Source organism: Passer domesticus, chromosome 1 (genome assembly GCF_036417665.1).
Source record: "Passer domesticus isolate bPasDom1 chromosome 1, bPasDom1.hap1, whole genome shotgun sequence".
NCBI lineage: Eukaryota > Metazoa > Chordata > Aves > Passeriformes > Passeridae > Passer > Passer domesticus.
The window spans coordinates 88,066,263-88,138,351 of record NC_087474.1 but is presented as its reverse complement, the minus strand read 5'-3'; the positions used below and the strand labels follow the sequence as shown (position 1 = coordinate 88,138,351).

The 72,089-nt window shown below is 35.6% G+C and overlaps 2 long non-coding RNA genes across 6 annotated transcripts; one reads left to right on the top strand and one right to left on the bottom strand.

The window, feature by feature from the left end:
- Window positions 1-15,362: 15,362 nt before the first annotated feature.
- LOC135288658 (uncharacterized) lies at window positions 15,363-17,369 on the bottom strand. Of its 2 annotated transcripts, none has more exons than XR_010351671.1 (3): window positions 17,261-17,369; window positions 16,923-17,010; window positions 15,363-15,712 (listed from the first exon to the last, which is right to left on the bottom strand). It is a non-coding gene; the product is annotated as an uncharacterized LOC135288658 (long non-coding RNA). The 2 variants fall into 2 exon arrangements; XR_010351672.1 differs by lacking the exon at window positions 17,261-17,369 and adding an exon at window positions 17,110-17,161.
- LOC135288648 (uncharacterized) lies at window positions 16,626-52,814 on the top strand. 4 transcript variants are annotated; one of them, XR_010351669.1, is made up of 9 exons: window positions 16,626-17,248; window positions 20,777-20,946; window positions 21,853-22,000; window positions 24,277-24,387; window positions 38,583-38,804; window positions 43,382-43,539; window positions 44,099-44,207; window positions 45,096-45,128; window positions 52,605-52,814. It is a non-coding gene; the product is annotated as an uncharacterized LOC135288648 (long non-coding RNA). The 4 variants fall into 4 exon arrangements; XR_010351668.1 differs by lacking the exon at window positions 52,605-52,814 and having other exon boundaries at window positions 21,853-21,981; window positions 45,096-46,020; XR_010351667.1 differs by lacking the exon at window positions 52,605-52,814 and having other exon boundaries at window positions 45,096-46,020.
- Window positions 52,815-72,089: the final 19,275 nt, after the last annotated feature.

Below are 72,089 nucleotides of genomic sequence, written 5' to 3'. Positions count from 1 at the left end.
CCAACAACCCCTCATCTAATCAGCACCTCAGAAACCATGTGGAGTCTCCTTGCCTGCCTGCTGCTGCCAGCAAACCCTCACCCTAAGGTCCCTCCGGGGACACCCCGGGGTGCTCCCCTCTGGCAAAACAAACTACATCAGTGCTGTATGAGCTGATGAGTTCTGGAGCTCCTCTCCCACCTCTAATAGGTGTGCTCTTGAAGGCTCTTCTAGGGCCTTCTTGGAAGCCTGTTTGCCCCATTTATTTAACTACAAGAAAAATACCTGTTGGTGAATGCTGCATTTTACTGGAGTATGAAGGACTTGCTGTAGTCCTATCCCACAGGCAGCAGTTAAAATGTACTACTCATGCATACTCCTCTGAAGCACATCTTTAGATTTCATTTTATTTAAGAAGAATCTAGGTCGTGCACTTGAAGGTCATACTCTTTGATGTGAAGCCTTATACAGTAAGAGGGGATAGGCTGGACATTCACATCACATTTGATCTGAACTGAAATGGTCAGATAGATGAACTCTGAGATGTCTATTAAGAATGTGTCCTTATTGATATCTCACAGGCAGCAGCCCTCAAGCTTGAAAAACATGACACATTACTGTAAATTCCTTGAAAAAGTAGACATGAAGGAATGGGATGCTAAAGACGGGGAAGTATGGACATCTGTGCACTGTTTTTTTCCCTACCTTTCTGCAGGTGCTAGGAATTTCACCAAACAGGTCAGTGGCTCAGTTCAGTACTATGAAATGTATTCATTTACTCTCATGACCCAGCTTTGGCTATAACCACGATCCAAATGACGTGCGAAAAATAAACTCATAGATTTCTCCGTTCAGCCTTGAACCCTGAGAATCACAATACCCCTGCATATCTACAAGGATGGACTTCCATATTCTTAAGATAGGTAAGACCACCCAGCTTCTGAAAAAAATATTGATTCTTATTCCTTTGTAAATATATTTAGGTACTGATAAAAATAATTTTAGCTAATGTATTTGTATCATTATTTATACACATGAAAGTTACTAAAAATTATCTTCTTTCAGTGACTGAAGTTGCAACAGTAGTAAGTGATTTAAAGTTGTGTCCCTATGAAAGTTTGAAATTCAAGAAAACTCTGTCTCTCATGAATAAAAAAAAATATTATTTCTTCACGTTAAATTAAATTATGAGCAAAGAAAGACCCCAATGTGAAATAAGAGCTGTAAAGATAGGGAAAAGTTTTGAAATGGGAAAGAACATTTACCTAACATACCAGTTTGGAAGAAGTGCAGAATAAGATGGTGCTTCTGCCTTACTTATTGTTCAGCCTCATACATTGTCTTTCTATTCTTTGCCTTTGTGTTGGTTACCTTAGTGAAAAACAGAGTTATCTGGGTATATAAATAAGAATAACCAGGGAAGCAAACCTCACCATTAAACTCATACAATTACTGAATTTGAACAAAAAATGAAGCAGTTCTTAATATCAGGATGGCCTGGGGGTCCTGGTGAACAACAAGCTGTCCATGAACCACAAGTGCCCTTGTGGCTCAAAAGGCCAATGGTATCCTAGGATGCAGTAGGAAGAGCATTGCCAGCAGGTGGAGGGAGGTGATCCTGCCCCTCTGCTCAGCCCGGGTGGGGGTGGAGCACATCTGGAGCTCTGTGTCCAGTTGTGGACTCCTCAGTACAAGAGCTCCTGGAGCAGATCCAGTGGAGGGCAACAAAGATAATAAGGGTACTGGAACATCTCTCTCAAGAAGACAAACTGCGAGAACTGAGCTTGTCAGCCTGAAAAGGAGATGACTGAAGGAGACCTCATCAATGACTGTCGGTATCTGAGGGAGAGTGTCAGAAGATGCAGCCAGGCTCTGCTCAGTGATGCCAAGGAACTTAAAAGTGACGTGAGATAACAGGCAGAAATAGGCAGAAACAGATGCACAAGAAATTTCCCCTAAATATGAGGAAGAACTTTACTGTGAGGGTGAGCAAGCACTACAACAGATTGCTCAGAGAGGTTGTGTAGTTTCCCTTGCTGGAGATATTCAGGAACCATCTAGACAAAACTCTGTGCAATGTGCTCTCGGATGGCTCTGCTTGATCAGCACAGATGAGCCACTGTGGTCCCTTCCAGCCTGACCCATCCTGTGATTCTGTGAATTAGAAAAATTGTTGGTCACACTTGTTGATATTCACAGGCCAATTTGCTGAAACTCGTTAAAGGAGCTATTCACTCAACCCTGTCTTAGTCTTTCAACTAACATTTGTGAAAAGGCAAGTCACTTTTAATGTGGGATTGGGTGTAACTAGCTAAAATTGCATCTATTAGTGATTCGCCTTTAACCCATATTCTCATTTTGACATTTTTGCCTCCTTTCATACAAGACAATCTCAATCCTACTGCGGGGTTCAGTTATCTTGAGGTTTTTTGTTTTGTTTTTTAATTTTAGTGGATTTTTTTGTTTGGTTGGTTGGTTTTTGGTTTGTTTGTTTGTTTTTCTTTTTACAGTGTTAGTATAAGGAACCCTACATCTTTTTGGAGTGCAGTTTCTTTCCTTTTTGTTCAATGAGTTTATCTCTAAGTTGATTTTGCTCAGTTATTAATTGGTGATTAAGTTACAACATCTGCTATTTGTTACTTGATTTTAAATGGTTAGATATAAGCTAAAAGCTGGTTTATTTTTTTCTTCTGAGTTCCTGGGGAAAAAAAATTTGCTCTTTCCCACCTTTATTAAACTGCCAGAATAATGTGTTTTTGTCTTAGGGAGAAATGCAGGATGTTTTGTTGTAATTTTATAATGCACCTCAACATGTGAGATTTTTCCAACAAGACCAAGAATAAAAATATTGAACTAAAAGCAAAAGTCACAGAGTAGTTTTGTTGTAGGAGACTGGGCAGGATCCAGCAAAAGTAAGGTCTTAAAAAAAAATCCAGCCCACTAATTAAGTATAGACTCACAGTAAAGAACTTAAAAATATTTGTTGTCCTTCCATAGAGTAGAAATGACTCTTCATGAAAATGTATGCATTAAGTTTAGAACAATCTTTTTGTTGCCATCAATTCTCCAATATTGCCTTCAATCTTCATTAGACTTTTTTAGTTTTTACTTCTAAATAATACATACTTAGAACTTTGTCTATTTTCACTAAATTAGATATGTGCAAAAAGGAGCAGTCTTTAGTTGTTATAAACTGATGATTGTGAAAACCAGAAGGTATGAACCACTTTTCTGTCATCGAGTGCATTATTTTAACAAATAACGTGCCATTACTATATGCTCAGATCTTAAATATCCAACTCAAACAAACTACAAAATTGAATATTGCTTTGTCAGTGTAGATATCACTGTGGCATAAACCCAAGGAGAACCCAAAGCGAATAAGTTTTCAGGAAAAAAAAAAACGGTTTTCAAGATAAATCCATGAGGTATAGAGCAGAAAGGGATTACATTTAGTTGATGTGCTGAATCCACATCTTCAGGGATATAAACTTCTGCTGGTTGCTTTGGAGAGTGGTTCTGTGCACAGCAACACAGGCAAATCTGAAAGACAGTGAATCCACTCCTGCTTCCTTTCAGTAGAAGCATCACAGCTCAGTAACATTTTCTCAGTCTCAGCTGGAAAGGCTTAACAGTGGTCTTAATAGCTGGGTGGGAAATTGCCTGGCAAATGAGTCATAATTTGGATACAAAATCCATGAACACTGAGTGTACCTATGTACTATGCCTTTCCATATGTCAAAAGAGCTGAAAATCTGCAAACTCAATCTCTTGATAAAGATTATATAACCAGAGTCTTGTTAAGTAAATATCAGTTAATATTTTGTTTCTGAGATGAGTGTTTGTGCATATGGAATGGTTTTATGAGCCTCCTGTGGAGAAAACTATAGACAAAGTAATAAGAGTGCTCTAAGCAATCTGTTTCGTTTATGTATGTCTATCAGTCTTGGATTGTAGGCAATCAAGCAAAAGATATTTTAGGTGTAGCTCAAGACAATGAAATTCAGAAATTCTAGAAACATTCTTCACTGAAATCAGTGTGCGGCAGAAAATCTCTTGCTATTCTGATAATTCAATTATTTACAACTCAATTCCAAATGGAAAAGAAAGAGGGGTGTGTCACAAAGGGCTTTCATTTACAAAACAAATGCTTGCAATGCTTAAGGTTGCATTTAAAATTCAAGGTACTTAGAAAAAATACAAAAAATAACAGAAGGAATAACATAATAACAAAATCTTTCTTGGATTGCCATTCCTGAAATTTGTGTGTATGTGTGTCTTTATGTTTACTTTCTTCTATGGCATGCTCTTTATTATACAGTTCCTCAATATCTGTTTCTGTGACCAGCTGCTGAAACTGGGGAATGATGGAAACAAAGATTGCTACATAATCAGAACATCTCTGCTTCCATTTGCCATCTTTTCTTGAAGTGAAAACTTCAAAATGTAACTTATTCTTCCTTTTCTCTTTGAAGGAAAGACTATTCCGACTCTAAGTACTTGTTGAAAAATTAGTCTGGAATGTAAAATGAAAGCCTGATGAGTTACAGGACTTAAAATATACCTTATAACTGCAAATAGGTATTTAAATTGGTCTTGGAACAGAGTGTACTTCAGTAATGTTTAGGTTGCCCCATAATAGCTCTGTTGCCAATATTTTCAGCAGATCTAGAATATTGCAGAAAGTTGCCATGATGAATTCATGGAGGCAACTTAGACCAGATGTGCAATTGCCTGAACAATTTATTGACAAGTGCTATGAGCAACGTGCGTAAGCAACCCTGAAACTGCTTGCATTTTTCTAGGGAAACAAGCATGGTTTGAACCAGCTTCACCCTAAAACTGACAATGCATAAGGATTTTCATGCACAACAGTTGTAATCTGTGAACTATATTATTGAGTAAGTTCTGTAGATGAAAACCTAATATGTCAAAATAGAACGTAACCATAACAAAAGTAGTGATTTCCATTCCATGAGAAGAAATTACACCTTTTCTCCCAACACAAAATACCACCCCATGTAACTTGGATTTTGCAGAAATAATTTTCTAGTTGTTTGTTGTTAAAAATTTTCAATGAAAATATAGGAAATATAGAAAAAACAATACTTAAAATTAACTATTCCAATTAATTAACTGTAGATAACCATGTGTTGGTAGGAAGGAAAAAAAGTCTCAAAAAGTACGTACAAGCATCATTTCTCATATAATCAAATTGTAAGTAAACTTTTAAAATGAGTATGCACCCACGTTGCTTGGTTCCTACATAATGAGGATTACTTACTGCTTGGGCCAGTTTATCTATTAGTTTGATATAGAAACCTACAAACCAAACCAACAAAACAAAAGCAGAAAAAAGGACACCTCCAAAAATTTAATTTAAAAAAGATATTTTTTTCTATAAAATATGTAATGTGGAAATATAAACCAGATAGAGATATGGGCCAGTGTTTTCGGTGCAGATTTTGAAATAGCAAATTTGCACTGCAGACTGTAACTGAAACACAGTAATTGTTATTCTGTCATTCTATTATTCTATTATATAATCATAGAGGAAAAAGGTCAGTCAATACACAGACATTTTTTTCTTCATGAAAATTAAAATATTCACTAAAAACCATTAAAATTTTTGCTGTTAATAGTAATTAGGAAGCAGAAATTCTGATGAGTCAAGAATATAAAATTTCAAGAGTTCCCTCTCTTTTTTCTGCATATTTTCTACAGGATGATTACATTACAACTGAAATCCATCACATCTTCATGATGTAATAACACTATTCAAGCAATAAACTAATGTTTATGAGTTATTCATATTGCTGTGGGATTCCCAGCACAGAGTAATTATGGAGAAAATTATGATGATTTGTATGTATGATGCTCATTGCAAGCTATTCTAGCAACGTGCTGCCCTGATCAAAATCCTGGTTCACATCTCCTAACCTTTATGGTATATATCTTCACAGAGGTTTCAACATACCTTTATTTCACTGGATGGGATCAGTAATATTTAGGTCTGTCTATATCACCTGAACCATCACTAGGCTATTGGCAGTAACTGCTTCTTAACACGACGCAAGTATTACTCCTTTACCTTAAAGATTTAGCAGTACAGGTTTCAGTTATTATCAGTTAAAAAATACAGACCTACATATTGCTCTTTTAGCTCTTATTTTCCAAGCCAATGCTTGAAAGCCAAACTATAAATTTGAAAACACTGGGGATGACTGTACATTTCTTCTTTTTAAAACTTTTCTTGCTAGTCAATACACGCAATGTATATTTGTCCTGTTTTGGGGATTGAGATGTAGCTCCCTTCATGGAAGATTCTGACATCTGCTAGCTAAATTTGTGATAACAGTGGCTAAATATTTATTTCATCATTCTTGCAAAAAGAAACTCAAAAACCATTGTTTACCAATTACCTTTGTTTGTGTGCCGTGTCTGTTTCCTATACTTTCTTCTCTCCATCAGACTTTGAAGCTGATGCACCTTCAAAAGTCCAGTGTTGCAACAGTAGAAATCTCTTTTATCTAATTCTTATGTGTATTGGGAAAACTAATTTTTTTTCTTGAACTAGGCCAGAGGACAATATTATATATTAGGAAGAAATTATTTACTGTGAGGTTGGCAAGGCCCTGGAATGGGTTGCCCAGAGAAGGCTGTGGATGCCCCATCTATGGAAGTGTTCAAGGCCAGGTTGGATGGGACTTGCAGCAACCGGGTCTAGTAGAAGAATCTCCTGCCCATGGCAGGGAGTTGGAACTGGATGATCTTTACAGTCTCTTTTAACCCAAACCACCTCATAACGATATGATTTTTGTTCTGAACACCAACGATTTCTTGTACATACCACTAGGAAATATCCAGTACAATTGTTCATGCACAGGATGTAGGAACTGGTGTGTATCTTCAATATATGCAGATGCAAGTAGCTTTTTGACTCATGCATAATGTCTGCTTGTTCTATGGTTTTATGATTCAACAAAAAATGTACAATATTATTGCAGAAAACCCATATGGAGAATCTTCCTTCTCTTGCAGCTAATCCCAGCATTTGTTGCAATCATTCAAGTCTGTTGCTGTTGGACATCCAGCCTGCCTTTGTAGACCAAGACTCTGCTGGTTTAAAACCCAGCAGGAAAATTAAACTCACTCAAGCTTCCCCCTTTCAATAGTGGAGAAAATATCAGGAGAAATTATAAGATGGAGTCACAGTTTACTGAAAAAATTGCAATAACCATAACAATATTAACCAGGGTGCATAAAAAAGAGACTGTTTTACCCCCAAAAAGGGTATTCACCACCCAAAACCCAAAAATACTTCCCAAAGAGGGACTGTCTCCCTCTGTAGTGGCAGTAATGGCAGCAGTAGCAGTGACTCTGGGGGTTCTAATCCCAGTCCAGCATACCCCCTCTTGCAAGCCCATCAAAAGATGGAATCCCTTCTGCTCCAGTCATCAGATTCCTCCTGCCATGGTGTGAGTGACATGGAATAAAACAGTACTAGAAATTCCACCTCATTTCTCTATAACCATGACCTGGGTGATTCTAAATTTTTCTGGATATTTATTTATTCTGACCTGCACCAAACTAGAAGTCCTTTTCATTTTAGGTGATATTCTTTTCATTTATTATTTCAAAATAGGATAATTATACTTTCTTGTTATCTACTGAATGAAAAATTTACTTTTTTTTTTAAATGAAGGTATTCTGATGATACATAGGATTGAAATCATCTCCTTTTTTTAATCGAAAATGTTAACTCTATTAAAGAATTGCCTTTTAAGAACTCTTTGATTCATGCCTTTACTATGAGACTGAGAAGTGTTGAAGACATTATTATTAATAAGGTGTTGAGAATTTTCAGGGTGCAAGTAGATTTAAGCCTGCAATTTGATATGTGTCTGTATTAAATGAAGTCTACAGCTTACATCAAATCAGAATTTTCCTTTAAAAAATTACACTTGGGGGGTTAAGGCTAATGTGAAAGTTTCCAGCATTTATTTTGTCATATTAGAAATTCAACAAGAACACTAGAAGACCTTGCAAAATCTAATCTAGTTTGGTTCATTTATTGCTTTGAAGGCTCAAAGAGGTCATTAAAAACCAACATGGATCCTGGGCACTTTTTCATATATACAAACTTCTCCCATTCTTCAGTAAGTGTACCTCAAGGGCCTTTCAATATCCCAGTAAAAGTACTTCCTGACAAATCCACTCAAATTGCTTCTGTGAGCCAGATGTCTCTCTTCTTGCCTTCATCAGCAAAAGTAGTGTTACATTTTAGTTACTGCTGCTAACATCAGCATTCACAGAGGAGGAAGAAAAGAGTTTTTATGATAGAAGAGTAGGTTTCTGAAGCTAAGGAATGCCATTAGAAAGTGCACTAAAGTTATCTGAATTCTCTGAAAGGTGAATCTTATAGTATAACATGCAGTCTTGTTAATTTCTTAGGGACCAAAGACTGACATGCCTTTAAAAGGTGAATTATTCAGAATTATACCTGTTAAAAACATATATGCTAATAGCACTACTGGAAAAATAATTCCCTGAAAATACCAATAATCTGAATTAATCTCATGAGCCTATTTGATAACGGGAAGATTCAGATAATGTTGAGAACATCATGAAACTCTGAGGCTTAGCTTTCTTTGCTGATTCCCTAAAAGGGTCCTAGTCTTTCTCAACTTTTTAGTGAAATTGCTGAAATCAGAATTACCTCTGATTTTTGAAATGAATTTTTACCTGAGACATGAAAGCCACTGTTTATTTTCTTCATTGCAACTGCAGAATACATGAATAATGCAGTATTAGCAAAATATAAATCATACAGCAGCCAGTTAACATTATTCTCCTGTTAAAAATGTGAAGCAAAAGGCATTAAATTATGTATGTATGATTGTGTACACAGATGAGGGATTTAAGAGAAAAAAATGCACTTTTTGAAAGTGAAAATAAAATTGGACCTGGCACATCCAAGGATAAGTATTGTCAAGCTGCTCACTTGGCCTGTTTGAAAGGAGCCATACTTTATAATTGGAAGGACTGTTTCATTTTATCAAATAACTGAAAACTCAGCAGGTATTTGTATAGAATAATACAGGTCTATCCTTGAAAATATAAACCCTTGACATAATAATTTCTGATTTAGATTGCCAGGACATTATTCTGTCTGCCTAGCCATAGGTTCTGTTTGTTTTTTGGTTTTTTTTAAGTGTGTGCTAATAAAAAGGTTTATGTCAATACTAATTGGAGTGTGTTGCATTGGCAGTTGAAAGGACTAAACCCCAAAACTCACTAGATTTGTTTTCTTAAAGTGTTATTAATTCTGACCATTGCCTCATTGCTGCATGGCAGATGGTCATAAATCCAGCCAGCGTTTGGTAGCAGATCACCTTGACTGAAATCACAAAGCAGGCATTATTTTTACATAAAAAGTATATCTCCACTTTTATACTATATTTGGCACCTACAGAAATGTAAGCAAAATTATGAAGAAAATTATACTGACCAATCTGCCAGATTATTTGCCATCTTCATTCCCTTGTTTTTTCCTTCTAAGCAGATTCTCACACCTGCTACTAGACTGTTGTGCCTGTCAAAAGCAATAAAAGCAAATGGTTTTAATTGTTAAGAAAAGTCCTCAAGGCAAGACCATTAGGGAATCCTACTCAGTGTCCAGCTGGTCATCCAAAATCTAGTTGCTGCTGAAATGCATGAGAAAGAGGTTCTTTTGCATTCAGTGTCTGAAACCTGCTTTTTAATTTTGGCTTTCTTTTTTGGACTCGGGGACATCTGTCATACATCAAGCGCTAAATTTACTACCTGATACTGAGAAGCTGTTTATTTTAGTTCTATTACAACATTACCTAAAAGAAATGAAAGTCATACTATTTTAGCTGGCTCTCATAGTTTCTCTGTATTTATAATTTTGATTGGCATGCTGAATAAAAAGTTTTTGTCAAAAGCATAAATCAAAATTGTCACATCTTTTGTAAAAGTATGAACACCTCTGAAGGCATTTGTTGAATCCAAAATAATGTCAAGATGAGGACTGTGGTTTTTAAAACTTTTAAAAATTCCATAAATATCAGTAAAGAAGTCTAGTCACTAGTAAGCTGCAAAAATAAATTTCAAAAGTTAACAATTCAGTATTCTTATCTATTTTAAAATAATGGTAAATACACAGTTCTATTGCTTACATGTAAAGGAATACGTACCTATATGTGTGCTAAAACTACTTCATGCAGTCTGAGAATTATAATATTGCATTTTTAATTTTTGCCTAAAACATGCTTCAAGTGAAATACTCTTAAATAGTTTATTGCTAGCTAGGAGAAAACATTTCTATCCTCTTCCTGTCTCTCCTTTTAGTAATTTCTTGTCTAGTACTCTTCACAAGTTAAAAAGAGAATGTGTGGAAGATCCTAAATTAGTGATTCTCAAATGTAGCAAGGAAGTAACTTATGCACAGTGTCTTTTCACAAAAACTAAAACCCTCAGGTACATATGGCTCTGTTAGATGCACTGTCCAGCTTTCACAAAGCAAGTGCATCAGACATATTTAACACTCCATGTGGAAGTGCTGTGTTCTAGAAAATGCTCCAGACAACAGCTGGTATGAGCTCTATACTAAGTAACTCTCACTTTTGCAGACTACTATGAAACCCAGGAGGGAGCTGAGGTTGCTTCTGGCTTTCTGCTAACTGCTCATAACTAAGCTAAGAATATGCATGACAGAGACCAAAAATGCTACTGAATACAGTAAAACCTATGCTGCTTCAACTGGTTCATAGTAGCTGCATTCCCAATTGACTTAATAGCATTTGTTGTCTTGCTGTGCATTCGTGATGGAGAATTCTATTTAGAAATGTGAGGAAAGGGTAAGCAGCTGTTTAAGTGATTGCATATGTATTATGACTAGTAGAAGAATGACATTGTACTGCCATTCTTGGGTAGCTGTATAAGCTGGAGGAGTGGGCCAAAAAGAACATTTCAAATTCAACAGGGATAGAAAAAGGCCAAGTCCTGCCACAGGCAGGAAGAAACCTGTGCAGCTGTGCAGGATGCTGCCTGCCTGGCTGAGGGCAGCTCTGCAGGGAGGGAGCTGGGGATCTTGGTAGATACACACTGAATGCAGTAGTGTTTGCAGAGACAGCTGACAGTACCATGGGAGGTCTTCGCTGGGGCACAGCCAGGACATGGAGAGGAAGGATTTTTCTCTTACATCCAGCACATCTAGCATGCCACATCCAATATTGGGACTCAATTACAGGAAAGTTATCAACAAGTCCCTGATGTCAGTGGTTCCTAATCACCCTGGGTTTCTAGGATGGTGAGGAACAGGGACATGTGCCCTGTGAAGAGAGGCCTGGAGCCTTTTGTTTGGCCTGGAGAAGATATTACTTGGAGGGGAACTAGCAGCAGTGTGCCAGGATCTACAAAGTGCTCTCAAGAAAAGAAAGCCCAGCACTTCACAGCACTGTGTCATGGGAGGATGACAGACACAGGACACAGTGAGTTCTGACTGGATATGAGGAAAAACTTTTCACCACTGTTGCAGTCAAGTATTGACCAGAGATAAGCTGCCCAGTAGGGCTGTACAGTCTCTTGTTCTGAAGTTTTTCAAACCCTGATTGATTTAAGACCTTTGTTACCTACTCAAACCTGACCTTCTTTGAGTAAGATGTTGAACTAAACCCTTTCTGAGATACCTTCCATCTAGAAATATCCCAGGAAAATTCAAAGTCTTTTGCAAAGTGTTGAATGTTCTATATTCCTAGAATATTTTGAGATGTGAGAAGCAATCAATGCCAGGAAGTTCTGTTACAAATGTCACCTCTCAAACAGAAGCTGATGATTATGCTCCAGTTGCTCATGCTGACTACTTGTAAGTGTTCTGAGTACTTCCACTGAAATTAGTATGGTTGCCAGAATAAGATATAACCAGTGAGAAAAAATGGCAGGTCTAAGCTGCCTGTGTCAGCTAAGCCTTGACAGGCTTATCACTTCCTCTTCAGTTGTGAATTAAATTCCAATAATGCATCCTAACAGACTAATTTGTTAACTTTAAATTTGACATAATATTTGACAGGAAAAAATAATGTTGATTCTAGTGTTCTTTCATTATTTAGAATCTGCTGTGTAGCACAGATGTACAGCTAAACTGAACAATATCTAAATTGCAGTTATGATGCAGTTATGATGATTACCTATTCTTATGTAACAAGTTTTATATAATTATATTATTATATCTATAATATATGATTATATGTTTAATAAAATTAAATTAGCTTCAGCCATATAAAATTCACCAGGAAACTCTTCCACATTAATGTGCATCATAATTTACCTTGCAATACATTTTCACCAGAATAAAATTTTACTGATTAATATTTGCTATGCAAACTGCAATATGCTGTTGAATAATGAATCTTACTGATTGATTGTATAAATGGCATAAATAATGGTCCCACCTAGTAACTTAAAAAACTGATAAGAAATTGTGTAAAGAATTTACAAGTGAAAATTAATATCTGATACAATAAATAAGTGTTCAAGAGAAAAGATAAAAGTCTGTCCAGTGTTGGGTCATTCTTCCAGCTTTTCCACTTCTGTTTTACTAAGGGATCTCAGGTGCTTTTTTTAGTTGTTACAATTCATAATAAACAGCTTTTTTTAAGGTCTGTATTACAATGAAGTGCATTGGAGGTATAGTGAAATTCTGTGAGAGAATTTTAAAAGTGTTGATTGCGTGACATGTTTAGTTTGAAATTCAGTTTGCTTATGCTATAAAATCCACAGAGTCTAAAAATCTAAATTCAATCTGAAACTGGTTAGAAGGACAGGATCTCATTCTTACAATATTAGCCTTACTGATCCTATCACATTAGAAATATTCAAGAGGCTATGTAGAACTACTCAGGTAATTTATAATGTCTGGTATTCAGTATTTTGCTATAACTAAAACACAACAGTATAAAAGACCCATAAATGACAAAGAAAATATTTTTTCCCCACTGGTTTATTGAGGTGTGTAGTCCTGTGGATGTAGTCATGAAGATGGTGCAGTCTCTCTCTCTCTCTCTCCTGTGTGAGAGGTTACATGCTATATTGGCTTTTATTAGGTGAGGGTATGAGCTTTTCCATCCCCCTCCTCCTCATCAGTAAATCTGTACCTGTCTGTATAGAGGAAATGAGATTGGTACTGTCTTGAATGAATTCTGAAACTGAGTTTAAAACAATTGCTTATTTATTAGGTTTTCTCAGGCTGACCTCAATATTAATGCATTTTTGCTACAGTTAAGACTGCATTTTGACCATGTGTCTTCCAGAAGCTGAATCCTGTGATTCCTGTGAAACTTTCAAGGAGATGAATAATATAATCAGCAGTGTTCCCTGCATTATGTTTTAAATGCAGTGGATACTCCTTTTGATACAGCCATCTGCACTGGAAGGGATGTTTATCCTCACATTCAACACTGAGAACCCTGATGTCATGCCTGACATGAATATATCTCTAAAATCCTCTCAAGGGTTGTCATCTCTGCCCATGAGAAAGGCAGATCATACATGCACTTTTTGCATTCTTTCAAAAGTAGATCCCAAATTCTCATAACTTGCTTCTATATCAGAAAGGGAACTCACTTCATGTCATCATATCGCTCCACTATCACTCTTTATGGTCTGTCAGCCTTTATTATTGAGGAGTGCAGCAGCTGGAGCAGGTGATTTCACAGGGGAAATTTGTTCAATTGTCCTAGTTTAAATTGAATCAGTAGTGAAGAGGTTTATTGCCACATAGTTAATTGGTAATCAGTGAACTATATGTTGAGGGTCAGTATCATAATTGCAACAGATACACCACTGTCTGAGACACATAAAATGTCTGCACATAGCTACTAATTTTGAAACAACCTTCTCTAGCTAATCTTTAAGAGTTTTGTGATCACACACACATGCCCACCTTATGTCAGATGATATGTGCACAAGCTCTAGCTCCCTGCCCTTCCTCCTGCAGCCCTCCAACACACACAAAAGCACAGTCCATGAGGTGATATATGTACAGAGGTGTGGATCATTCATACTGAGGTATGGATCCCTCCCTGTTGCACTCTGGCACATTTGTGCCTCCAACAGGAAGTGACTCCATCAGACATGGACAAGTGCCAGCAGGGTGACTACTAATAATGTCAAATCAGATTTTCAGTGCTGTTCTGTTGTTCTCTCCTTTGTCTCCACCACTGCAAATTATTATGCTTATTTTGTACTTCTCAAGTTGACTCTTTATGTGTTTCCAAAAGTTTACAATACTCCCCTTTTTACCATTTAATTTGTTTTAATGTTGATGGTTTTCTTCCTCTTTACTGTCTCTAAAATGCCCTCCTGGATAGTTTTGTAACTAATAACTATTCCATAACTAATAACTAATTCTTTACTTATGTGCTCTATTATCCATGTCATCACAGCCCTGCTTTATGTTGGCTTACAAAAGTATGAAAATGGTGACATCAGTCGAGACCAACGGTCTATGTCATCAGCAGCAGTTGCCAACAGCAGATGCTTAAGGAAGAATATGGAAAATATGGTGATTTTTCTTGAAAACCCTCTTCCAGCCTCCAACATTTGTGGCTCAGAGATATCCTAAGTCATAAAGAGCAATTTTATTCTGACATATCTCAGTCAATATCACTGCATGTCTTGATTCCCACAGCATATATTCTGTATGTGTGAAGAGGCTTTTAGTAGAATCAGGGAAATCTTTAGGCCAGAATCTCTTTGGCCCTGGGATTCTAAGGTTTTACTTTTTATTTCTACACACTGTTTTCCTAATAGTAAATTTCTTAGGATGAATTGTGCTGGAATGGTACATGCAAGTGATGGCTTGTAGTTTCTGGTATGTGTCTCAGGCCAGGGAAAGTTGTTTCCAATGGATCTCCTGTTCTAGTCCCATCCTCTGTCCTGGCACCAGGCAGAGGAGCCATGCAGGGGTTGCAAATGTGTAGATGTTCCTATTAAACATATCAACAGAGCAGAGTCATCATTATTTTAGGACTTATAGCATAATAACAGCAATTATAATAACAACAACAACATCAGTAATAAGAAGAATGCACCTTCATTAGATTTTTCCTATCTGAGATGTCTAATGGTTACATTTTGACCTTGTGTGGTGTTCAATAACTTTACTTCAACATTTACTTCATGAATGTAGGGTAGAACAAATGTTTATCATTCTAAAAATGCAAATATTACAAGCTTTTTATAAATAATTGCATACTATTGCATTTTAACCACAGTAACCATGCAGCTGCTCACTCCTTCCCAAACTCATCCACCTGGGATGGAAAAGAGAATCAGGAAAAGGCGAAATCCATGGTTTGAGAAAAAAATTTTAATATTTGAAATAAATTAAATTATAATAATAATATAGTAATAATAACAATCATAGCAGTAACAATATGGAAGACAAACATATGAGAGAGAGGAGTAAAACCCAAGAGAAATGAGTGATGCAGAATATCCAGGCTCACCACCCTCTTGACTGTGCCAGAACACTGTGCACTGACTGATGCTGAGAAGTGATCAACCTCCTGGACAATTCTCCCCAGTTAATATATTGGGTATGATGTACTATGGTGTGGAATATCCTTTTAGCCAGTTTGGGTGAGCTGTTCCCTCATGGCTTCTTGTCCACCTGCTCCCTGGAAGAGCATGGGAAACTGAGAAGTCCCTGAGGAAGGATAAACACTGTTCAACATCAACTAAAACATCAGTGTTTTATCAGCATTATTATCATCCTAAATCCAGAACACAGCATTGTACTAACTACTAAGAAGAAAATTAACTCCATTCCAGCTGAAAATGGGACATTTACAAAACAAACAAATAGACTCAACATGCTATACACTAGAGAACATTGATCATTTTGACTACAAGCATTACAAACTAGGAGGATAGAAATTTCTCTGGGAAAATATCTTATGGGATATAATAGACTTGGAACTTTCAACAGTGTGACTAATGAATTATCCAGCTTTAAGGCAAACTGAAGCACACATCTTCACAGCTCAAAACTAATCAGGGAACGCTAATTCCCTTTATCATCTTGGACAGTAATGAATGGCAAATTTGATATATGACATGGGGATTAGAAAGCATAGAAAGATTGCTCTTAACACCTGTTACACACATAATATCTGCATGTTTCCTGCCAAATGTTGATTTAGTTTTACATAACTTTACAACATGTTCATTATGGCCGGTGTGAGGTGGGATAGGGAAGGAATGTTGTCATTCCACTTAGACAAAGCTAAGACTATAGGACTTTGTTGTTGATGGCTGTGCTTGGAGGTGCTAAGATCTCGCAGCAGAACACGATAAGCGCAGAATGAAAGTCCCCTCCACTGACCGCAGGGACAGCGCAGCCGGGCCGGGCTCTGTGCCAGGCCGCAGGGCCATCCCTGCCGGGCCTCTCCTGCCCCGGCCCTGCTCCCGCTGTCCCCTCGGGGCTCGCAGGGCTGTTTCTCGCTCGCTTCCCCTGGCTCAGCCCTGGATGCCGGGCAGCGTTTTGCCCTCCCTTGGCCAGGCTTTCCCCGGGGCTGAGGGGCTCAGCCGTGCCCTGCACTGGGGCCGGCCCGGGCAGCGCTGGCCGCCCGCAGAGCCCACACCGGGACACCTGCACCATTCCCTAAGTATACAGAAAGGAAAACTAACATGCTCTTACAGTTCTGTAACCCTAGTTGTCAGCTCATATTTGAAGAGCCACTTAGTTGTGTGAAGCGGCAGGCTTTATTCAGGTTTAAATAACACAATACGTTGCCTACTTGCCTTTTAAAAAAATGTATTGATTTTCATAAAGTTATTTAGGCTTGACAACAAATAAAGCAGGCTGCAGTAATGGCATACTAGCGTTAGGCTACTGCCTCTGAATCTGTAATGACCTGGGCAGTGATTGCTTAGCAGCATTTGGAAGGGTGCCTGCTTCTTCCCTATGGCGCCTCAGTTGCCCTGAAGAAAGAGTTCAAGGAGCTGAAAAAGGCAGGAAAAAGGAGAGATAATCACCTGCCTTTGCAGGAGGAACAAACTAAAAACAAATCCACAACAAAATAACAACAAATAAAACCAAACCAGCCAGGATGAGGACAACAGGACAAGGTGCAGAAGGGGTAGATACACAAAGGGTGTAAAAGTGTATGTAAAACAGACAGCAGAGGGAGAGAAGAGGAGGGAATAAAACCTTGCACAAAATTAGAAGAAATATCTAAACGTAAGTACACACTATCTAAATGCAGGTAAGATATAATTGAGATTGAAAAAGCCTTTTGAGGTCATGAAGCCACGCTCTCTCATCCCAGGCAGCAAGCTGACACATGTAAACAGTACCAAGGACATCTCATGCCTGAACCCCCTGTAACAGGAAGGCTGAGCAGTTTAACCTTGAAGGAATGGGCTCATTTGTGTTGTTTGAAATACTGTCAGTTGTGCTCTTTACACAACACAATACAAGCAACCTTGATAAAAACTGTAGACTTTTAGTATTAAGTGTGTTTTCTTTAAAACATTACATTGTACTTGACCACAGGAGAGCATGGAAAGATATCAAACTGCATGTCTCATTCAGCTTAGTGCACATGTGCTTTTGAAAATCTTGTTTGTTAAATACAGCTTTTTTATTTCTTGAAAAGTATTGTAAAATTATTTAAAATTAAAATGCCTTTAAATGTTACTTCAATAAGGTTTCTAAAATACAAATTATTTTGGGAAAGAAGTATGTTTTTGGGAAGGTGGATTCACAGAAAGACATTACGGAGAAATGGCTCCAATAATAAGCTTGTTGTTATGAACAGCCACTAAATTAATTACCTGCATGTGTAAATCCTGTTAATAGGGTATTGATTCCATATTTTGCCCTCTAAATTTTGCCCTTCTTAGATGTAAATAACATTGTTTTGAATCATGTGTCCAAATGAAGGATGGAGAAAACAAAACAACGTCCAGCAAAACAAAACCAAACAAAAATTACATCCAGGCAAGTGCCTCTGGCTTAGGTGACAAAATAAGAAATCAATTGGCTGAAATACTCAATCTTTTATGTTTGCTCTTTCAATTAATTGCATTACAAGGGAAAAACCTGTTCTCCATCTTTCCTTCATTTCCCAGATATCATTACAAGCCACTGACAGCAGTGATAGCTACATAAAGAATATATTAGGAGAATATTGTACATTTATCTTTTGTTCTGTGGCTTTATATTTAATTTAAGTAATACTGGAGCAAGTGTGCTAGGCCCTGCTAATCATACACTGATAAAAGTGAGAATTTGGATATTCCATCCTGTAATTAGATACAGAAGGGAATGCTCTGTTGGCCACAAATTGCAAACCTGTGTGTCTGCCAAACACTCATTTGTTTGCCATCATTTTTGAGCCTTCAAGAGAGAGTACACGGTGCTAACTGCAGCTTGTTAGCAGCTGGTTCGCAAGGAATACAGTGTGAGCAGACTTGGCAAAGCTGTGTTTTCCAATAACAATGGGCTGCACACTCTCAGTTTTCTTTGAGTTGAAGATTCAAAATTGCAATTCTAGGGAAACAAAGCAACCTCTGTTACCATCAGCTTTCAAAGACAAACTTCATTAATGTGTTTTTGAGGAAAATGCATAATTTTCAGTAAACAACAAAGGTATTTAACATGTTCTTTTGTATATGTAGGAGAGAGACTGTGAGAAGTATGAGAATCCCCAGTATGTGCAGAGTTTCTTAGATATGCTCATTTCAATAAATTAATATTAAACTTTATTTGCAGAGTGGTGGTTGATTCCAGTATTTTCCCTGAAATGCTGATGTATTGATACGTCAGGTGTTTAGTTAATCTTTCTGTAATACATTTCTAACTTTATATAATTGCAAACAGCCACAGTGACTGATCAGGGCCCCCTATGTAATATGGCAGGATGTAGAAGAGCTTTTTTCTTTCAGTTGAGAAACATTTAGTGTTTCAGCAAAATTATTCAGAGTAAACCCTGATTTATTGCATGTAAATGTTGAGGTAGTGGGACAAAGTGTCCCGGAAAACAAGTCCTCAATATTTATCCATGGTCATCCCATGACCTCCTCAAATGCAATGGTCAGTTCTCTCTCTGTGGCTATTATTTACTGGTCCCAGGCTGATCATGTCATGGAATAATAGAACCAAAGAATGGCTTGGATTGGAAGGGACCTTAAATATCATTTAGCTCCAAGCCCTCTGCCATGGGCAGAAGCACCTTTCACTAGACCATGCTGCTCAGAGCCCCATCCTAAGCCTGGCCTTAAACACAGGGATAGAGCATCAACAATTTCTGTGGGCAGTCTTTCAATACCTCACCACCTTCAGTGTAAAGATCTTCCTCCTGATATCTGTGTCTAAACTTAAGGCCATTCTCTTCTATCCTATCACTCTCTGTCCTTATGAAATGTCCCTCTCCAGCTTTCTGGTAGACTCCCACAAGGTACTGGAAAACACTTTCTGGAGGGCTCTCTGGAGCCTTCTCTTCAGGCTGAACATCCCCCACTCTCTCAGGCTGTCCTCACAGGAGAGGTGCTCCAGCCCTCTGACCACCTCTGTGGCCCTCTGACACTTCTTGTCTAAATATAAGAATTCTGAGCTAGATGTTCCTTACAGAACCTCTGCTCCCACTTGATAAGAACCTTATTCCTTCCTTCAGCCAGGATAACACTATTCATAGATTTTAACTATAAATTTTCACCTGTCAGAGTTAGTGATATTATTCCCCTTTGGACATGCATTCTGTTTAGGTCCTTTGGTACTATGCTGGCTAAAATGGAGGTCTGCATGAGCTGACATATTGAAATACCTTTACAGGCACTGTGTAAGCTAACATCTGTTCCTTCCACACTGCTCTTTCCAAGACACATCAGAAAAAGCACTAAGAGCTACAGCATTGTTCCTATCATAGGACTGTAGAGAGAGAAATATGAGAAAGATGGGTAGGGGGTTTTCTATTGTAAGCAGCAATACTGAGAACAGCTAGAACCCAGCACAGCACCAGCAGAGCTCCATGGGTAACTGCTTTGCTGAATACAGTAAATGCCATTTGGTCCTTGCGCGACACCAAGGGAACTTCAGGGACAAGGACTAAACTTTTACTGCAGATATCAAAAAGTTCATATTCTGAATGATCAGGAAGCTGCAAACACTAAATTTAATGTTAAAATTTCTTAATCTCTTAATGTAAATTTTCTTAACTTTAGTTCTGTTTTTTATGTTAAATTTTTTATAATTTGTTTCCTCTGCAATCTGCAAAAAATATAAACAACTTTTAATTACTGCTAAACATTCCCCTTCAGAAAGTGACTCGTTGCTGCTGGTAACCCATTAGAGGGAAAAAAAGTTAATCTCTTACCACACATTTTTGGTCCAAATGAAATTACAAGCACATGTTACCTCTACGTTTGTTCCTCCCTCCCTATCCAAAAAGTATTAATATTAACTTATTGAAGTGAAATTTACTTATTTAAGTGAAAGGTAGATTTGTGGAATGTAATGCTGTTTCAATATCTTGCTGCATTGAGAGAAACTGTGAAGAAATAAAAACCTTAAATCTACCATGTCAGACAGAAATTCAGTTTTTTGCAACAAAACTCTTCCCCCCTTTACTAGTACAGTTCTTAAATAATAAATGTTGAAATTGCTTTCCCGAAAAATGCTCAGTCGTCAATTTTCCTTTTACTTTATGATAGATGTAAAAGCATGTTAAGGACTCATGTTCCTTCTTGCTCCTTATCTGTTCCACAGTCTGTTTTTTTGCAAACCTGACGACCGGAAGAGGATGGAGGGAGATGGGCAGCTCCCAGGAATGAAAGGCATTTTTCAAGGGAGGATTTTCTCAGGGAAAGGAACCAATTCACCAGTCTTATAATAAAGCTCTTCCAGGATGACCCAGACTTTCAGTTCAGTCTACCAAGGTAGTTTTGTAAAGCTAGTACCCTCAAAAGACTGCAAAAATTTTAAAGTAAAAAATCCAGGTTTCTTTTTATATGTGTGTTTGGGATTTTATGGCTTTTTGTGGTTGGTTGGGTTTGGTTTGTTGTTTTTTTTTTGTTTTCAAACTCAAACAAAACTAAGAAACTTTTTGGAAACTGAACTCAAAATGAATGACTAGAAGTACCTAAGAAATAAATTATTTATACATAAAATTTTCCTTACCACTGTTCTTGCAAGATAGATTTTTATTTCAAGTTTACACTGAATTGCCAAGACTTTCCAGCTTCTGCTAACTTTGCAGTCTCCTCTTTGTCTCCAAGTAAAGTCTCTTTCCACTCTAGTCTGTAAGGCTTTCACTGGTAAAAAAAATAGTGCTATGCACTGCATTTTCAGGGTTTCACCTGTGCTGCAAGGTCACTGCTTGCTGACCACTCCTGCTCTGCCTTTACACTTCTGAAATGTCTCTTCCTTGCCTGTGTCCAATTATCTACAGTGTGCAATGCACTCTCCAGACCCCAGCTCTGGATAGGGAGGGAAGCATGTCTTAGAAGCATCTTAGACACCTCTTTTTGAGGTGTCTATGTTAAGGACTCATGTTCTCATGTAACTCTTACGTGGAAGGGGAAAATATTTAAAGAAATAAGGGCCACAATTATATCCCACTTCAGGACATATATTTCCTAAGAGGTGCACCACAGGTAGCACAAGGTCTGAATATATTTTTTACATATCATTTTTGTTATAACTCTTTGAGATATTCACTTGTGTATGTTTATAATGTTTATATATATGTTTATAATTACTGTAGACTGCTAAAATTAATTCAATGCTTAATTATTTTGACACTTTGATAGACATGATAAAATGCTTCCTCTTGCCTCAAACAGATTTGTGACAGAAGATATTAGAGAAACTTGACTGTGCTCTTCACAACAAGGGGTTACTTTTTATGTCTGTACAAAATTTTTTGTGACAGACTGAAGAATGAAGACTGGACATTCAAAATCTCAGTAAATGTAACTAGTAACATGCAATGTAAGAAAGAACTAGGTTGTTTAGTTAAGGATTTCTGGAAATTGCTTTTAGAAGACCTAGGTTTTATTCCTTGCAATTGTTTCCCAGAACTCTTGAACTAAGACTTATTTTCCTAAGTCTACCATAAATTTTGTTCCTGAGAGGTAAATATAAATGAAGAAGAAAGTCAGCAAAAATCCACATTCTTAAATTCTTTTAATTGTCAGAATTTTTTTTCAAGGGCTTTCAGACAGAATTAATTGTCTTAAAATCTAAAGAAATAACCAGAAATTTATGAGAAATCATCTTCTTGCTAATATTTCTGGTTTGGTATTTGATGGTAGAAAATTATTCTCCTTGGCATTTGGTGCATTTTTATTCACCCTTCAACTTTTCATGTCCTAACTCATCATGTGCAGGATGAACTGGTTTTATCCTGAGATTAGTTCTTTCAGTCCTTTCTTTGTGCTGCTGGGTTTGTAAATGAGAAAGAAAGAGAATTCCTTGTAAAAATCTGAAAGCAAACTGGTGGACTAAATGTGGCTGTAGGCAAAATGTTGTGAAGCACTTGTGTTTAAAGTGAAGAAAGGATTACAAAATGAATGTTGCAGAAATGCTGTCCCAATAAATTTTATTCTGGTCACCTCTTTACCATTTGAGAATTTGGAATCGGCTTTCATATGATGGAGGACTTTTTCTGTAACCTTGCAGAGACATTATAAAGAGTGCTTTTTCTTTTCTTTTTTTCTTAATGAGTGATTCTGATATGATGATGAGAAATTTCATATCTGTTTGGATTTTTACAAATGGATTTGTAACTTTTAAGAGGTACATATTATAAAATCTGTATATATATGTTTACATTTACAAATGAAAAAATTTAACCTGAATAATAATTGATGATTCGGTGGCCTTGATTGTTATAATGTGGTTTTGCTTTAATGTGATTGTTGCATTTTCATTTCTTCAAGGGACTGAAAAGGAATTTTTTAAAAAAACAAAAAAACACAACAAGCAAAGCTCTGGTTTTATGTTTTAAAACACTGATAGATTAGATTTTACTCTAGAATATTTTCTTCACCCTTATCAAAAACCATAACTTCTTTCTGCTTCTTCACTTTTCAATTGTGCAAAAGATATTCTCGAGAAATAAACATATATGAATTTCAGAGTAGCAGTTTTGACAAATATATGCAAAACTTTAAATGAAGTTAAACTATTCCTTTAGAGAAATGTGTTGAAATGTGTTTGTCACAACAGTTTTTTAAATAAATAATAAATAAATAATAAATGAAAGACTGAGCAAATTTTACTGTACCATTTCAGCCCTTTTTATTGTTGAAGAATGTTTATAAATGGACTTAGATTAGAACATTAGAAGTTACCTTGCTTAATTTTCATGCATAGACTTCTGCAGTAACTTTCCTGTGATTTTTCACTGATGCTGACAATTCAAATGCTCCTTTGTGACAAGCTGTATTTACAGTTGTTTTTGAGGACATGTACAATGTTAAGTAATAGAAAAAGTTTATCTTATAGCAAAAAGATTCTTGTGGATATTTGGAACACAGATGTCAGCTTCAGCTAAATTATTATTGATACTGAAAATGAATGGGTGGCTTTAAGACCAGTATAACTAAGGGTTATTTTTTAGTATTGCTGTTAAAAATTTCAGATTTCTCTTAGCTGCTGTCTTCTGTAGCCTGATTTTAGATTGGGAACCAAGATTTTCACCTGTGCATCAAACGTAGTCCTCTAGGGCCAAGGAAAACATTCTTAGTACTATGAATATTGCAGTAAAGTGACACCTCCTCATACAAGAGCAACTGGACAGTTGCTGCTATTCATCTTGCAAAGGCATTGGGCAAGGCCAGGAATGCTGTCTTTTGTGGTAGAAGTTGAATCAGGAGAGCTGCTTTAAAAGAAAGTACGTATCAGTGCCATAAACAAGGTACTGAAATAAGAAGGCTGTGTGCATGGGTAGAATTTAAGGCAGGCATGGAAATCAAGAGTCAGTTTCTTTCAAAGGCTGGCTGTTGTGGGCAAACCACTTACTTTTCTCATCCCTCCTCTGCAATTTCTTCACAGAACAAATTCTAAACAAATCCCTGTGTATCCAATAATGTTAAACAGTCCAAACAATAAAGGTGAAGACAGAATTTAAGGGGAATTACTTTGTAGAGTGTAGATCAGTATCTAATAGAGTGGCTTATTAATTAATTAATTTATTTATTTATTTATTTGTTTGTTTGTTGACCTTGGTGTTTCTGAAGTGTCTGCATTTTGCTTCATGACAGGGACTGTTATGTCTCCTAAAACTGAGAGTGCCTGACAGAAGAAATACATATCTTAGAACATTGGTAGTGAAACAACTGCAAATTAAAGACTGCCAGGAAGTCCTTATATAGGTAAATGTTCATCTCCTTCTTGAAATTAGCTGTGGAAGTCATTCTATGAACATGTAAATTGTGGAATATGGGGCACCATCCTGTTGAGTGAATTGCCAACATACATAGTCTATACTCATGAGGGACATGACTTGGTTCTCTGAGGTGGTCTTCTTACCCATGACAATTATTGTAACATTTTTAAAAGCTTTCCTTAAAAAAAAAAATCATATAGATATGGCATATCACTGCAGTATAAAATTTGATCTGTCACAGAAGATTACTGAGTGATTCTGATGGGATGAAATTAGGCAAGAAACATTCTTTTTAAGTAGTTCATAGGTGTGAAATAGGAAATAATAATGCTCATTTTCCCTTATAAGCCATTTTGAAATGTTGTGTAAGATCGGTGTATAAAGGTATCAAGTAGAAAAACCTTATTCTTTATGAAATCCTTTTCCCTTTCTGAAAAAAAAATCTTGGCATTAATCAACACACTAATGCTCTAATATGTGCAAGAATAAAATTCCATTCCTTGTTGTACTGCATAAATCTAAGATGATGATTAAAGGCAGCTCATAGTCATTTTCACTTTTCATTCTTCACATTCCCTTAATGCAGGTTCTTCCTGAGTAATTTCCATATTGTGTGGACTGTTAAACATGCTTAAGTTTTCCTTGCTGTTGCCTAGATTAGAAAGTCTTGACAATGCTACAGCCATGATGTAGAAAACTACATCCAAGAGTAAAAATATTTACATAAATTAAAATTTCTCCATAGATCATCCTCTGATTAAATGTGATCCCATTATTTTCGCATGGAAAAAGAAACAAAAGTGAGACCAATTCTCATTAAAACGTAATTATTTAGCCTTGGAGTAATGAACCTTAATATTTCTTATCTTCTTTATTCAGTAGATCAGATAAATTTTTACAGTATCATGTAATGGTATTTCTTCATAAAACCCAGTTCATATAAATATACAACATTGACATGAATATTTCAGTCAACCATTCCGATAGAGAATTTAGCAATGTAGTACTGCTAAAGTCAGGTTCCCTTCAGAATATTTCATTTAGTCCACTGTCTCACTCACAATGTTTGAAGTTTATTCTTTGGGATATTGCATGATTGCTGTGCATGATTCCTCTTTAGAAACATAAGGAAGGATGCTCTTGCTGAACTAAATTTTTTCCTGGAATACAGGGTAAGTTGTGGATTAAAGGGAAAGTGAGGTACATGTTATTGTTCTGAACTTTAAGGCAAGTTAGCTCTTCTGATAATACTTGATAAAAGCAAGCAACTTTTATGAAATTTTATTTAGTTAACTTATTCTGCATTAATATTGATTGTAGACAGTTTCTAGAATCATAAATCAGTTCTGTAAATAAGATTCAGACACAAATTAAAAATGTAAATACTGCTTCCAGCTTTTTTTAAGAAATTGCTGGGAGAGGTAGGACTTTTTTTTTCTGAAATTTCAACACTGCTAGGAGGTAGTTTATAGCTGTTCAGTATACATATATGCATATTCAAATATGTGACTGACAGACTGCTATGTGAAGTGCATGTTACTTCCAAATATGATGTTTTTCTTTAATTTTTTTTAATTACCAGATAAAATCTGACCTTCTATTATGTATAAAGGCCAATGTTGCTGCATTAAAAAAAAAAGACTGTAAACATCTATGATCCTTCTCTAAAACAAGAATTGGAAGAACTTTTGCCATACTATCTCCAAGGTTTCACTGTAATGATTATGGAAAATATGCCCATGCGGCAGCTATAATTTTGTTGCAATTTTTGCCCTTACCTGAGGTTAAATGCCTGAGGCTAAAAGGCTGAAGGAATATTTTTACATAGTACTAGAAGAGAAGTACTTTTTTTTGTTTGTTTGTTTGTTTGTTTGTTTGTTTGTTTGTTCTGTGCTGACTGCAGCCTTGAATATCCCAGAAATGAGTTAGGCCTGGTTCCTTCTATTTCTTTTAATGATTTATTTCTACTGCCTGCTGGAGCTCGTTTTCCAATTTTCAGTTTGAATGTATCCATGGCTGTCTTGATTATATTGGTCTGGTTACAGTGTATTTCAGTTCAAGTGTCCATTTTCTTTCATTTGGTTTTAAACACACTAGTTAGACAAAAGAAATTCTTCTGATCTGCTGTGGGCCATTAGGGAATCTGTCTAATTTAGTTGCCTTCCTCTGTACTTGTATTTAATTTCATCTTTCTCCTTCTATGTGTAATCTGATTTTGCACAGAAACAAGTTCCTGATAAAACAGGCGCTTATACTTTCAATTTTTATGGTGCTATTACCTTATCATGCAGATTCTGTGTGATGAAAACATGGACTCATTAGTCCCTTTCCTTTTACTTGCCACGTCACACTCCAATTACTTAATATCAGAAGCATGAGTGTGTCACATTTCAGTTCCTTTTTTCCAGTTATCTAGTTGTTCCTGCATAATAATACATTGCCTGTCACAGCGATGACACCTCCTAGCATTTTTATCAGATGTAATCAGCAAGCTTCTACTTTTATGACAAAATAGTTAATGAAAGCATTAATTACAACAGAGGCAAAACATGAAAGATATCTTTTCACTCACCACATGGGTTCTACATAAACTTTTAATTGGTTATTCTGTCATAAATACTTGGCAAATATTTATAGGGTGCCTTTTCAAGTGTTTTAATGCAGTGCACTGATCTCTTCTCTGTCCCTTCTACTGACAGGGCATGAATTTCTATATTTTTATCAAGGAGGAATGTTACTATGAGAAGGTGATTTCTAATGTCTACTTTTGCGTTTACATTGCCCTTAGGTGTGCTCCTTGAATGGTGTTTCTTGTTTAATTGCTGTTATCTCTCTGTGGCTGTCACACTGCTTGAAGACAAAAAATATGTTCTATCCAGTTAGAATTTTTTAGTGCAATTCAAAGAGCCACCTTCTGTCAGACTTGAAAAATCTTAACTGAAATTTCATATTCAAAAAATTCCTATTTGTTTTGCCAGGTTCTTAAAAATTATTTTAATGTCTTAGTCTGCTAAACTCCCTCCTATTAATCTAGAGAAATGTATTACTGCAGAGATGGATATAGCTTTTCTTTGAACAAGCAGACACTCGGCCATGTTCCTACGTACTTGAAAATTTTTAGAAAAGTGCTTTTTTTTTTTCTTTTTTTTTTGACTGCAGTAGTGGAAAACTTTCACTAAAGTAAATACAGACACTGAAAAGTAACTGTCACATATTCAACCAGTAACACACTGCACACAAATGAAACAGAAATCTAATTTATGTGGACTATATGTTGAATTCCATAGCACATTTCTCTGGCAAAAAACCTGTAACAGCTGTCACAAGTACCCTTGGAGAGAGATACCCTAGGGACAAAAGAATACTTTTAAGTGAAAATCTTGGCCAAGCAACTAACCAGAATTTATACAGGATACGTCTACTGGATACTTTGAAAATATCAATATATTGGCAGTAATGTACTTTCCAGGTCTTTTAAAGAGTGAGCACTGCAACCCCTGTGTACTTTGGAATTTTCTGCTCTTCTTGGGTTTTTCTGTTGTGAGCAAGCTGGCTAATGGTACTTCAGCAAAAAATGGTACTTCAGCAAAACATGATTATCACTTCTCTAGACAATACCAAATCTCTTCACTGTTAAATCACTACGAAAGATTTATGTCCCAATACAAGAAATAGGTTATTTTTTTCTGTTATTTGCTTCTTGACTTATTGCAGGTTGCCAATAATGGGATGTTCACAGATATTTTAAAGTAATAGCTACCCATTTCTTAGGGGGAATATGGCAGTCAAAGGCTCCTGAGGGATGGGCTAGAATTTGTCACCTCCCAATCAGATTTAAGAATCATCAGGATTTTACTTTGTATCTAAGTCAGCTGTTTGTCTACATCACAGTCCAGCAGTAGAAGTAATCTGATCCAGAGATATACCAAGTTTATGTCTAAAGATATTGAAATTAGCTAAAATTAATCCACCGTCCAATATCAACTCTCTAGAAGAGAGGTGAGTGCCTGTAAACAAAACTTGTGATATGTTTTTTAATTGCACATGACAATAATTGCTCACTTCTGGGGAAACTAAATGATTATATAAACTAGGATTCTATACAGATTAGGTTTGGATTTAATATTTAGCTACAATAAATTGGTACAATTACAAAAATGTTACTTATTCACTCATCTCAGTTCTTTCATGTTTTCTTTCCTAGTGCCTGAATTATAAGTTCTTGTCTTAACTGTTTTGAAGTCATATTTTGCAACAGAGTTTCTCTCCTCTGTCTCATAAAATAAGAATAGCTCGAAAGTTCTCCATTAAACACAGGTCATATGTGTTAAGCATAAAAGAACAAAGAACATGAAAAAAAAAAAGAAAAAAAATGACAAAGTGAAATAGAGGAAAGGTGCCAGGAGAAAAGTAAAAAAAGAAAACTAAAGGACAAGGAGAAAACCTAGGATACATAGATGAAATCTTGGAATCAAGGCATTTTTTATTGTAATAAAGACATTTTTTTCTCATTTGCAGCATTCATTCCCCACAGCAGACATAATTTCAAACATTAGTAAATTGTTAGTTGGAGTTACTCTCTACATTGAGAAGCTGCACAAAAGACTGAGCTGAATGAACAAACAACAGACTGATAAACTAGATTCAAAACTTTCTTTGAAAAATTATCTATAAAGTTTAATTTGCATTATTTTTAAATCTTAAAAGAGATTCTTCTACTTGCAAAAAAAACTTACGCAAATCTTTTTGATTCATCATTTTCTAAAATTTAGTGATGAAATGAGTAATTGTTCTACTCTTCTCAAAGTTTGTAGTCTTCTTGTTATTTTGAAGAATAGAAGAGATTAATAACTTCAATTAAAATTTTTAAGAATACATTTAAAACAGTGAGATAAGTAGTAGGTGAAGCCTTAACAAAAGTGTTTTTATAAAAAGAGCTATAACTAATGTTTCCAGAACTGCCTGTCATGACGTATTGAATTTGCTTGACAGGAGAAGTGTAATAGTTTTTAGGTCTCACCATTTTTCTTCCTCTATTCCTGTCTGATAAACAAAATATTGAATTATGAAAACTTACTCTGTCACACTTAACATATTCAATAACAAAACATGACCTTTACACATTTTATTGGTTATATTACTACGTCTGCTTGATTTCATTAATTTTTTGGACATGCAGTGGTAATTTTCAGTCCTCTTTTAGTTCTACTCCTATATTTAGTTGTCATTCTTACTCTATCCTGGAGCAACAGAGCTCAGCACCACAAAATCTTTTGTTGACTTTAAAGAATGTTGAACTGGGTATTATAAATGAAACAGCCTAGCTAGATATTTATTTTGTTTTCCAGGCCATAAGTATTCCTTGCAACATACAGATATATTTTTAAGGATGAATCAAAGATCACAATTCTTGCTCAGCAGCTGTTACCATAAGAATTTTTCACTCAAAAGAGATAAAGAAAACATGATAACACTTTGAAGAACCAAGAAATTGAGAAATTGCCTTTCTGAATTGCACTTAGAGGCAACTTGGGCAAAATTATGAACATTAACACACACAGAGGAGACTATGCAATGAAAATCTAAAGGCAGAAATTGCTTCTGACCTGGCACTAACTGCAAAGATGAGATCTACAAAATGAAGTAACATATTATCATCACCTGTCTTCATTTTCTGTTCCTTTGTTTCTCCTTAAAAATATCCTAGCAGTATTTAGGCATGCAACCAGATAGCCTCAGGTAGCCCTGTGCCTCTGACCCTGTAAGACAGCACTGGTGCTCTGTTCCATCCTCTAAATAACATGAGTAGCCACTCCAGGTCTCAGAGCTCTGTTGACATTGTTGCCAGATGAAGAATTGCTTGTACAATGCAAGTTTGTTAATGCAATTATCATTTTGTAAAACCATTAGGCTAGAAATATTACCCAAGGAATAGAATAAGAAACAACTCTTCATTGATTTAAAGACTCACAAATTAATGAATCAGGCCAATTGCTCCAACTTTACTCCTTCTTTGGAAAGTAGCACCAGATCCTTGGGCAGTCACTCATGACTGTGGGGTTGACAACCACCAGAGACCACCAAAGAGACCCCCAGGACAGAAGAATGCTCGCACAATGAGAGGGAATATATCTGTAAAAGACTTGGGGGGAAATGATTATCATATTTATGTTTCTCCTGGGGAAACCACCAATGTGTGTGTAAAATATAGCATATAAACAGGAGCTTCTTCTGTACTCATCATGTTCAATAGGTGAAGCTATTCCCCATATATCCAGCGCCATAATAAGAATGTCCATTCCCTAATACTAAAACTGTAATGTGAGAGTGTCTACTTTCTTGCTGGTTTTGGTAAAAACATCACTTTATTAACGACTACATCCAATATCAGGAATGGTGTGCCTTTGGGTAGCTTTTAGACAACAAGTTTAATCATGGAACATAGAAGGGTCTGGGTTGAAAGAGACCTTACAGATCATCCAGTTCCAGCCCCTCTGCCATGGGCTGGGACACCTTTCGCTAGACCAGTTTGTTCCAAGCCCCATCCAGCCTGGCTTTGAGCACTTCCTGGGAGAGGCTATGCATGTCTCTGGACAACTTGTTCCAGTTCCTCACCAGCTTCACAGTATAGAATTTTTTCCTAATAGCCAGACCAAATGTACTCTGTTTCAGTTTAAAGCCATTCCTCTTTTTGCTATCTCTACATGCCCTTATAAAAAGACTCTCTTTCCTGATTTCATAATAGTTATATCATAAGAGAACATTCTCTATTGAAAAGAAATTATTTTAATGATGGACAAAGCATTACTAGTATAGAAATATCTCTGACATGAATACTATAATGCCAGTCATAATGGATCAGAAGTACCTCCAAGAAAAAATTACATCCGTAAGATTATGAGTTTGGGGTTGGTGGATTATGAGTTAATTTGAGAGTTTATTTTCTGAAACGCTTTTTGACCTAGAACATGCAACCATAAATATCTAACTACTTGTCATGATAGTAGCTTCCAATCCACCAAAATGCTCTGAGATTAAGAACAGCCTGTTGTTTTAAAGGACATTGTACAGTTCAAGAAAAATGAAGTGTACTTCACAAATGTAAATTATTCTGAAAAAGTGTTATCTTTCCTACTTGGAAAAATTTGCTATATTCCATTCAACAGAATATGGATGATATTAATTTTTGCTTAATTGCAGGAGGGAATAGAACACATCAAGCTCCTCATCAAACACATTTGAGGAATTCTGATTTAGTCACAGTATTATACAACCATTAGTTCAACTTAAGGAATTATGAACTAGCTGAGCAGAAAACAGAGCCTTTTCTGGGCTGAGCCAGAGTACAGGAAACATTTTGAGCAGAAGAGTCTCTAGTACTTCAGTTAGCCCTTCCTCTGATACCACAGTTTCAAACCTAATGCCACAGAAGATCAAACATTTACTAAATAATTAAATGACTGGCTTATAATATATCAAAAATATCTGAAAAGAAGGTGTTGATAGTGAAGCCAGTCATGTGCAGTGAAGTGTTTTGAGAGTTATACATTTAACAAGGACATCTGAAAGAATGTGCCTTGAATTTGCCATATATATAAATTTAAGAGGGAAGAAAGAGCCATGCAGTGCAATGATTCAAGACCCATCCAAAACAAACCTGTGGAATAAGGTGGAGAACTAAGCACAGAACTGTACTGTGTGGGTAATCTCTGTGCCTTTAAAAGGAGTTGAATGTGTTGATTCATATGAATTGCATCAGAACATCAATTAAAGTTTGGAAGCAGGTTTGGTGGAGGGTTTCTTGACATTTTCGTGGTGTTATACTTCATGAATAATCTGAAAGGTCAGAAAAGTCGCTGCAGTGTGTTAAATGTGTCTAAACTGGAAAAGAACTGCAAATGTAAAGTGAAAGCTTTAGACAAAAATTCACTGTGATTCAAAAGCCAATATAATATCAGGTAATTATATTAATTTGACTAGGCTATGTTCTGGACACTGAATTCCGGAGTTTTCAGGTCTTGTAACAGGGTATTTAGCTTAAAAGAGTGTTTAGTTATTACAATCTGTTTCATTAAATCAATTCTTGTGAATTCATACTCAGCTTTTGGCTGCAAATTACCACAATTTTTAAAACACTCTTTTTCATGTGACCAAAATTCAAGTTTTTCAGTCTAAGAGAGTAAATTAAAGTTTTTCTTTCTTCTTTACATTTGGGTAATGTTTAATTATAAATATGGTAATAAAAAGCAGGGCAGAAAAAACTGAGTGTAATAAGATTAATCACTAAAGCATTCTGACCTTAAAGAGACTTTGCTTTTTGGAAAATATCTTCTGGGAAAACCAGATGCCTCTACTTAAAAATGTAGCATTTATGAATCCTAAGTTCAGAAAAAAAGACCACTTTTTATCAGGGAAGAAAATGGGAAACTTATGAAGCTGATTGCATCTAGATATCACAAAAAATTCTCCAAACTGTCCATTATTTCCCCTTCATCCTTTCACCAAATCTATTCTGTTTCTAGCTAATAAGTTTAGTAATGACTAAGAATACTGTTACTTAAGCTATTTCAGTGATTAAAAAAAAAGCAGAGTATTTTTCTGAATTAATATTGAGTATAAAGGTTAAATTTACAACTGTACTTTAATTACTTTAAAATTATATCTCTGCATTAAAAAGAACTTATTGTCCTTCCAGTAAAAATATTTAATAAAGTCTTCAGTGCTACTACAATGGAACAGATTTCTCTGAAATCCCATGCCAAAATTACAGAGTAGAAAAAGCTCAGGAAGGCTTCATAAATGGGAGTTTTAGCTACTTTCTCCTGGATGGCGTGGAAGACCTGTCCTGTTAATAGATTGTTTGATCTCTGGCAATTGAAATATTCATTTTAAAACTTGGGAATCCGTATGCCTCAGCTTGCAAAATTAGAAATGCAGAGTTAAAATTTTCATCAAACTTGGAACAAACAGAAGGGTTCAGTCTTCTTTAGCAGAGTATAGCTCATTTTAAGAAAAGCAAGCAAAGCAAAATAGTTTATTATTCTGTGAGGTAATTCTCCAACTGTTTACAGTACTACAGAAGTGTATTCAGCACATCTGCTCCCCTCATCACAACCATTCCATAATTATTTTTACATTTATGTCAAAAATTCTGTACTTTTCACAAATGTTTTTCCTTACCATCATATTTGACTTGTTTAATAGTTGATCTCATGCTTACACACACACAAGCACAAAATCTGGAACATCACAGAAATAATACTCTTCTTGACAAGGGTCTTATATGATATAACTAAACTGATTCAAAGTAAATTTGACTGGTACTGGGAAGCACACCTATAGTACTGAGTGGCTTTTTGTGCAACCTCAACATTTGTAAGATAAAGTGTGGCTTGAGTGCCTGCTTAATAAATGGTAAAAAATTTACTTATTGCAATATTGAGTGTGGTTTTCCTATAATGTACCCAAAAAGTTACTTATGAAATGTGTGAGTGCTTCATTTTTCTTTCAGTCTCTGGATCACAATAACCATATTGTTACATTGTTTCTAAGAGCCTAGCTATTCCAATATTTTCAAAAATTTATATAATTCTTCTGTACTTGAATTGTTTCCTCACTAAACCTATCTCAGCTTTCAGTGGGATTTTTCTCCTTAAATTTTAAAATAACTTTCAGACTGATGTGCTGCTGACCCTAACAGAACTCCATAAAGCTGAGAAAACAATGCTGAATCAAAGAAGAGAAGAGCTAATAGATCTTTTCAAATATTTCCTTAAAGATAGAAAGGCGTGTAGCTAAATGGGCAGAAAGAGCACTCTACCAAAATTTATTTACTGTTTCTTGTCAGTTTACTCCTCATTCTGTCAAAATGCTCAGTTTCTTATATTAGAATATATACTGAATGTAGGTCATGACCCTTTGGTGATCACTAAACATTCTTCTAGTACTTGCTTGTGAATCTGAGAGTTTCAGCCCAGTGTATATGTCTTACTTCCAGTCTATGATTTGGCTCATTTTTATAACTCCATCTCTTCATTCATTGTCTACACTTGTACTTTTCAAGTGTCAGGAAGGTATAAGTGAGCAAATGCAACTGAAGATGTATTGTTCAAGATGTTCTTGCTTAAATGTTTATAGGTGTGTTTATAAAGCATAGTTATAAGGTAACTGACATCTGGTGTCCATGTGGGATGAAGTCTAGTTCTCCATTCCCTTGGCAATCTTAGGAGACAGACTTTTTATGCAGACGTGATTCATTTTGACTCTTCCAGGCAGGTTCCTTCACCAGGAACTGCTGAATTTTTTTTTAACTTTGCCAAGAGGTCTTTTTGTGTGACTTCTCTTTATATATGTCCCCATTTAAATGTTCTATCTGACATGTTTTGATTCCCCAAAAGCCTTCCTAAGATCCAGATGGGAAATAAAAGTCTTGTCTATTTCTTTAAGTTAATGCCTTGTTTATAAACAAGAGACAGTTTGGTTTTTTCAAGTGTGTTAGGACTAAAACAAACCCTATCTGTTCTTACACAATATTATTGTAAAATTTGTGCAGTGAATAGATCAAACTATAAAGTTCTGTTATCGCTATTAGATGTTTGTGAAAGACAACTTCTCTATAGGAACTTTGATAACACCTACAAAAGAACTCATTGCACTGACATTTGCATTAATTTTTTTTTTTAACTTTGCAATATCTGTAAAATCATCAACAAATTGCCTTAATTGTTCGAATAATGCTGTAATGTTTGGCCAGACATTCAAGGTCTTGCAGATTCCAATTTTATTACATTACACACCAGAAAGAATGTTTACACAAAATTTCATACAGCAGTTTTGAGGAAGGACAAGTTTAGAGGAAGGACAAGTTCTCTGATCAGAGAACTTTTGTTTTTTGTTTTCAAGATAAATCAGTTAATTTACAGCTTGATTTGTTTGTTTGCATTTAGCTCAAGCACCCATTGTTTGAATGGTGTATTGCAGTACTTTTCCTCTAACAATTAATCTTTTCCAGCAAATAAGTGTAATTTAACATGATGTGCTTCATTTTGATTTTAAATGTAACTGCAGAGAGAGATTGACTGACGTTCACCTCAGTTCTTTTGGTCTAAACCCAGATTTGTAAATATCTTCATGAATCCAGGTCCTAACTGATATAATAGAGCACTGATATAATAAGAAACTGATATAAGAAACTTCTTCTCAATTCAAGTCTGAGGATATCTTCCATTCACACCATGTTCTTACTACCAGATCCACAGAAATACTGCTTTTTCATCTCCACTCTAGGATTAATGGGTGATGAAGCAATTATAAAACATCTTTCCAGCTTTTAAAGGTTGCAGGAAATAAAACATCATGGATGCAGACTTAGACCTATAAAGTATCACAGCTCACACAGCCTAGGCAAGCCAGCTTTTTGGTTCTGTAGTAAAAAAAAAAGAGATACTAGCTTTTTTCAATCTCCTAGAGTTGTCAGGTATGCATATGTACCTCCTGTTTTTAACCAACAAACAGCAATTGTGTTCTTTTGCTGACAAGACTAATTTAAGGAAAATATACGGGCAGAGCAATAGAGAGAGCATTGTACTGTCCAGCACTGATAATCCAAAGGTTTTAGTGGACTGCCAAATCACTAGAGGTGGGAGGCTACATCAGGGTCATAGGTCATCAAAAAGAGAATTACTAAACATGGAAAGCTTACATGTCTTGTGATTCTGAATTTGCATCTGTTTCCACGCCTCCCTTAAAGAAAGGTTGGACAGCTTTATAAGACCAGGAAGTTGCATCATCTCTTAAAAATTTGTGCTGCCACTGGAGCTAAATGAGGCTATACTAATTTCATTTTTCTGTCTCCTCTGCTCTGTTAATACTGAATGGAAGCAGAGTATGATACATACTCCAGATTCATGTATTTTATTTCAAGTATAAATTTTATTTTCCAACTATGCTTGGATTTTGTTTATAATACCCAAGTTTTGAAGCATAAAAATCGATTTATACTTCCTCTGTGCTGCTTGATTTGGTAGTGAAGTATAGTTGCTGCATACTTGAATTAGCTAATAGAAAAAAATGGGTTTGTGCAGTTAGTCTCACCAGTACCACCTGCCAATGCATCTCCTGCAGTGTAAATCAGATATGCTAAGTGCTCAAGCAAGTGATTTCTCCCTGCATGTATAAACTTACAACATTGCATTCCTAAATAAAACTGCTGGCCAGTGGCATGTGGCATGAATGGCAGATAAATTGATGGTGGTTTACAAGACTATAGAGTGCTGTTTTCTAAAAACTGTCTGTAAAGCAGCAAGACTTTGCTTTTGCAATTCTTTATTACAGACTCTGTACATCTGCAGGGGTTTCTTTTCTGTGCAGCGAGCAGAAAGGAAGGCAAACAGTCTCTGGATCACCAGCACTGGGTCATCAGCTGCTCATCTGACTGAGGAAATAAAAAGGCAGGGTGCTCTAAAGTGAAAAGAAATAGCTTTTGACAATCCACTGTTGTGGAACACCAAAAATCTGTCATTCATATGACTCCTATAAGCTGACTCAAAAAGCTAATTAAATGCTCAAATGAGCCTTGGGTATTATATGGCTGATCTTGAAACACATTTATACTTCTGCTACATACTCCTGAAGTGCAAGACAAATAGATGGAAGTAGTGCCTACCCTTGCTGAAAACAGATTTTCACCTTCTATTGTAGGTCTTCCAGTCATACAATTTTGTCCCATTGCTTTGCAGCATTATGAATTGCTCATCATTTTTAAAAGATCAGTTGATGCAGCCATTGTGCTCTTTGCACTCAGAAATGGCAATCATTTTCTGTTGTTACCCTGAGAGAGTCAATACTGACTTAGTTGGCGGTCTCTTTTAATTCTATTCTATTTTAATATAGTGTAATTTAAACTTTTAACTAGCAGAAACAAAAGGTTTTTTCATGTTTTTAAACCCACTAGCTAACACCAGAAAGGTAAGATTGTTTACAGTGCATTTATTGATATAGCCATTAGATGACTATAGTACTGTGAAGAAGAGAATTCACCTGCATTAATTGTAGCTCAATTTTCCTTTATTTCATGTTATTCAACAATGATAAAGGTTAGAAATACATTTTAGTAATACATTTAACTAAAATTTAATAATTTTGACAGTAAAAAAAAGACGAGAGAACATGAACTTAATTTGGAAATGGACCATGAGAGAACTCACAGTTTCCCTATTGCTATGTATAATTTTGTAATGTATTGCTTAAATTTTCCTATTTTATACTTGCCTCTTCTTTTTATCATTTACATACAGTAAATTAAAACTGCAAAATTTGTAGTATTAAAACCCAATTATAAAACTTCCCTATACTGTAAAACAGTTTGCAGAAACAGAATTCCATGGTGGAAGAATGAGTAGGCAGCAGCCATTACCTGTGCTGTTCTTAAAAAGACTTGGGTACACTCAGAGAAGAAAATTATCTGCCAAATGATTTTGCATATTCCTTTTCCTGTTTCTTTAACAGTTCACTGCTTCACATCTAGCCAGAGTCTCTGCAGAAAGCTTTTGAAAGCATTTTGAATTGTGAAGTGCTTTCAGTAATATTGAAACCTTGGAACGTCCTGGACAGTAGCTTTGTCAGATTGGAAACTGAAAATGCCATCATGCTGCTAAAACATTTCATTATATTTGAATTGTTATGGCTTTTGAATGAAAGTCACAATGCTACCTATAAAGGTCTGATCTTGTGAGAGATGGCAGCTCTTATTTTCATTGTCTGATTCTGCTGATTTTAACTCACTTGTGTTAGCTGCAAATTATAAGTTGAAAACAAAACAAAAAAACATCCAAACAACAAACAACAAAACCAAAATAGAAAAAAAGAAGTGCATTTCAGATATTCACCTTGTCACATTTGGTAATCTTGTGAGTTAGTGAATTCATGCAATTGTTGAAGTGATTTTTGTTTTTAGTTTAACAGGGTACTGCTGTTAAATTCTTATGTTAGAGAACTGGGTCTGGTCATCTGTCCGGAATAAAAAAAATAAAATTTTTGTCATTAGAACAGTCTATGTTGGACTCTGCTTAATGATTATGCTTTAAAATCTCCAATGAGTTTATTTTCAGTAAATAAATTCAGATACTGATTCTTGTATATACTTTTGATCTGATTTCTTACTTTATATTTTTTTTCACGTAGGTCATGCAAAGTAAGGTGACCAACAATCCAATTTATTTTTTAGTATTTTTATATTTATGTCAACACAAGGATCCACAATTGTATCCTGACAGAGTTTCTGAAACTTTTATGTCTATCTAATGGGTACAGCAGAGAACTGCATCTAAAATGATAAAGAATCTTTGAAAATGGCCCCAGGCAGAGTTTACTGCAGTCACCGAATTCTGGAGGATCATGTACATGGTAGGATACAAAGTTCTATTGACTGCTATTTTTTGACATGTTTGAACAGAAACATTGCAGAACATGACATATACCAGAAAAATAAGTAGTATGCCTACATGGATTCAGACTAACAATGAAAGCAAATGAGACATAAATGTAGCGATCATTCCCTTTTTATGATCTCCCAGCTCCCAGCAAGTTGTAAACCAAGTGTTTCATGAATTGGATGTCATCTCTTTGTATTGAATAGCTCACAATAGTTACTTTTTAACAATTGGTTTTCTTATTTTCTGAATTCATGCACATTTTTGTCACCATATACCTCTCTGGTACCACCTAGTTATATGTTAAAGGAAATACACCTTTTTGTTTTTAATGTGAGTCCTGTTACCTTGTTCTGATGCCCACTTTCCTTGTACTCTGAGGGGCAATCTGTTATCAACTCTTCTTCAGCTTATTGTCCTGTCTATAATGACTTTAAAATCAATTATTGCATTTCTTTTATCACCTTTTTAGTTGGTAAACATCCCTTCAGGAGCTGTTTGGAGAAAGAGCTTTAATAGGAACCTTGGTTTTTCCTTGTTGTCCTTTTGTGCAGTTGTTCTTTTTCTTCTCTTGAGGATGGGAAGTTTTAAAGTGTGACTGAAAAATTTTTGTTTTGGTTTACCAAGAGTTGTTAATATTCTACATTTTCTTACTATTTTTCATTATAAGAGGAAGATGGAGAGGTGATAATTTAAACTTCACAGGGCAGATGAACAAGAAGACAATTTATCATCCTGAGCATCCTATTTGATGCGTGTTAGTCACAGTGGTGAGAGATTATTCAGGTTTTATATCACACTTGGTGGGAATTAATATAAACAATTTACTAGATGCATGTTAAAGGAGCTTTTGAGTTAGTGCAATCAGTACATGCAAATATTTATGTTGCATTCTAGTGTTTCCTCATTGTGATCCAGCAGTTTGCTAAATGCTTGTGGCTGGTCGGTGCTCAGTATTTGCCATTCATTTTTCAGGCAGGGTTAGCACACAGATAGACTGAAATTTATATTCACATTAGTGAGTAACTGCAGATGCTAAGGTACATGCAAAACAGAAGACTGTTTGGAGAATTGTAGATAAAACAGGCCAATTTACAGTGATTGAGACAGCAGCATTTCTGATGCTAAGTCTGAGGCCTAGGATGATGGTCAGAGATAAAAGCTTTAATATAATTTTGAATACAAACCTTATTAAATTTGATAAGTATACTGTTCAATACCCAAATTTCTTATGGGTTTGGAATTTTTGATTGTTTGGCCCCACTGGAAGATTTACATTTTGCCTGAAGTATGAGTCAGATCATCTGACCTCCCTTGGAAATTCATATAACTCTGGAGAAGACTGATGTACAAAGAGAAGAATTTATCTTGATGTTTTTCTTTCCTTTTCTCTGATTGATGGTGCTTTTTTAAATATTCAAAAATTGGGTGCATGAAGGAAAAAAAAATATATTTTCTCTCCAATGGGTTCAAAATGGCCTTACTGTTGATGCTACTACCCAGTCCAAACAAACTGAAAATTAAAGGAAAGCTTCATTTTTGGGAGGCAGCACAAAGCCTGTTACAGAGCTATAGACAATTCAGGAAAAAAAGTCAAATATAAAGTTTTCTGTTATGTCTTCTTCTTAGCATGCTAAACAAAAGAATATTTGTCTAAGCTATTAAGATTAGAAATCCTAACCTAAAAAATGTATTAACTTCCTAGAGAAGATTTACAATCATGTTCATGTCACTCCTTCCTTAAAAGTAATCACAGTAAAGTAACAAGCTTTGAATATTTCAAAACCAGGACAATTCATTCTAGATTAACTTGTCCTTCAATTGGTCTTAATGTCACCTGTATTTATTTTTTTTTAACCTGAGATCAAGTATTTGAAGTACTAAAAGACATACAAGCAGATTAGAAGAATTTGCCTTCATATTAATCATTATTTCTAAGATAGAGATGTATTCACTCATGTACAGCAACTATTTCTAACTATCATGAAGTAAATGCTACAATTTTTTTAATTGTATTATGCCCTTGAAAACTTTCTGTAGGTAAATAGTTTTCTACAATTAACAACATATATTTTAGACACAGAATGTTTCTTGGTTTTTTAATTACCTGTATCTAGTTCATTTAAGAAAAAAAAATCCTTAAAACTACAAAGGAACTGTTGTGACATTATCCTGTGGTATCCTAAGTTTTGGAATCTCTATTTTCTCAGAGTTTTGGAAGACAGTGGTGGAGATTGTTTGGAGCCATTTCAGAATAAAAATCAGATGCAAAAATCTGCAGCTTTCATCTTTCTCTGATCTTGAGTAGTTTGTAAACTCAGTTTTTAATCCTCTCTTTAGCATTAGCTATCTTTGAAAAAAAAGGTCTCTTTTTGTATTTGAGCACATATCTTCTCCCTTAATTCTACACCAACTTGTGGAGAAGTAAAGGCTGCTTCAAACTGCCTATCTCCAACCACTCGTGAATGTGGCAAACCAATGAAATAATGAAGAATGCACTGCTAGGCTGAGAGCATGTATCATTTTCTCACATATATATATCTTAAATTCAGGATCTCTTTTAAAAAGAGGGTGAAAATGTACTAAAATCAGTCAGTGCTGGATTGACAATACAGATGATACCAAACCACCTAAAAAGGCAAGTGAATAAGGAATTCTGCCCTCTGTGAAGTAAAAACTCTCTGGTGTGGGAGAAAGCCCTGAAACATTCAGCCTGCAGACTAAGATACTTCAGCTGATAGAGCATGAAATTATCTCAGTGTGGAGGAAAAAACCAGTGTTACATTGTTCTTGTATTGTGAGGTTTAATTAATATTTGATTGATTTGTTTGACCATTAAATTGATCTACCTTAAATAATAACAACTTCAACTTAAATTTATGTGTTTACTTCACATGAATATATTCCAGCTGCAAAATTTCTAAAGGAAACATTAGAGATTTTAATGTTTAAAAATTTCTGCCATAATTAAGTTGCATGCACACACACACACACATACAAATTTTTAAATAATTCCCCTTTATCATTGCTTAAACATTTTCTTTAAGAAAGAAATAAAGTTTATAGCATATTTAATCAGAGGAAAGAGTATTATTTGAAGTCTGATGGATATCAGCCTGTAAAGATTTTGAATGCATTAAATGCTATATTTGTGTTGGAGTGTTGCAAAACACTTAGTGGGAAAATTAACTACTGAAATAAATTAAGAATTCTGCATGATACAAAAAACATTCAGTTTGCTAATGTTTTCCACAGAGTTATACTTTCAGCAATTTTTAGGACTACAAATGAACAGATGTTGTCTTTCCAATCTCTTATTTTCAATAACGAAGAATTAAATAATAATCAAAAAAAAGAAAGATTGCAGTGAAGCAGGAAGGAGGATAAGTGAAAGCTATTTTTGGATACTTTTTATTGATTAATTTTGCTGAGATGTGAAGTACTTGCACAAATTAAAAGAATTTATAGCATTTCTTTCCTCCCTTGTAAGGGATAAGTTACTGAGACAAGGGAAATAATGTGTGTGTGTAGAAGAGAAGCATTTATTGGTGAGTGCCTCACAAATCTGAGCGACCTCACAGGTTTGAGAAATTTACTTGTACTTGGTAAAAAAAAATAAAGAAGTGTGTTGATACTCTCTTCTTCTATAGGAGGATAGGTAAAGACTGATAGCAGAAGGTTTTTCACTAACTCACCATTTCACTAACAAGCAAAGAAATTAATCAAAAATTGTAGGAGAAAAGGAAAGTTTTAAACCAAAGGAGTCTTCTTCGCTGTCCTATTTTTATCTAGACATGAAGAGTTTTTCTGGAGATAGTATTTCTGAGGAAAAAGACTATTGCATGAAATTACTTGGCTATCTATTATTCCATCATCTAAATGGAACAAGACTTTTTATCATCTTTATAAAAATGGTCTCTTAGGTTTAGCTGTGATAAATTGAGCACCACAGCCAGATTCCAGAGACAGTTTTCTTAAAGAAAACTGCACACTGCTCTCCTGGGGACAGAATGTGTTCTTCCCCCAGCTGATGCAAGGGCTGTGCCTTGGTGCTTTCTCTTTTCCTCTCAGAAGGTATGGAAAATGTCTGAGAGGTTCTTCTGTGCTCTCTCATTTAACAAGTTTATATAATATCTAATCAAAATCAACCTATGTAGGTTTACCAGGGTAATGATATTTTGTTTCATGCAAAATGCATAAAAGATACAAGAAAAATCTGAGAAAATATCAGTAAGTGTTCAGTATTTGCTTCCCCTATGCTAAATGCAGTCTTTTTGGATTTTAACATGAGGATTTAATCTTCCCCCACCATCAAATTTCTTTTGTCTATTTTTTTTCTTAGTATGGTATCATGTTTCCTTCATTTCTGTACTCCCATTAGTATTACTAATTTCTCAAATTTACTGTGCTCTTTATCTTTGCATAATTATCATGCAAGATATTCAGAAGTTTTGCCTTATTAACTATTGCTGCTAGCTGTGCCTTGTTCATGAGAATTAAACTACTTTCTTCTACATTTTGTCATTTTGCTTCTCTTTTCTGTCTTGACAGAGAACTTTTCATATTTACTCTTTCAACTGTCATTGCTGAAGACTTTTATACTCTTTATTTTTCTCTTCTACTGAAGACGAAAAGCTGGCATGTAATTTGCATGAACTGCTTTCAAAATCTGCTTCTGAACATGACAGTCTGCTGAGCTGCTGTCACAGGTAGAGTGTTAATACCCCTTCCCATTACAGGCATAAACTGTGGAGGAAGCAGAAGAGGAGTGATGGCTCAGACTGGTGGTAAAGCTGTTCCCCCTATACTCCAAAAAACAGGAGAATACTTTGTCACAGCTGTTGCCATGACTGGGTTTCTGGAAAATAAACGTTCAAAACAGGAAAATAATCTTTTCTTCCAAAATTTGACGTCATCTGAGAGAATAAAAAATTAGAAAACAGATTTCCTAGATAAGTGATAAGCTTCTGGATATCAGGTTGCCCCTGCACTCAAGCAGTGCTTGTGACATGGGGTCTTCAGAGTCAGTTATTGTGTCTGAGGTAATTGTGACTCATGAAAAGCTATTTTGGCTACCAGTTCTACGAAGGAATAAGCTCTCATCATGTAGCAGTAGACAATTCAGCTAACCACATTATTCTGCGGTTTTTTGTAATAGTAAAATCTGCAGCTGAACTAAGTATGTTGCGTGGAGAATGTTGAATAGGGATTTTTCTTTCACCTAATTATGAGCCAGTCTAAAGCTTTTGTTGCATTTTATCCCTTCAGTGAAAAAGACAACCCCAAGAGCTTTTGTGGGAAGAAGATGGAATAATATGTTTGGACTCAGAAACTACCTTCTCTGATTTTTGCTTCTCTTATGGTTGTGATGACCAAGGCAAGCCTACATTTTGTTTCATTTTGGTCCTTTAAACACAGATACACACATAATATCATGTCTGGGTTAAGCGGGTAACACCCATGCTCATCACATTGTGATTCTAGGAATCAGTTCTGTGGTTCTTCTAGGAATCAGAATCTGTGGTTCTACAACAAGAAGTAGGCCAATAGGAATCATACTAAATCCAAACCAACACTCTACAATGTACTATGGGGAAAACTTACTCTATTCCAGCCATAACCAGCTGGGATAGCACGCACAAATCTGTATAAGGAGAGATGAGGTGGTTAGGAACAATTTCAATTACTAAAATGTTGTAGAATTCTTCTGAAATTTCACCATGCCTGACTCAATGTAAAGATAAAAATTATAATCTGTATAAATAATTCTCTTGCTATGTAGTTTACATTAATGAGAGTCATAATTTTGATCACTCAAGGAACTTACCCTTTATTGCACAATACCTGGCATGTAAGACAGAAAATACTCCAAAGCTTCTTTCTCTCTGTAAGTGAGCATAACATTTATAGAAAGATTGTGGGTTGAGAATTTTGAGGAGCAGTTGTCTTGGATTTGAAGTGATAGCACTGTGTGTAAGAGCAAAATTAATTCCATTATAGAGCAGAGCCTCAGTAAAAAACACAAAGCAGGATTTCATAAGGAAAGGACTGCAGACTAAGATAAAAGCATATAAATGCCAAATTATTCCTACAAACAATGCACTGCTGGCAGTCTATTGAACAGAGAAAGCAGTAAACCTGATGGTAATTTCTGTTGCAGATGAATAGAGCTAGAAATTCCTACCTATTCTCTATAGTAAACATAATTTGAAAAACATACTTTTCTATAGTAAGATCCTAATATTGTTTTTTCAACTTTTTATAGGTCAGAATAGCCAGATGACAGATAGATACAGAAGTGAGTACTAACATGGAAAGCAAAAAAATTGTCCTTTCTTTCCTACCCTGGATTCTTTTTTTCTATACACAGTGAGTTTTGCTGACAATGACTGTCTCTAGATTTGTGTCTACAGTTCAGTTTGTACCTCATATTCCTCTGTGGACAAGTTCTGAAATGGGTATTTAATGTTTCTCTTTACTATAGTTGCCACCAAGATACCTGCTAGAAGACTGTTCTCACTTTTTTGAGAGCCAGCCATGTTCTGGGGTATATCAGGAGCAGGATCACCAGCTGGTCAATGGAGGGGTTTGTCCTGCTCTATTCTGGGCTGGCATGGCCTCACCTCAAGTCCTGTGTACAGTTTTGTGTACACAGAACTTTAGCATATAAATGACATTAAGCTCTTGGACTGCATCAAATAAGAGCCGTGGGGATGGTGAAGGGCCTTGAGGGGGAGCTGCACAAGGACAGTATGAGGTCACTTGGTCTGTCCAGCCTGGAGGAGGCTGATGGGATACCTCATTTGCAGTCACTATTTCTGTGTGAGGGGAAATGGAGACACAGACACTGATATCTTCTCTGTGGTGACCAGTGACAAGACCCAAAGGAATGGCATAAAGAAAAGTCAGGGGAGATTTAGGTTAGATACTGGGAAAATGTTCTTCTCCTAGAGGGTGTCTGGGCATCGGAACAGGCTCCCCAGGGCAGTGGACTCAAGAAGCATTTAGACAACACTTTTAGTCACATGGTGTGACTCTTGGGATTGTGCTGTGCAGGGCCAGGGTCCTTTGCTGCTCAGGATATTCTGATTGTATGACTCATTACTTACAGGTATTATATTTGGAAAACAGAAAGGTGTTGTTTTAAAGTAAATTTTTGCATTTATTTTCTGATTTTTGTTTCAAATACTTATTTCCCTTCACTGGACTCGTGAATCTCTGCTTCTAAAATCTATTGTAATTCAGGTTCTTTTTATTATCTCTGAAGTATGGTATTTTATGAACATACAGTGTTTCAGGATCTTAATTGGTATGGTTATCCGGATCATTGATGCCAGTTTGGAAAATGATGAAAAAGGTGTCACTTCACTAAATTGAATTACAGATCAAAGCTAAATGTTTGATTTAAATGTATCAGAGTACATGACATCAATCCAACATCAGGGGTTTCTGTGTTAGCATTACTGATCATATTTAAGTGCAGGGGATAACACTTTTCTTTTTGGGAAATGCTTAAGGGAAGGAGGGTCATTCACCTAGTTACCTAGCAGGCTTTATTTCTGTTGCTTTTCACAAATTCCCAGTCAAAACTGGAACTCAGAATTTTCATATATTTTTGCCGTGCTGATGTTTGCAGTTATAGATCTATTATGGTAACTCCTATGCAATTAGTTTTCATAGGGCTTTCTGCAACCATTAAGCATCTTGACATCCACTGCCTGGAGACATCATCACCCTTAAAAAGATTTGCACTTATATAAAGGAATCAGAGCATACAGGATGAAATAATACAATGCACTAGATCAACTATTCCATTGTAAAAGATGTTTTAGCTTTAGGTTCAGTCATGTGTCACGAGGGTTCTCAGACAATCTCAACATTGTGTAAGACTGCATAAAATACCACCCCATGCACACACAAACTAATGCATATATAATTCAAATATCATTTCAGCCTTATGGAGAGAAAGGCATGTAGGACATGACACATGAGATTAATCTACACTTCTACCAATTTAATCAGATAATTTGTCTACTCTAAATGGGAATTGATGCAAAATGGGCAGAAGATTTGCTTGGATTAGATTTTATACGGCATAACTATGTGACTTGTGATTTCCCTACCTGCTATCTTTGTGTATCTCTGTAATAAAAAAGCATGAAAGTCCTAAATTTGCTTAGAATCAAACCAAGGGAAGATCTGATTTCTCACTCAGACCATCCAGAGCTGATATAGTTCTTTCTCTTATGAAAAGGATTTCTATGGTTTTGAGAGCAGGGAGAGATCAGCCTGCTTTTGAGTGACTGCTTTGTGAGACAGTAAAAGAAAGAAGAAAAAAAATCTGTAAAGGAAAAGATGTTCTCAGATCAATCCACTAGTGGAGCAGATATAAGGACAGGCCAACATTCAGTAAAAGCGTTTTGAGAATAATCAGCCACAGGAATATTCAGCATACCTGAAACTCCAGTGAATTCCATTTTCAAGGTCAGAACATTGTGTTTTAATTTTATAAAACCACATATCTTAGCAATAAAACACCATTACAATTTTCATCTTGAGATGGTAGAAGTTATAAAAAAAGAAGTTAATTTCATCAAGTCTGACATGTAGAGCATGATAAGAAGCTATTTAAATGCAAATTCCAGGGACACACGTACAAATTTCTTAGAGGTGAAAACACGCTATGTTATTATGTTGAAATTTGAAACAAATATATATATATATATATATACTTATCAATGGAGTGATATTTCTTTATACTACAAAACATTAACTGCATAACAATTGCAAACATCTTAAACCACAAGCAGACAATATATAAAGTAGTGTGTTCTTTTCCTGTGAGTAGAGAGCTGTAATTCAGTTGACAAATTGACAAACTTTAGAAAGGGATATTTAAAACCAGTTTTAATTGTTTTCAAATTATTAGAATGTGTTAAAATGGAAACTATCAAAACAACCTTGTAAAAATTCAGTGATTATTAGAATGTTTATTGTGCTTGCTTTGGTTCACTTGCTAAATGATAACACCATCATATTTCAGCACTGATAGGACAAACATTTTTTTTGGAAGTCCAGAGCTTAATTTATATTCATTTTTATTTAAATAATTACAATCACTTAGATCTGCAGTATTTACGGTAACTGTCAAAGACAAGGCAAAATAAAAGCATCAGTGTTCAGGAATAAGATAGCTAGATTTTGAACCGGAGATGACAGTTGGGTCATAAATGGTTCAAAAAGATAACTTCACTTTCTATTTTAAATATAATTATTGGAAAAAAAACATAAGTATGGATATTTATTTGTATTTTTAATTCAACTCCTGCTTGCACTGCACAGATATCCTAAAGATACAAAAAAAGTCATAAGGTAATGTTCTCCATCTTGCATGCTTTTAATACCCAACTTTGTGCAGTGCTATTTAGGAGTTCTTAGGTAGACTGCAGTATTAGTGTAGGGTCTTTCATATATGATGCATGACATGGAGAAACGGTTCTGCTACTGCTGTGCAAGTTCTCCTGCTTGCAAGTTAGGACAGGTTCTGTCCCCTGATACTGAAGGCCTATGGGTAGCACTCCTGGGCTTCTTTTGTAATGTTATGATTTCTTCACACCATGGTCCCAAGGCTGATGCTAGCATCTCAGACTGCCCCCTTTAGATACGCTGCAAAAGAAAAAGAATCAAGGCAGCCTATGCAGTGTAGTGTCTGGTGAACACGTAATGCATGCACTTCTCCCACACACATCTTTTTCACAGGCATCACAAGATGACAGCTTTCAGAGCAGGTGGGATGGCAACTCATTCTTTTGAGGGCCATATCCCTGGAGGACTGAGAAGATAGCATGACTTCCAAAATGCTGGCAGGTGTCCCTTATGTTGGTGTGCATGACAATGACCTGGGACAACCGGCAAAAGTTGCACACCCACAGCAATCTCCTGCCAAGACTATGTATGGCATCAGTTTTGAAAGTAGTTCATGTCCTTTTTTCATGTAGAAAAGCAAATTTACATGCATAAATGTACTTAGTTGTCATAAACATTCTTTACTGAGACCAGCACCTCTCTTCTTTGTGGCGATTTGCTGCTATTTACTGACAACAATTGCCATGCAATCATATTTCAGCCCCATTGTCAGACTGTGCTATAAAACAGGAATAAGAGCATATTTGGTGAAGGGCTTATTTTTCGCTGCAATGCCTGTTTCCTCCACAGCAACAGATATCTAATCTCATGCAACATACTTTCTGAGGTAATATTCTTTCCATCTCTTTCTTAGGCCTCTCTTCCTTAAAAAAAAAGCATAAAAATTTCCTTATTGTTGCCAGAGCTGTATTTCTCTTCTTTGATGGAGAGACCAGCAGAGAATTCTATTGATGATTGTGAAGTGAGGAGAGGCACTGAAGAGAATAGCTGCTCTCTATAATTACTCATTATCAGAAGAGTCATATAGTCACCCTCCACAGCTTCTGTGCATCTACTTCTCTGGTTTCACAGAAGTCCCAGTTTCAAACCAGCATTTCAACAACTAGAATGTACTTCCCAAATCTATTTTTATTTGTAATAAGTTACATTATTTTTCCCCAAATCTAGAAAGGGTGTTTTTCCAAAGACAGGGAATTGGTAAATGATTTCCCTGTCTTTATCTCAACCCAGGAGGTTTTTCATCCTACTTTCTCCTTCTGTCTTGTTAAGGAAGGGGAATGAGAGAGTATCTGAATGGGAATTCAAACCTTAGCCAAGGTCAACAATACTAATTCGAGTTTATTAAAAATCTAGCTGCATATTCTTCCGGCAGCATATGCATAGATTAACCTGAGACATCTGGTCTCAGGGCGTACGTAAGTATAAAATAAACCACTGAATCACTCCTATAGCAGCAAAATCTTCCCTTGGCTTCTGCATTTTACTGACACATTTCAAGTTATTTAAATAATGGGTGTGTTTGGGAATGACAACTGCTCAAGACAAAATTCCTTGTCAACAAAGCAATTCATCCAACACAAGGTAAGGAAATAGTTCAGAAAGATGGAAGTCAGCTGTACTGTTTGTTCCAATGGTAGGTAGCTCTTGACTTTTCCCAGCAGGAGGTAGCTTGTTGGAAAAATAGCCAAGTGTGACCAGTATTCCAAGAATGTACATGCAGAGATCACACGGTACATATTCTTCGAGATGCATGCTTGTAAATGTTCATTTGTTTTTCTGAACCCTGGCACTTACTTCAGAGGTGCAATGCATTCAAATATGTTGCCAGAAAGAGTTGTTTCAGAGAGTTGGAGATTTTTTCATCTGCTCAGGGAAATTAAGTGATTTTATTGGTTGAACAGAGGCAGCTTAAGCAGTAGTAGACCCTTTTATTTGAGCTCTACTTGATCTGATCACAGTTGAGCAACTAAAGAAATTTTCCAGCTCATAATGGGCTGTACTTAAAAATCACCTTAATATGTGTAGAATAATCAACTAGAAAAAACCCTATGACTTGTTCCAGAAAGCCATATTATGATATTTGGGGAAACCACATTCTGAAAAAAAAATACCCAAAAACCACACAACAAATTAGACCAAATTTCTTACTTTCCCATTCTTTTGAAAAGACAATGAAATTTCTCTTTAAAAAGTGTGGGTTTTGACTCTGATGTTCTATCAGACAACTGTTTTGAAACTTCCCTCTTTGTTGTATCTATTAAAAAGTAAACTCTTCCTGAGGCTTTTTTTTTTTTTTTTTTTTGCTATGAGAAAACTATTTTAAAAATTCCAAGATTCCCTAGAATGCATTTTTTAAAGTTTTATAGGGTCATGAGTGTTTTCTCTGCCTTTTCTTGGTATGAACAATCTAGGGTATAGACAGTTTTATTTACATAGCATCACAATGTCACCATGATATTTTATGAAAAATCCTTTGCTAGGAGCTGAAGGCCTCAGGAAAGAAATGTAAACAATAACTATCTGCTGCTGTGGAATGCAACCGGTGCATCTTCCATTGGTCCATGTGGATTGTTTTCACTTGATGACCAGTCACAGCCACCTGTGTTGAGGCTGTGAGCAGTCACAGGATTTTGTTATGCATGCTATTCTATTTCTGTACTTTCAAGACTTCTGATGATCTTTTCTCTTTATTCTTTTAATGTAGTTTTTATGTAGTATTTTAATATAATATATGATAAGATAATAAATCAGCCTTCTGAAAATGGAGTCAAGCCTCGTGTCTCCACACATGAAGTGTTCACTGCAACTTCACAACATAGTTTCTATTCCCAATCTGGAAAGAGAGCTTGCTTATAAATGCCTATGAAATACCAGATAAGTACTTGTTCCCGTAATAACCAACTCTTTCTTCCTATCATTCTGATAGGTCTCTTCTACATCTGTTGCACATAAAATTCCTTTTTTCCCAGACTGTGTAATTACAGAGTTCTTGTTCTAACAATTTCTCTGAACATCAAGACTACTGAAGTGTTTTGCATATCAGTTTAGTTACAAAGAAGGCATACCTCAGAGAATGAAATTGTAAAGCCTGAACCTCAACAGTCTAATTGAATATATGTCTTAAAAAATCTGACTTCAGAGAATCATATTAAATCACAGAAAGGAGGTAGCCGATAAAATAATCTTACCATACCATCACACCTTTCTTCACCTTCCTCTTGCTTTTGCCCTAGTAAAATATTGGCATTCTCTTTCTGGTTTGTTGTTGGATTTTTTTTTTTTTTTTTTTTTTTTTTTTTTTTTTTTTGCCTGGTAATTAAAGTTAATATCTAAGTAAACTGTGCTTCATAATTTTAATATTCACTTTTCTTCTTTAGCTGGTAGTTCCAAACTTTTAAAACTCTCTGTTGCAATTTCTTTTCTTTTAATTAGATTATTTTAATAGATGGTGACTCGGGTTGCATAATCAACTTTATTCCATTTTTTACCACACAATTGTTAAGAAAAAAAGGAGGGGAAAAGCTCTAAGTCACTACAGCATTCATTATTTGTTTTCCACATACAGCCTGGGAATGTCAGTACTACTGGGAGTGAACTGAAAGGTTATTCAAGATGCCTTACCATGCTAACCTTTATTTATGACTGGAGCAGACAAGCCAGTGAGACAATACACAGTTTGGGGTTTCTGACTCTGTATTTGTGACCTGTCCATAGGAAATTTCCTAGGGAGAGTTATTGCCTTGTAAAAAGCACTAATTAGCTGTTGAACTGATTCTAACATATGGTGCAGCAGAACCTTCACAAAGCTGGCTTGAATAGAATGGTGCCATCTGTCTGGGTTGAGTTCAGCTAACAGTCTGTCAGATTTGTTGTTTTAACCTCTTCAGTAATTAAAGGGAAGCTAGCATGGACTGCTAAGAAAATGGAACCTCCCAAAAAACTACCAAACCTTCAGTTCTGTGTAATCAAGGCTCCTTGTGAATCATAAGCAACCATTAGGGTTAATATCAGTCAAAATAAGCTAATACCATTTTCTCTAACATCCTGGAACCTGGAATTCTGATTAAAGCACACTGGGGCGACAGAAGATCGCTTGGTTTCTGTGTTCTGGAACAATGACTAAAGTTATAAATACCATTTTATTTAATCTCCTTTATTATGAGTACCTTATAATTTCCATTAGTGGTAGCTATGTGCTGATGAGAAATATGACAAGTGAAACTGAAATTTAAAATTTAAAAATATCCTGAATATTTGTCTGTCAGTAAATAAAACATACAGAAGATATTTAATTTTTTACATTGGTAATATCTATCATAGACATAATATAAATTCTTTCTTTCTTTAGGCCTAAACCTGAGTTTGATTCAGCCGAATTACATTATTTCAGAATGAATATAACAAGCTTGCATTTCCATGAAGAGTTTTAGACCATTGTCGTTAACTGAAGCAGAGTACTATTATTACTGAGCCTTTTAAAAACATGAAATTTATTTTATAAAGCAGCTACTAGAGCAAAGAAAGAGTTCTTTACTTTAGCAGGGTAAGGTAGAATTCTTCTCAAAAATGAGAACAAGAAACTAGAAATGACAATTCATTGATATTTTTTCCTTCAAAAATCAGCTTCAGTAATACCTGTTTACATTTCTAGAGCAGCCAATGAATTTTCTAAAATAGCTTACTAAGAGGAATAATTTTTAAAATTATGTCTTTAGATAAGAAGCTCACACTCAGAAAATATGTCTTTCAACCTCCTTGAAGCATACTCCTTTCCTAATGATTTCATAATCCTACATAGCCCTTCTTCTTGATGCAGAACTAGCAGTCTTGATCTGTCACTTTCTTTTGCATCAGAGCATGATGCTCATTCTGTATGATGAGATTTTACAAATGCAGCCATTCTAAAATTTGTGACATTATACACCCATTCATCTTAAATGTCCAGCAAATTCTGCACACAACAAACTGAATAAAAATCGTGCAGAGACCAGAGAGGAGAATGTTTTGCTCCAGATCTCCTTCTCGAGTGTATCTGATAAGGCAGAAAGGCAGGGGCCTGGCCACACTGCTGGCCAGGTAGGCAGGTGCACACTGAGGCTTCTGCTCTCTTGCAGAAACATCCATTTTCAAGCTTCATAGAAGCTGGATTTTTATGTAAACTAATAAAGTGAGAATAGACACGCCTCTCTGCACCCCATTTATTTAATCTCTGGTCACAGAATCATATAATTAATAATAGAATTATAGAATGGTTTGGGTTGGAAGGGGACCTTGAAGATCATCTGCTTCCCACCCTGTGTCTTCAACAAGAAGGTCTTCACCCTAATATTTCAACAGTTTTAATTCAGCTGCATCTGCATATGTTGTCTCTAGGCTGAAGTAAACTGATTTTAACTATCAATCTACTAAGACCAGTTTTAGACTACTCTTTTTAGAGTTCTTTCAAATATATTTTTTCAACTGAATTAATGTGCTCCCATTCTGGAATTACAAGTAGCCATAATGGATTTATTGTTTATGCTTTCCAGTAGTGGTCAGTTTTCTTTTTCAGAAATAATAACAATAAAGATTAACAAGCCCTAGCACTGTAGACATTCAGCCTTTCATAAAATTCCATTAAATAGAGTGTACTAATAGTGTACTTTTTCTAAAGCACACACATTTTTAAACTGAGAATTTTAGGAAATTTTTTTTGAGCTAACAAATGGTCATTTTAATTTCTTGTTAATACAGTAAAATACTTGAAACCATGGGATATCTTTTGTAGTTACAGCTAGTGAAATATTCAAATCCATATAGGTAGCAAACTGTTTTCAGAACCTGATTTATTTAAAATAAAATCTACTAAATACTAGTTTCTGAGAAATATATCAAAGAGTTGTCTAAAATTTGCATTGGCAGTTTAAAAATTATATATAACACTTCTCTCAGAGAAACATACTATATGAAGAAATGATACAGAGTAAGATAATCAGAGGAAAGTACCAACAGAAAAACAGTGCCATCCACTTTGAATTAATGAAAATAATGTTGAAGAGCTAGTTAAATCAATACATTGAATTAGAGGATAGAAGGGTTCATTATTATTTTGTTAAACATTTCAAAAATAAGAGTTACAGAAAGGCAATGGAAATTTTCAAAGTGAAATGTGAATATTTCCTCCCTCCCAAAAATTGAAGGCTAAGACTAAATGGGCTTTTGCTACTTCATTGTATACCTTGGAGCTGTTATGTGAATACCCATATTTGATTTCAATTTTCTCCCACAGGATTTTCTTACAGCAGTGAAAATGAAATTCAAAAGAAGATGAAGTTTCTTACAAAACTCAGTTAAAAACTGTGACAGATCTTAAATGGGATACTACCAAACTATTTAAATCTACATAAAACAGGCTTTAATCTTCACTACTGGAAAACTCTCTAATCTCAATCACTGTCTCGAATGCTGAATCATTTTATGCAATACAGAACAAGAGCTATGATACTTGAATGCTTCTTAGAATCCCTCTACCTTAACAAAGAGCCTAAAAACTGATAGGCTATCTCCATCTTTACTTGAGAACTTTCAATATTGCCTTATGGCAAGTTTTGAGATATGGGTTTACTGCCTCTATTCAGCTGCTGCTTGAATTCTTATAACTGAAATTGTGCCAGACCCAGCTGTCTCAAGAGCATTTTCTGACTACACTTCATTTCTTGGCGTGTGTTGCACTGTTATTTGTGTAGCTCCACCTGTGTAGTAACCCCTGTAGTGCTGGATATTGCCCACTACTGAAAAGAGCTGGCAAGACACAGAATAAGTTGGAACCCCTGCCAAAAAAACCCTGATTTTAGCCAGATAAAATGCAGATAATTCAAGAAAACATTGATAAGAAACTTGTGTGTTGGATGTTGTTGCACTAGCATCAATGCTAAAAACAGGAAAAGGAAAGTGTGGGACTTGGAGAAAAGTTGCTATTTGAATCGGTCTGTAGAATTCCTTAATTAAAACTTATATGTAATATATCCTTAGATGACAGATAAGCTAAACCTTATTCACACTCCAGCTATTTTGGAACCACAAATTCCTCCTCAGAATTATGAACCTGAAGAATGAATGCTCAACTGTTGATCAGTGCAGGACCACTGAGAAATGGAAGCAGCTTCATTGCTGTTTTTATGTTGTCTACATAGTGACAAGCAAGAACTTCCAATTTAGATAATTAATTAAATGATAATGAACAAGAAGTTGTTTATGTAAGTTGATAGACTTTGAATTCACATGAAGAAAAATCCATTTTTGAACTTTTGAATGTTACTAAAATTCCGGGATGCAAAAAACAGTCTTCCCTCTATTTTTCTTTTGAGAAAACTGCCTCTGGGAATGGATGTTAAAATTTTTAAAAGTGGCTATCTACTTTGAAATGCTGGTGATAACTTACAGGACATTTACTACTTTATTTTCAACTGTATATTTCCAAATATAAGTATACTAGTTTAAAATACACAATTCAAAATCTTTTGAATTGTTTTTACTTTTGTAGCTTACAGCTTGACTCATAGTAATTTTTTTTTGTAAAGTCACTTATTTATATGCAAATTTAAAACACTTATGGAACAGGAGAGACGTCAGACTCATAAGATTCAAACTCTATAAAAATAATATGGAGATAACCTTGCTGATTCTGTGGTGACTTAGAACTAACGAATTTTTCCCAGATCCTAAAAAAGGATGAAAATTCTGTTGTTTGTGTGTGGTGGAAATATAATATTCCAGGAGAAATTGAGAAAGAGTGTTAGCTTCTCAGCATTTTGTCTGTTTGCTTGCACCAGGGAGCTTCTGCATATATCATCAATTATTAGAAACCACTACACTTTGAACCTGACAGAAAACTGTGCAAGAGTCCGACGCAAACCACTCAGGCTTCTTTTATATTAATGGGACCAAAAAGAATAAGTCTTTTATAACACCTAAGCTCAATATTCCCTTTGAGATCTGCCATGATTTTTTACATCTTTTAAAGCAAGTAAGTTTTTTTAGACGCACCCCACCCCCCACTTTTTTCTCCTTTTTTTTTAATTGCAGAGAAATCCCTTTATAGACCACAATTAAATTAACTATGAGATATTGAAGAAATATAATGCACACAGTTAAGTATTTATTATGTGCACTTATGGTGCCTGTAAAATCAATATTCCTGTACAAGTGAATTTGGTTTTCTTTGATTTCATGCTGCAGTTCTGCTTCACATTAAAGTTTTCAAATAGTCCCTCCCACCTCAAAGCAAGCACAGTCTGGTTCAGTGAAAGCAGTAAAATTAGGCATGCAATAATCAAATCTAATGGATTTTTGGTCACTAATGAACCTTCACATAAAACAATTTCCTCTTTTTTTCCATAAGCACAATTCCTACATAAGGATAGGCTTTTTCTGGTTTTGCACAATATAGCAAAAATAATGAAAATAACTTCATTTACATTTCCCTACATGCATTTTGATTGAATCCATACCACAGTTCAAGAAATGGGGAAAAAGTTTAAAAATTGGAATTTTTTCACTATGAACTCTCAGCATAATATCTAAGGAAAAGAGGTTCAATTATTCTGACTTAGTATACACTAAAACTAATTCTATATTGAAATAAACCATGAAAAATTAAGACAAATATAGAAGTTGCATGGGTTTTTTAAATACTTCCAAAATATTTTCCATTTTTTACCAAGCACTTAATATGTGAAATTATGAAAGATGATTTTTAATTTTGTTCATAAATCTGATACTATGTTTACTTCATTTCAAATATCTAATATTTAAATAAATGTTACATGAACTTCATAAAATATAGTACCTTGGAGAAAGAATATGAGTTATAGCAACTTATATGTTAGACTGACTAAACCTCTTTGTAAAACACCACAGATCATACTCAGTAAGGAAATATAATCCTCAAAGATCAGCCATACTTTCTTGAAAGTTTCACTAAACTCTTACTGGAAATCTCATTATATTCATTGGTTAGTAACACCAATTAAAAAAAAAATGTTTTAAATCTTCTTGCTGGGCTATAGTGACACTGGGTTTATTTGCAGTGAACACAGATCGAACCAGACATAAAGACAAATTTTGGTACTCTGTGTCTTTTGGAGCTATATTCTTCGATTGTCACCAGTGGCTTCTAAATATTTTATCTGAAAATTACTTATGGATAAATTCCTTAGGGATTTTGGTTTCCTACCGTGATCCCACAAACCAAAAAGAATAGTTATAGAAACTAGAAAAATATATAATCTACAGTTTACATGTGAGAAAATGTTTACTAATGTGTTTTAATTGTTTATTACCACGTGGGCAACAGGATATTGTTTCTGCTGGTGTTTTTTCATGACCTAATACTATTACTATTAACCCAGAGTTTTATCTGACTACTTTCCTCACCCTAAGCATCACAGAAGAAGCCAAAAACTTTTTTCCTAGTAAAACAGCATGACTTGGAATCCAAACTAGGATATTTTAGGATTCTAAATAGGGAAATCTTGAATAAACTGTGCCAGATGAATACCAGTAAGATAAAGTTTATAAACATTTCTTCAAGTGTGCCATTGCATTCAGACTGTCAGAGATCTCAGTGGTTTACTGAATTGCAGCAAACTCTATAAGAGCTTCCCAAAGTGCAGGGGTGACTCCTCTGTACTGGTTCTCAATTGTTTTTTCTTTGACTTCCTGACCCCTTTTTTTCTGTTTGACCCCTCCTGACATATCTCTGCACTTTCTTCTCTTAAGCTGTCTCAGGAAAAGAGCAATTACGAGCTTCTAGAGGAACACTCTCAAATATTTACTACAGCCCATGAATATAGAAAAAAATAAAGGAAATATTGTCCACAATTATTTTCATAATCCATTCCTCAATGATTTAAATGAGTCTTCAGAATTTCTCTACTAGGTTCACCCATCTTGGACTACACTTATCTGTTATGACTAAAATCAAATATCCAGCTCACATATACTACCTTTCTATGCAAAAGCTCAAGTTTAATTATTACTATGGCAAATTTATTCCCTTTTTTTGGGTTTTCAGTAGCAGGACATTAGTGGGAGTGATCAGCTTCATGACAAGATTTTTCTTTAAGGTGATGATTGCAAATAATTTTTTTTTCCATTTCTGTGGCAAATTAGTAAATGAGAAGGTTGTCCAGAGTGTCAGGCTAATCAAGACAATAATGAGAGACATCTCCCTTTTCACTCCAAATGCAAAGGTTGAGCAAAGCTACAAAAAATGTAGAAAAAAGTAGGTCTCTCTAGTAAGACTATACCAGATTAACTACAAGTTAATTGGACATGGGGCAAAAAATAAGGTTTTGAGACTTCCATTGTCATTCTTTTCATTAAGCTGCAACTACTTACCATAAAGCAAATTTCTTATAATTGAACTTTATATTGATATTTTTTTAATTTTTCTTTTTTCCATTGTGGCACTATGCCATTCTCTGACACACTAAAAAGTTCTCATTTACATGAGTAAAGCTCTGCACAGGACACAGAAATATGTGAATGCCAGGTTATCAGTTAGAGCTCTGAGCTTTTTAGTGGACCAATGATATTACAGGTGGTCATGTAAGAGCTGAGGGGGGCTTTCTTGTGTAGTAGTTTCTGCTGTGCTGGGAGAGTTTTGTCTTTGCTGTAGTGTTTTTGTAAGAGTGTGACTGATTGTTAGTAAAGTTTTCCTTCACTATAACTGAGACTGAAAAAGAAACAAAAGGATAATTTATATCACCAGGAAAACGCAGGGGAGCTGAGTGGAACTCAGTAGTTATAAAAGAGAAGAATGTGCATTAAACCCCCTGTGCACATAGATAAAATGTCAGGTCTTTGGTGCAGAAAGAAAAAATCTCATTTCATTCTAATTGGTTACATTGGAGATAAACTTCAAGCAAGACTCGTCTGCACAAATATATTGAAGAATACTTTCTTAACCTTTTCTTAGTAATAAAAAGGGGAAATAACAATTCCCTAGAGTTTCTCTTATACGTGAAGGGGGAAAAAAGTTCAAAGCAAACAAAACCACAAGATGAATAAGGAAAATCAATTCTACATACAGTGGGGTAATCTTTGACTTGCCATTAAATGGTATTTGTAAGTGCTTAAAGAGTCAAATGAGATGATCAAAAAGAGCTATTTTTTTCCAAAAGTAGTAGAAAAGAAAAATGAAAGGAATAGATATAGATTACATATTTTTCAAAGCAACATCCCTTTTCAGCTGGCACATTTTTCAATGGGAGAAAAAAAATAAGCAGAAGAATCTTTGAAGGGTTTTTGTATTTTCTTTTCATCATTTTTTTCTATTCTGAATGGCTTCTCATTTTTGTAGTCTAAGACCTGTTTGTACATCATGTAAGTACTTTCTTCTTAAAAAGGAAATTGGTAGAAATAAGAACTGATGTCACTAAGAGGAAGACCTTTGAATTCCATTTAATAGCAAACTACTTATGTTCACTTTCCTAACTGTATAGCTGGAGAACAAGTGCTCACAATTCTTTGTACTTTCCAGCTGTGGAGTAAGACTCCAGATATAAACCATTGTCAGACAACTTCATTTCCAATTAATATTGGATGTGTTTTGGAAACAAGCACAAATTTCGTCACACAGTCAGGGCTGACAGTAGGAATGGGAAAGACAAAAATCTAGGCCTCTTACCCCTTTTTCTTTTAAATTAAAATTATTTTTTGCCTTAAAATATTCCTGTGTGTGAAAACACACAAAATTAAATATTCAAGTGAGTCTGCCATACTTTCACAAGTAAAAAAGTTGATTTTTAAGCTTCATTCGAGAGAGGAGATGTGATCAGAAATTAAAAATGTTATCATGGTAGTCATGATCATCTTTCAATTTTTATCATTATGGTATAGCCATTTGTTAACTCACATTTTGTTCTTTGACTCTAAGAAAGTCATGTTTTATGTGTGATGATACCGTATAGGTAGTATGAAAATATTTCCCTGTCATTCTTCTTGAATTGCCTCTAAAACAGTGTGTGCATGATTTTTAGTATTTTTAATAGCACATTGATTAAGGCAAACAAGTTCCAGTTCTTCTTCCTGTTGAAATGGACAGATGGTTTTTTATCTGTTTCAGATTATGTTGGAATTATCATGAAAAAAATAAAAAAAGATTTTTTTTTTTAAATCAAATGTATAATATCTACATTTGTATTTATCTGCATCTGCATATAAGCATTAAACCTAATTTTGAAAACAAACAAATGAAGTTCAAAGTTGGTTTTTAGCTATTAGAATAATTAATTGTGTTTAAAATGTACTATATATGTACTAGTATGCTACACCCAAACTTTGAGTCACTGGCTCTTGCTAACTTTTCTCCATGCTGTAGTGCATTAGTCTAGCACTATTTTGAGGGCAGTGGAGAAGAGTTAAGTGGAAAGCTGTTAATACTAATTCAAAACATATCTGTATGTATGCACATGTATTATATAACAGACATACAGTCTGGAAGCTACACAATGATTATGTTCATAGTTAATTAAGTGGGACTCAGTTGAAAATATGTCATACAATATTTATTTTCTCAGCAAAATAAGTCCAAAGTCCATTAGTCTACAGTCACAGTAGGGATTTTTACACCTTCGGCACTTAGCTTGTTCTTTTAGAGCACATTTTATGAAATGTCTTAACCTTGTGCATTGCCAAGATTCTGCTTGAATCTTTTCTCTTGAGCAGTTCTTTGTCAGTCTAATTTCTCATTTTTGAGTCTTACACCATTTTTTAAGATCTTTTGCTAGGTTTAAAAAATGCCATTTTTCATTATGGTTTTTTTTTTTTTTTCCATGTAATTATTTATGGAACAGCTTACATCTTTCCTACACATCCTAGTTCCATTCTTTAGCTTTTCCCCACTTTTTTACATTCTTGACATCACTACTTCTGCTACCTTCCCTTCAGAGAATAATTCCCCAAGGAATTATTGAGCCTACCTGATACTTTGAAAGACAATGCTGTGTTTTGAAAACAAAACAAGGTTTGTGTTCATGGTTGCTTGTAGGAGACTATAATTTGGAGCATATGAAATGTATCAAATCAACACAATGATGCTAAAAGATATGTTTAGTACAAATTATCATTAAAAAGAGTTAAAGTTTTTCTCAAAACCATGTAGTTTTCTTTCTTTACTTAAATTATGGAAGTTGAAATGTTTTAGACAGATTAAAAAAAAACTCTTTGTAGAATTTAATGTATTTTTAGAGAAAAGAGGCTTATGAAGGAGAAAGAAATAAAGTATATTTTAAAACAGTCTCAATATTGTCTAAAACTGCAAAAACTTAGAGTGTCTACAAGAATAGAGGCATGGTGTCGTCACAATGACATCACAGGGGTGGAAAGGCTGGTTTCGTGTCTATCTTGGCAAATGCGTAATTGAATTCAGGGCAGTTCTTCCTATGAATTAGAAAACTCTTTAGGCCACAACTTCCAACCTTCATTTTGTCTTAAGTTTACATTTCTTTTAAGCCTCATGATGTTTAATACAAATTTGGAGACCAAAGAGATTTTTCTTCATGTATTAATTTTATTTCTAAATTTGAGAGGTCATTACTTTGCCTTTTTTTGATTTAGTGCAACAGCACTTCCATTTTTCATTAATGCTTTTGTTTCCTGCAGTACAGAAAATAGGAAAGGCTTTAGGGTTTCTAACTTTAGATTGCATATGATAGATTCTTGTATTTGTCAAAAGAACAGCATATATAATTCTGAAAGGCATGAACCACATGGTCAGTGAGCATAGGCTAATCAACCCCCCTTCAGGAAAAGTACCTAGAAAGTATCTGAGTAAGATTGCTGAAACAGAAAATCAAGCTTCCAAGTAGAAGTTAATCTCTAAAATACTAAATTGTACTTAAGGCATCCATGGAGAAGAATTTGTAACAGGTCCAACTGAGTTCTAAGACTCCTGGGAAACAGTCTATTTCAACCTCTCAATAAAGCACAGCAATAACACATTCTTTTCTTTTGATAGATGTTCTCCTCTTCTCTTTGTACTCGGTGGGACAGATAATATGATCTCATGATTCCATGCCACTCTTACCTCTATGAGGGGAGTTTTTGGGAGTTTTCTGTTAAATCCACCAGTAAAAACTCCATCCCTATGGAATCCATGTGTACAGCATTTCTTCCCAATTCAGGATATGCTTTGTCTTTTCATGTTCACAACAAATTCCTCTTATGTGATAATGCAAAGTGATATTTTATATTCTTCACTTTCCGTTTAGTTTTAGTGCAGTTAAAGACCTCATCTTTTATTACAATTTTCCATTTCTCCTTTTGTTGGAAGAGCTTTTGTCTTTGCCCTTTAATAAAACATTTTTCAAGGAAAGATTGACACTTGAATCCTACCTGTAAAATAATCTCAGACACTGGGCAGACCTAAGTACAATAGAACAACAAATCAAGTTTGGTAGTGGCAGCAAACAAATAGGAATTTTCTGGTGATGCAGGAGGAATAATAGGGAAAAAAAAAAAAAAAAGAAAAAGAAAACAAACCCCAAACCTAAGGTGTGGAGGGCAAAGAAGTTGCCACCATCTTGAATTCCTGAAATACCAGGAAGTGAATCATGAGGTGCACTTACATGATTTGTGTTGGCCTTTCTGATGTCAGGGAAATGTCTTGAAAGTCTTGGTCTAATTCTGAAACCTAAGAGGCAAAACTTACTACTACCATGAGTTATATAGACTAAATGGTCCCATGCCATTCAGCACATCTTTTCTGATGCCATGCTTCTAACTGGGATCAACATTTATCACTTCTGCAAATGTGAAAGAAACAAACACTTTTAATTTGACTAGTTATGAATGGAAACAAGGGGGAACTTTTGCTCTTTCCTGGCAAACACTGAATCCATTAATCTTTCATAGTTTGATTCCTCTATCTTGTCATTAACAAACACCATTAACAAAACATGAGCAAATCTATTGTTTTCAATGGTATAAAGGTTTCGGGCTACCTCTTGCTATTTGTGTTTTATTAGTTCACTAAACAGTGTACATCTGTACATCTTCTGAAAGGCTTTCAAATTCCAATACTGGCCACGTTTAATAATATCTCTTAATCCAGCATATGGCAGCCTAATCTGATACGCTTGAATAGAAATTAATTAATAATTTGGTTTCCAGCAGAAAGCACCATGTCATAAATTACTGTTACTCCAAGGTACTGATTTGGTACTTGTACTAACTTCTAAGGTATTCACTACTATGGTAAGCCTGGCTCAGTGGTGACAGGGTACCTGGAAACTACTGCACATTCAGGAAGGAATGTAAGTAACTGGTTCACAACAACCTTGAAGTTGTAATGCTTTTCACTAATGTTCTAATTGAATGAGAAATTAAATGTGTGGTGAAAGTAATGGGTTCCAGGGTTGGACCAAAACATGAAAATCTGTGCATGTTTCCAAAGCCCACCTTTCCCAGAACAGTAGATCCTGAACTATTTCATTAGTACATACCTGTCTTTCCAGTAATCTTGTATTTATGTACTTTCCCCAGTCCAGCTAACAATTATTAGGTTGTATGTTGTTTAAGAAGATGGTCTCCATTATATTTTAGACCTTCAGATATGCAAAAAAAAATCTGTAAAAAAAAATTTGAGAATCTTGTCTAAGATAAGAAAATTATATTAAGTATAAAGCTTCTGGTTTTACTCATGATGCTACAGTAAGGTACTGTCAGTAGATAAGAGTATTAGTGTTGTTGCTAGTTTTATTTTTGGTTTAGTATGCCACAAGAAAATTTAAATCAAAATAATAGATACAATAATAGTAATAAGAATAAGGGATAATATTTTTGTACCACTGAAAATCTTAGTTTAGAGCCAACACAATTCAATATTCTAATATGCATTAGCCATGTAGGAATTAAGAAGTGACAGGAAAAAAATAACGTGAGGTTCATATTGCATAAAAAACTTCTTTGAGGTTTGAGATATGATATTCTGCTCTTTGATACCTGCACACTCTGGAATTTCAATGCTAAATTTGGGGTTATAAACTCATATTGTAAATATGAAATAGCACAAAATAATTTTATTTCTTTGAAAAAAATTGCCTTGATTTCAATATCTATAACTTGTGTCTTCATTTTTACTATGGTGCTTTTGTGATTTCATCTGATATATCGTATATGTAATATTTCCCATAAAACCATTTGGTTTAATAATTTTTTCTCTTCCCCATTAAGGAACCAGCTACAGGTAAAATAGCAAATGACAGAGGGGTGGTAAATGTCGTCAGATGTATGGAATGTCTGGGAATAATGACTAAAAAGGCTTTGAGCCAAAAATTTGAAACAAAAATAAAGATTATTGAATAGGCTTTTGAACTCACTAGTGACATTGAAAAACACAGAATAATAGAATATTCTATTTTGGAAGGGTCCCAAAAAGACCATTGACTTCAGCTCCTGGTCTTGGACATGACAATGCCAAGAATCATAAACATGTGCCTGACTTAGACGGTTTCAGAAATGATTGAGCAGGCTTTCTTTCTGAGAAGAATATGGAGAAAATTATAAAATATGGGATAACTAGACCTGTGAGTTAAAAACTATTACAAAACTGAGCTATTCTTCCAAGGAAGCACTGTAAAATTGTACCTACTACCTTTCACTATTCCATTGCTAACCTACTGGCACATTTTTCTTACTGTCCAGGAGATGATCAAGATTATATAAAGATATTGCTTTCCGTTTTAGACAAACAATAAACTCGCCTTACCCTTTGTAATTTACCTAATTTAATCTCAAATACTTTTCTCTCAAATACTTATGAGAGGAACTCACATAAGTTCCTCTGAGGCAAAGGAATTCACAAATCCAGGGAGACACATTTAGAAGTCACAGAGAAGATGAAACAGTCTGCCACTTGAAAAACTGTTCTCCACAAATTTTTGAGACAGAGCCTTTCAGGAGAAAATTTTATGATGGAAAAATATCTTTGGCAGCGTGTTGACTTGGAGCATGTCTAGAGTAAAAAGGAGTTCTATTTCTTCCAACTCATTCAGCTGCATTCATGCAGCTCTGATTTTCCCAAGAGAATTTTACTGTTTGCTTTATTACAGTCAAGGGGGGGTTTAAAGAAGAGAGAATTTAATAGGAAATATTTCCTAAAGATGAAAAAATTACCAGCAGGATGTCTAGAAATTTTTCTTCACCCAACTTTTGTTGATACCTGGATTAATTAAAAATAGAATACAGAGAGATGATTAAGCCATTTGTTGATATATGTTTTCAAGCCTTAATAAAAACCCAGTTCCCAACAGACTAAATAGGAACAGTCCTGAGTGCGTATCTTCCACTGAAAACCATTTTTACATGCCAGGGATTTTGTCTATTTCTTCCTCAGGAGTCACAAATCATAAATATTTATGACCTCCTGAAGAGAGTGGAAAGGATGATAAAATATCAGTATATTGAAAAGGTAGTCTGACTTTAAAAAGAATCCTTGAAGCAGCAAACTGGCAAACCACAAAGAACAATAGTAATTTCATCCCCAACTCAGTTAGAAGACACCACCTCTATCTCAGGAGGTTCTTTTTAAAGGGAACATGTAAGGATATTAAAAATTACTTTTTTCCCCTGATCCAATATAGTAAAACTAAATATAGTTTTACTATATATAAATATAGTTACTAAACATGAATATTAGTCAAACATGACACTATTAAGCTGAACTTCTTAAGTGGTCCAAGTGACCACGTGTATCAGGAAAAATGTTTGCACTCCCCCCGCACAAATGCATTGCAGTAACTGAGAACTGCTCTCTACACCTCTCCAATGGCTTGGCATTGTTGAATCTGGGGAAACTGCAACACTTGCTGCAGCCATTCTCAGTGTCAGGCTCTAGACAGTGGCTTGGCACAAGGGTGAAGTTGCTTCACCCCGGCAATTTGCTTCTACATGGTGCTGGATGGCCAAGCAATGATATTCCACCAATTTTTACTACTGAGGGCTTTTAGGTAGATGTCAACACAAGCTGCCATTCAAAATTAGTCCATGATGATATCCCAGTATATGTTTCCAAAATTCTAAGGCATCATTCTCTAGCCACTTGTTGATCTGTGGCCAGCATCTAGGCTCCACATCATCTCTTCTTTCTTTCTTGCCCCATTGGACCTGGTTTATTATACCCAGGGCTTGTGTCTATTGTTCTCTCAGCCACAGAGAGAACATGATATCTCTCATTATATTCTATTATTAAACACATGAGTAAGACAAGTACCCATGGCAGGAGCTCTTACCTATTCAGACTTGACTTCGAATACCATCCTGAGGAAAAGGCAGTGACGTTTTTAGAGGTGCTCTGTTAGAGTATTCCAGCGCAAGAATTTGGACTTCCCTTGGTTGTGTGACAAAAAAAACTTACTTTCTGTCACTGGTTGGGTGACAGCAAAAACTTACTTCTCTGCCTTCCATAATTAACAGGAATATTTTGTTCTGCAGACAGTGCCCTGGAAAAAAAAAAAAAAAAAAACAAAAAAAAAACAAAAACAAAAACAAAAAACAAACCAACAAAAGTCCAAAAAAACCCCCACAAACAGAAATCAAACACCAAGATCCAAACCAGCATGTCCCACTAATATACCCACCAAAACACCTGGATAAAATAATCTTCATCAAAAAAAATATATTTCAGTTGCTTTCTAAAATCTTAACAAAACAAGATGTAGGAGCACACTTAATAAAAGGAAATCCTACCTTTTCCAGTTGAAATTTATAGGGAGGCAATGAGTTGGGGGCTGAACATATTGAAAAAGGCTTATGCTCCCAAGACTGGGGGCTGCAGCTTCTCAGGATCTCTGGTAGCTCTGCTGGATCCACCTCAGCCTGGCCTTTGACACCATCCGCTGAAGTACAACAGCCTTGTCAAGACATTTGGTCAATTAGATTTTGCTTCACTTTCGTTGTTCATTAGGTTTTAGTGGGAAGAGTAATTTGTCTTGGGCAGCAACTCAAAACCAGTTAAAACATCCAGTGCTATAAAACATTGGGGAAAGCTAACTGCAAAGCTTTGCTTTTCCTGACTCTAGCAAAAAAGGCATTAACTGTCTCAATCGGATAACCAAGGGGTGGACCAGGAGATATCAGAAGAAAAATGTCTTTTTTTTGGGATTCTTAAATTGAAGTCTGTAGTCGAGGATACTGGGAACTGGATAGTTTTACGTTATCATGTTTAAATGTTTATTATCTGTTTATATAAAATTAGAAGGTAAAACTTTCTCTGAAGAAAGTGTTTTGCACTGTGTTTTGCACTGAGTCACCTTCAGTTTTTTAGACTGTGACATGAGCACAAACACTTTGCATGGTGTTGCTGCAGGGTGAAGGCTGTCTTTCTGTGTCCTTCTGGCTGATTGCTGACAATTGGGCTGTAACTCTGCTATTCCAGGATGTAAGATTTTGCAACTAATACCCAGGCAAAACTCATTAGAGTCAGGTAGTAAATTCTGGATTAAGCAAACAAAAGGACTGTAGGGACATTGCACTTCCACAGGCAGACCATAGCTGAAGATAATTCAGAAAGTTACAGGTGGTATCCAGGAATGAGGAGCAATCACAGCACTGGAGTTGTAGAGAAGCATTTGGGCAATGCTCTTAGGCACAGGGTGGGTTTCTTGGGACTGACCTGCACAGAACCAGGAGTTAGCCTTGATGATACTTGTGGGTCCCTTCCAACTTAGAATATTCTATGATTTTCTATTTCCTGTAATTCTTTAAAAATAAAGATATCCTAAAAGTCTGCTGTAGTTCCAAAATTTAGAAAATGAAAGAATTACCTGTATATCAGTTAGCCTTAGTTGGTTCTTAGAGAAAATGAGACTTAATGTAACTGATTCTCTGGCATCAATCCTCAGTTCAGCCTATCCAATATTTTGAATTCTATAGGTCAAAGTTCTTTGACATCAACAGATTTCTCTGAATTTATCTTGTTCTTTACCAATGAAAATAGAAAGTCATGTCAAAATGTGTATACAGAGGAGAGGTAATAGCGACGCTGGATTTTTCAAAGAGAAACAAATTTCTTGCTGCCACTTTTTGAACAAAGAAGTTTAACTAAACAAGTGACTCTTCATCTACATTTTTAAGGAAAAATAAAATTTCAAATTAATGCTGAAATAGAAGAAAGGGTCACCATAACCAAGCTACAGCCTGGAATGCCTTGCCTGAAATCTAAGTAGGCTGTGTTCCCCACTAGAGATTGTTCCCTAATGACATATTCTGTGTAAGGGATATGGATATGGATATTGCTAACACCCAATTCTAAAGCAGCTTGAAGAGAGATTCAGCTTTGTGAAGGACAAGAATTTGCAAATGTCTTTGGTGAATGTGGTGAAGAGATGCAAAGTAGACAAAGAGTAGAATCTTTCCTGTTAAGCATAAACCAAAAAAGTGTTTATGAGGTTGCAAAGACCCTATTATTTATGGATGCCTCTGCCCAAATTAAGGTTCAAATGAGTACATATGCTGCAGCCAATAATATGGATTTTATTTAACAATAAATGTGAGGTAGAGAAATTAAAAAGATAGAGGGGAGACAGAGAGAGGTCTTTTTTTTCTTGACAGGAACATGCAAAAGAGTAGAAATTACTGTCAGTCATCTAACTAATTATATAAATTAATTGCTGCTTTGAATTGATTGTTGATTATTGGTGAGATAATAATTTATGAATAAAACAAAATACTCTTGCAGAATTTCCTATAATTAAGAGATAGCAAGACAACACATTTCCAACACAGTCACATGCAGTGTAGTAAAATGTGAACCAAGAATGCAAGCAGTCTTTCATCATTCATGCCTAAATATCTAAAAAAATGGTGAGGATGCCAGAGATAGCTTTCTCATAATGAACTCTGAAGATAATTATGAAAAGAAAAAGGAAAAATTATTCATTCAAAGGACAGACATAAAGCTGATCTTATTTCTCTAAATGACATTGTCAAAACCATAAAGAAATTGTCTCTCTGATACTTCTTACTGCTTTTAAAGAATACTCAGAATTGTCAAGGTTGAAAAGAAAGCACACCCCAGTGACACAGAAGCTGTAAAACAAGTCTGAAAAAAAGAGTAGAATGATATGTTCTCTAAATAAACATATGGGAAAGACACCCATCAAAAGAATGATCATTTTTTCAAGAGTGTGAAGTTATAATCTAGACCACTAGAGCCTTAAAATAAAATCCTTTTTTTTTGTATTTTGGTTGCTCTTCTCTTAATCTCTTTTCCTGCTAGTGTTTGGTTTTGACGACTCATGTGCTGTTGTATCTCCACAGATTCCTGGTTCACTATTGGCAAACAGGATTCAGATGCTTTCACTGTTTGCTCCTATTCCTGAATTTTTGAAGAACTAAAGCAACTTATGTTTCTGCCAGCATGAAAGTTGGCTTGGTGCTGAGTTTGATCTTCAAGCTTTAGCAGTTGTTTTTTTGTGTTGTAAAGCAGTAGGAAACATGACTTGTTTAACACTCATCAGAAAATTACACAGTCAAGTCAACAGTCTAGAAACGTCAATCCAGGAATTCAAACTGTAATTCTGCTCTTTACCCTCTACGCTATTGCCTCATGCACTCTGCTGTGCCATTCTATACTGCATATAATCTTCTGACAAAAAATATAAATAATTACATATAATCATAGTCTAAGCACAGAACTCAGCTCCTGTTAGTAGTTGTGGTAAATATTCAGTTCTAACTAGCTCATATTCTGTATCCTTTGAAAGATGGTTTGTAGTAAATATTTAGTTCTAACTAGCTCATATTCTGTATCCTTTGAAAGATGGTTTGGGACTTTTTGATACCAGAGTAACTAGATGTTGTCATTCATCCTTTGAAGTACAAATATCTTTCTCACTAGCTGTTTGTCTTGCTACCTAGCAGACATATACTTGTGTTGATTTGGCATGGCCTGGTTTTTGGTAGCAGGATAGGACCACAGAAGTGGCTTCTGTGAGAAGCTGCTGGAAACTTCCTCCATGACCAACAGAGCCAATCTCTGATGGCTCTGAAAATCAACACACTGCTGGCACAATCAGAGAGGTTGGCAACGCCTCTGTGATGGCATATTTAAGAAGAAAATCAAAACAGCCAACAGGCAGGGTTTTTTTCCATGGCTGATGAGGCGCTGCCACCAGGGGCCATCCCAGCGCAGTGAGCAGCGATGCACCACCATGGCTGCCATCATCTCAGGATGGCCCAAGCAAACCTTGCCTGCCTGGCCACCCCTAGCCAGTCATGCTACAGGTAGGAGGGAAGGGGTGGCCATGGTGGCTTCTTTCTGGTGCCCTGCATGAAGACAAGCATTGAATAGTGCCAGCACCACAGCAGCCGCCACTGCATGCGCGATAACAGAGGGGCTGCCTGGCTGGCAATGGAAATGTGGTGACCAATTCCCTGATGTGGGACCTGGACATTATCAACCTCTCAGTGCTATGGGATCCTACAGGAATCTTTGAATTAATGAAACTTTTTGACCATGGTGCCTATGAGCTGCAGATTTCTTCTAGTCAGAGAAGAGGAGGAAGTGAGGACATGTTAGGGAAAACAACATGGCAGCACCAAGGTCAATGGGAAAAAAAAAAGGGGGAGGAGGTTCTACAAGTGTCAGAGCCAATATTCCTCTGTAAGCCCTAGTGAGGACTATGGTGAAACAAACTGTCCCCCTGTAATGTATGAAATCCACAGGGGATGCAGAGATCCACTCAGCCTGTGGAAAAAGTGCTCATGCCAGAGTGGGTGGATGCCAGGGAAAGCTGTAACCAAGTGGGACACCCAAATAGAGAGACAGGGCCCCTACCTCCAGAGACAGGGAGAGAGGGCCCTTTCTTACAAACTAGAGCAGCCACCCTTCAAGGACTGTACTCCATGGAAGAGTGACTCACTTTTGGGAAGACTGATTGCCTGTGGGAGGGACTCCCTGCATAGCAGAGGAAAGATTCCTCTCTATGAGTACACAGCAATAGGTCTCTGGTGATGAACTGACCAAAACCCCCACACTCTGTCTCCCTGCACTGTCAGCGGGAATGAGAGAGGCCCTGGGGCTGGGGGAGAAAAGGTGTTTTAAAGGGTTATTTTACTTCCCATTATCCTCCTCTGAATCGGTTAATAAAAAATTTACCTTGTACCTTTAAATTTGAACAATTTGAAATTTGTATTGCCCTTTAAATTTGAACATGTTTTTTCTCCTAGACCTTATTTGAACTCCTGAGCTCTTCATTAATTTGTTTTCCCTCTACTCTGCCCAGCTGAGAGCAAGAGAAGGTGGACAAGTGACTTTCATGGGTGCCTGGCATTTGGCCAGTACCAAACCACAACAATACTCAAGTTCTTATTTCTTCTTTTGCCCATCTGTAACAATCAGACATCATACCTTTAGTCCTTTTTAACTTTGTCTTTGCCTACAGCTAGAAAGATTGTTTAATATTTAAACAAATTTTTAACACTAGCATGCTTCTGTTAGGAGATTTCTATGTTCACTAGATAGAGCTTGACTTTCCCCTTGTAAATTTGCCTTCATCTCAAAACTGAGTCTTTATTTACATACATAAAATTTAAATTGTTCCAATAAAAGTAAAAGAATTTCACTGTGAGAGGTAGGAAGCCCCTACTAAAAATATCCTAAAACTCTTTGCTTTGCTGAATCTTCTGGAAACTAGGGACTCAGGATCTCAAATTACCTTTGGGAGAGGAAGAATTTGAACCTAGTCCCTCTATGTGCTAGCTTGTTATTTTAATTACTTCACTAGTGGCATGTGGAAGATGGCCCAAAATATCTTCTAATGGGCTTGACCTGAATCACTTCAAGGCT